The sequence below is a fragment of the Miniopterus natalensis genome, chromosome 1 (genome assembly GCF_054644295.1).
Source record: "Miniopterus natalensis isolate mMinNat1 chromosome 1, mMinNat1.hap1, whole genome shotgun sequence".
NCBI lineage: Eukaryota > Metazoa > Chordata > Mammalia > Chiroptera > Miniopteridae > Miniopterus > Miniopterus natalensis.
Window position 1 is genome coordinate 155,360,563 of NC_142081.1, and position 72,089 is coordinate 155,432,651.

The 72,089-nt window shown below is 41.4% G+C and overlaps 1 protein-coding gene across 1 annotated transcript; it reads right to left on the bottom strand.

Annotated features, from left to right (window-relative positions):
* Window positions 1–2,494: 2,494 nt before the first annotated feature.
* On the bottom strand, window positions 2,495–55,797 carry CDS1 (CDP-diacylglycerol synthase 1). Its single transcript, XM_087826744.1, has 13 exons — window positions 55,681–55,797; window positions 40,979–41,106; window positions 34,297–34,393; window positions 28,569–28,666; window positions 26,321–26,460; window positions 17,976–18,034; window positions 16,232–16,314; window positions 14,784–14,871; window positions 12,726–12,794; window positions 10,733–10,885; window positions 8,985–9,104; window positions 7,015–7,118; window positions 2,495–3,380 (listed from the first exon to the last, which is right to left on the bottom strand). The coding sequence occupies exons 1-13, from the start codon at window positions 55,795–55,797 to the stop codon at window positions 3,251–3,253; spliced, it is 1,386 nt and encodes a 461-aa protein (XP_087682870.1). The 3' UTR covers window positions 2,495–3,250.
* Between the last annotated feature and the right edge of the window lie 16,292 nt (window positions 55,798–72,089).

Genomic DNA, 72,089 nt, shown 5'->3' on the forward strand with positions numbered 1-72,089 from the left:
TAGGAAGAAAGGAACCTCAGGATTACTAATCAGTTCCTCCAGGTTGAACACAAATCAAAGCACATTCATAAGTTTTTACTTAACCCTTAAAGGGACCCCGGCAACTAGGAATAATGGAGCCCATCTCAAAGCTGTGCAAACTGAAAACGGCTGGGCAGGGAAGGGCTGCCCAAGAGCCACATGTGGAAATGTGCACAGTGAAGTCTTCAGACCCCCAAACCCATTCACTTGTTCCAAAGCTTGAGGGCCTAGGGAGTGCTGGCATTGAGCCCATCAAAACAGGTGCCACTCAGCATCCATAGAACTTAAAGTTCTAGTGGGGACTGGATCAGATTCACCAGAGCAAATGTGTATAATTACACACTGTGGAAAGTGCCACTGAAATTCCATACTCTTCCTAGTAAACGAACATCACCTCTCAACCCACACACCTGTTCGGTCAGCACCAGAACTTAATCATCGCCATCCCCAAAGATTCGCTGTAGCTGTTGGTAACAGAAAACACAAAATAGACAATACTCATGTATATCCATCATTTTGTAAACATTAGTTGAACGGAGGTTTCTCCTCCAATGAGAAAGTGGAACGACAAAGTCAAAATGTGACTTATTTGTTTTATTTTTCCTGTTTCAGTAAAAGATTCAGAGAACTGATTGACACATATCATAAACTATCTCCTGCCCATACACAGTATATGTACAGTTCCTATTATTTCTTTTTCACTGAACAAGGTGAAACTATCTTTGTTCATACCAAAATACAAAGTGATGCTGTAAATGAAAAAAAAGGGGGGTGATGGGTGGGTGAGTGTGGTCTTTTATATTCAGACAGTAAGTATATCTGCACCACCACAAGGGGGGAAACACTGAGGAAACATTTACATCCCACAGGTTTAAAAGTGAAACAATTGGTACCATCAGAGTACCACCAAAAATAGCAAATTTGGAGCAATAAGCCATCACTGTGAAGGAAGTTCCCAGTCTTTCATTTTTCTGCCACCGTGATGCTATACTAGAATTTAAGCTCTCTTCATAGTGCAAATACAAAAGTGATTAAAATCCAGGTTTTATGGCTATCTTTTGATAAAATATCTTCTATTTTAATATACATGCTATAAAAGTGCACTAAAAAGGTACTTTAGTGCTTTGTTAAAAGAATTTACTTTTATACATATAGAATAATGTACACCTACTCACAGTATATTTGAGGAAAGCTATTATTGTGACCCCAAATATTTCTAGCTTAACATTTTATTATAATATTGATTTTATAATACATGTATTCAGTGATGTTCTCATAATTCTGCATCGCAGTACCTCACCAGTTACTCAAGAAAATGCGAGGGAACTGTGTGTCTTCAATGAGTTCCTATTGTGCAAATCACCAATTTGTCAACCTAACTTCCTATTACAAAATTTTCAATTTATTTTTAAACTTTGGTATGCTAAATTCTTGTATGATCAACATTTGGAGCTTTTATGAGGCAAATAATGAGATATGCTGAAAACTAACTTGTAAGTAGCCTGATTTTAAAAAGGTAATCATTTTGTCTTAAAATAGTTTCTGATGCCAATTCTAGGTTTTTATGGACTAGTGTGCAATCACGCTGACTGAATACACCCAGTTGCCAAACCGAGAAATCAGACTCTTGGTACCGAGTTCCTCTCTCTCCACTGTAACGGTGCAGGGCATGTGAGAGAACAGCTCTTCTAGATCACATCCCAGGGCTATCTGTAGTGGGGCCCTTGTGTGTCTACACTCTTTAATTGTAGGCATAATAGTATCACAGAAATACAAAATAATGGAACTTTGTTCTGATTTAAACAAAAATATTTCCTCTTTTCATTAGTAAAACATTCTTTAAAATATATCTATCTCCCCTCTCTGAACATTTAGCCAAGGAGCAATAGGCAACTTTCAAAGGTTTATTGCTGACTCTTCAATAAATGTGGTTGTAAAGAGCATACAGCAACGTGAGCTTATTTACATTCATTGATGAGAAACATGTCCTCGTCTGGTCCCAGGGTCCCGTCCTCAGAGAAAGGTTTGACAGTCATGTGCTTTTTGTTCACGGTGGGAATTACTTCTGCTTGATTTTCATTCTTGCAAGAAAAATATCTTCAGCTGATGTCCTCGGGTTTTCTGACATGATGTGAAAGAGGAACTGGACAGAGATGAGCTGCTCCTATGGAGTCGGGGTGGAGCTGGGCCTGCTGCAGGCAGATCTTCCTTCTTGCCAGGTGAGTGTCCATGGGCTGCACAGGGGACCAGGAAGGGCGCCCAGGATACAAAGCCTTATCCAGAGATGGGTCACTCTCTCTCAGCTGGGCACCCCCTCTCTGCTTCAGCCACCACCCCTACTCACTACTCTTGATCTTTTGTGCTCGTGGCTACAGAACTTCTAGAAATCAGTTCCCAGGGAAACAAGGAAAAGCAGAGCACTTGACCATGAGGTAGCCTGTGCCACATCACTGTCTTACTGTCATCACTGTGCTACTGTCATCTGCAGATAATCTGTGGAGGGTGCATATGTTACGTTCTTCAGAGCAGAACTCTCCTTTGTTTCTCTTGCAGAGATTTTGCAACGTTAGGTTTTTCCAAACTTTATCAGAAGTAGAGTCAGCCAATAAAGGTAGAAATTTCAGCCTCCCTCTCTTGAATTTCAAACCTACCTAAAAGTGGAATGCTTTCCCCTGGCAAATGATTACTTACTTACTTTGGAAAGTGGAAAACCCTTTTTTTATTTGGACCCAATTCAGCCTTCAGAAAATACTTCAAACCCAAAGTGGAGGAAGTGCAGGAGCATGAACTTCCCACTGTGCCCCACATAAAACATTCAGCTAAGATTGAGAGCAGCTCCAAGTGCAGAAGTAAATATTTGTGCAAAGGGCCCGCTGCCAGCTGCAATCTTAAGACATCCTCCACTGACTCATTTTATAGTATCGGACTCTTTAAAACAAGTCTTTTAAATTAAGAAAATGTCAAGGAAGGGAGAGAAAGTTAAAATCAGAAAATACACTTTAGAAAAAGTACAGGATACTCTGATGACAGTTTGCTACGTATTTCATAACTTAGATCAAGGAAGTATTTGTTAAATATTCACAGTAATTTCAGAGAAGAAACATTCATGTCTGTAAATCTTCACTCTAGTGCCTTTCCAACCTTTTTCTGTACATTTACAAAATCTTGTCTGTTGGTGCTTTTCTGTAGAATTCCTTAGTGTCGCTTGTCTTTCCCTCTCTGGGTCCAGCTATAGCTTCAGGGTGGGCTGCAGGATCCCTTTCTCAATGAGGTGAGTCTTCAGGGTTTTATATATATTCAACTGCTGTTCTGGTTGAAGCACCAACAACTGCTGCAGCACTTTGCTGGGATTCGGGCCCCTGGGAACAAAGCAGAAAGAGTTCATGCTTATTTGAAGGGAGACGAAGGAAGCACATACCCACAATATAAAGTAAACCCTGCCTGTAAGTGTAGAGGAGCAATCTTTACAGAATGGAAACGGCTCTTGGTCAGTGCTCACTTTAATGCCCAATGTTAGTGTCAACAACAGGATAAAAACCCAGACGATTCCCCACTGAGAGGCGTGCAGTCTAGACGTGGAGAGAAAGCAGAACGCAAAACCCAGGAACAATACTGGGCAACGCAGGAGGCGCAGATCCGAGCTCTACGAAAACTCTCAGAAGGGCAACCTGAGTTAGAAGTGGGGAGAGATAAGGAATCCTGAGACTGGACAGGACACAAAAACTATAAGGAAAGGAGCAAAATTCCTGGCGGATGAAAATAGTCTTTCGCTTGTTAGCTTCAAAGAAATTTCAGTCAAGGAGGTATTTTCTTGAAGAACTACCCCAGGAAACCACGAATGTTCAAGAGACAGGACACAACGGTTCTGAGCCCAGCACTGAATTCCTACCCAGCATCTACAACAGGTGCCACAGCCTTTGTTCAAAGAAAGTCTTAGGTGAACCCAGTGTAAGAAAGAATGCAAGTGGGTCTGTTTAGGTGAAAGGAGGAGAGCCCTGCCCTCCTCTCCCACCTCCCCTAGCAGTCCCATGGGGAGGGAGCGAGCCCAGGTTGAACTGAAGTAGCTAAGGCCAGTGACTCGACATGCTCCTCCAACGTCCCTGCTCCAGCCCTTCGCTTCCCACCCTTCACTGTGCACTGAGTCAGACAGACAGCTCCAGGACAGGCCTCCTGCCCTCACGCCCTCACGCCTTTCCTGCCAGGACACTCACACCCAGGGGACTGCGTCTCCCACCTCCTGGGCTCTAGAACTCAACCCACTCAGACACTGGAGACCACCTGTGTTGATATTCTAATGTGCTATTTTGTCAAGTTCAGAACGAACCTAATTCAGATTTTAATGTACACGTATCATTCTTTGTAATCTCTACAGCACAGCTGAGTAAGGAGCATGGTTTACTTTTCATGAAGAGCAGTGAGTAAACTCCAATGGGAAAAAGACGTAAGTAATATATGGAGAATGGTACAGAGAAAGACATTTACACGAGTCATCTGTGACTTCTAAGGACTGTTCAGTTCAAATGGAACTACAGGAAGTAGAAAACCCCAGCAACAAAGAAATGCCTGCTATATAGTGATCTCACAGTGAACATCTTGGATTTAAAAAAACTGCACAGTACGCAGATTTAGCCATCCCGTGGGTCACCTTCATGCAAATGCCAAAAAACTGCAGCTGTATGTCTCTCACAGCCATAGTCTCCTCACGTCAGGACACAGCTTGTCTTAGATTTCTTCAAAAGACTCAGCAACTTCATCACATAAACCCAGGGTAGGGGCCCACAGAGAAAAGGGAGGCGTTTCTAGCAAGTTCAGCTAAATGCAAAACTGTCAGCAGGTGCTCCCAGCTAGCAGCATCCTGGCACCAGCGCTGTGTCTCTAACAGTCTAAATATTTGCTTTCAAATGGCAGGCAAAGCGGCTCAGCATGACTTCTCTACTGGGAGGAGAGCACATTCAAAAAAAAATTTTTTAAGTATCAGTTAATGCCCTAAACACTGCCATCTGCCGAAAAGACAGCGTTCTGGGGGCCTAACCACTAATTACCAATACTCAACTATATCAGTAAATAACGTGCACAGATAGACTGAACATTCCAAACAAAAAGGCAAAGACTGTCAACTGGGTTATAAAACAACCAAACAAAATCCAGCCATATGCCTGTTAGAAGAGAAAAACACACTTTCCCTACAAGGATAAAGGAATGCTAAATAAAAAGAGAGAGGCTGATGCAGCTCTTCTACTACCCGACAAAACAGGCTTTAAGCAAGGCTTACATAAAGATGGGCTTCATATAATGATATGAGAAGTAAGTCAACAGGGAGACAGGACAGGCCAAACGTGTATCTACCTAATACCACCTCAAAGTATATAAGGCAAAAACTGACAGAATTAAAAATAGAAACAGGTAGATTTACAATCCCAGTGGGAGATTTTGACAAAGCTGTCTCTTTGTAACTGACAGAATAAGGGGACAGAAAAAAAAAGTACAGAAAATTAAACCTGACCCAGCTGCCACACAGAACACGCCCTCCAGACTGCAGAAGGCATGTCTGTCTCATGTGCACGTGGCACATGTACCTGAACAGGCAGTGCACTGAGGCATAAGGCAAGTCTCAATAAATATTAAACACTGAAATAAGAGAGTGTGTTTTCTGACCATCGTGGAATTAAGGCAAAAATCAATAAAGAGAAGGAGAAAAATCTCCATTTGTCTGGAGACGCATCAGTTACACTTCTAAATACTCCACGTGTCAAAGAAGCTGTAACGCTGGAAATCAGAAAGCATCTGTAATGGAGTAAATGCAACAAACACAAATACAACATCTGGGATGAGCATTAAGCAGTACTTAAGAGGAGACGTCCAGTCTCAGGTGAATGTATTAGACCAGAAGGCTGAAAACCTTTGTCATCTTTATCTCAAGAAGCTCGAGAAGTGAGCGGAAAATTGAACCTAAAGAAAGAGGAAGGAAGAGAATGGATGGCAGTGAAACAGGAAACAAATATACAGAGAAGTTAACAAAGCCAGGAGTGGATTCTCTGGAAAGGTTAACAAGACAAACTAATGAGACTACTCAAGAAAAATGCAGACTCCTAACAAGGCAACTCAAGGAAAGTAAGTGTCAGTACAAAAATTCTCACGCCGCTATGGTGTATATTTAAAATGTGTATTTAGGGGTCTAGAAATAGGAGTTTCTGTCCAAACAAGTCTATGAAGGAAATACACGTTGTCTATGGCTTAGGCACTAGGAGAGACCATGGAAAATAAAGTTAACATGTGGGTAGTTTTCACACCCCAAATGGGCATTGGGGGGCAGACCCAAAACATTGAGGTTTAAAAACAAGAATAAACACCCTATATAAAATAGCAACCCTGCTCCACTCACCCCACTCCAACCCACACCACCCAACCATAATCCCCTAGCTTATTTTATTTTCCTCTGTGGGGCTTATAACCACCTAACAAGCTATATTTATGTGTTTATTGTCTGATTCTGCCCCTTCTCCCTCCAACTCCCCAAAAAGAATGTAAGCTCCGAGGGAGGGCTTGGTTTGTCTTGTTCGTAGCTACAGTCGTGCCTGGAACATTTCCCAACACATAACAGGCCCTCAAGCAGTAACCGGGAACTGGGTGAATTATCCTGTCCTCCTGATTAATTCTCTGTCTTCACCATCAATGCCTTACTCACAATAGAGAAATTAAATCTTGTGATGTTCCAACCCAATCCACCGTACTGAGTGGATTTTAACTTGGCCCTATAAAGACCATAGCATGTACTACTGTTTTTTTCTTAAGTTCAAATGTATGAAAAATAATTATAATCTAACTATACTGCTCAAGCTACAGTGTGACACAGCTCCAGCAGCCATCATTCCCTGATCTATTGATATTATAGATCCCCACTGACAAAGCAACTCATTCAAACTAACGCCTAAGGAAATGAGAACTTCAAGAAATCAAGTATGAAAATATTTTTTTAAAAAAATCTAAACATACCTTATAAAACTTGTGATGTAGACATGCACAAACGTTGCCATCAAATACTGACAGTCAAATCTGTCCATTATCCCTCCGTGTCCAGGAATGGTGTTTGCAAAATCCTGCCGAAACAAACCAACACACTAGCAAATTTTCAAAAAAGCCATTTGCTATAAAATTCCTATCAGAAAATGTCTCTGGAATCATGGACATTAAGGAAATACTTTACTACTGGATTTTCCCACTACATACAAACTTATTAGAACATGTGCAAGAGAGTAAAACCACATCTTAAATATGTACCCATGTTAGAACATTACTGAACTGAAAAGCAACATTCAAGTAACACTAGTTAAATATTGATTAAATATAGCACTATTTTCAGTTCACAAAACTTCTAAATCAAAAGAGCTGTCAGCTATGACTAATATACTAATGTACTAATAAACTACTTTTCTGTTTAAGCAGGAACTATTTGGGGAGTTATTTTAGTGCTGTTGACAGATGTACATCTAGTTCTTACTCATATTTATCCTAATAGTTCTTACTCTGAAATAAACATTTTACTACTATGATAACTATTTCTTCTCTTTTTAAGTGTTGAGGTAAAAATAAAATAAAAATAGATGTTAATTCGGGACACATTGGTCCATTAAACTGAGGGAATGGTTAGTAAGCCTCTGCAAATTGACTGGACAGCTATGGCCACATTTCTCAGTGCCCAGGAAATGGCAATGATGAATTCCTCTTTTAGTTTACTCAGGCAACCAGTAAACATCTTAAAATGCAACAACAATTATACCTTCATTTCAGACATGCAAAAAAATCTCAGTAGTCAACAGGAAACCCTGGATTAGAAGCCATTAAAAAAACACCATTCTAAATATAACACTTCTCTGCATAAAGCAATTACTGAGAAATTACTTGGTTAATTTTTGCCAATACATTTCCTTCCTTCTCTTCCCTACTAACCAAAGCACAAGAGAGCCATGGTAACTCAATTCCACTCTGCTGTGTGCAGCCTCTACAGGACACTAGTGATGCATGACTGTTGCCTGGTTCTTCATGGACATGTATTACCTCCCCTAGTGGGTGCTGAGCATCTTGGGAACAGGGACATCTTACACACTTTTGTATATCACATCCCACGTAACCCACTACCTTCCCCATTGCAAGTCCTCACTGAGTTCATTTATATCCCTGGCTCCTGGGGCCCTGCGGGATCTGGCCACACTGCTCTTTCCCCCTTCTTACAGGCTGAGTCCCTCCACGCCCTCGCACTTGCTGGAACTCTCTTCCTTAGATGTCTTTGCAGAACTCATTCCCCTTCTTTGATCAGATTACTGCTCAAATGCCACTTCCTCCAAGAGGCCTGCCCTCTAACTTCTAATAGCACAACATTCAATCTTAATGTTGTGAAGCCACGTGAGGAGAGTTGAAGGAACAGGGCAAATATATGTCACTTTATGAGAAATTAACTTAAAACATAGGGATAATTTCAAGAATCTGGGACAGGGATCAGCAAACTACCCACAGACCAAATCCAGCCTGTTTTTGTAAAGTTTCATTAACTTTATTTACAAAATAAATAACATGCCCACTCATTGATATATTGTCTACCAGGCTTTCCCAAGATGATGGCAGAGTTCAGAGGTGAGTAGTTGGGATATGATTAATAAACACAGGATTTTACAGAAAAGGTTTGCTGACCCCTGATGTAGTCAATGGGCAGCTACATATTCAAAGGCTTCCCTGTCTCTCCCTTGAAGTGAGACTGTGGCAGGCATCAATCTTCAGAGAATTCATGGCTGGACTCTAGGATGAGCACCTGAAGGACCAAGATTCTGTGCTTGTCCCCAATTAAGTAACACTTGCCATTTCTATAAAAAAGGCTGACACAAGGGGCTTAATGTGTGAGACCAACGGAGAACCGAATTCCAACTTTATTACATTTTCTAATAATGTAAAAAAAGAACCTGAACACATACCTTGATTTTGAAAGCTCTTTTGAATCCGCTGGCAAAGAAGCCTCCAAAGGGGCCGATCAAAGATGCAAATGTTGAAAGAGCAATGCTGTGGATCTGGAAAGGATACAAGCTCACTCTTTCCTAAAGAGGAAAAAAAGAGGGGAGGTTGTATTTGAACATGTCACCTAATCTAAGAACAATGAGTCAAAGCATATACCACATTTTTGTTAATTTTACAAACTTTCAAGCTCCTGGGAGAAAAACACTGCAAGCTCTCGTTACCATCCTGTTCTTAGCCAGCACTCTCATGCCCTCTGTATGCACAGTGACAGTGCCTGGCACACCGAAACCTAGCAGCTGGCAGGCCACTGTCTAATGCATCTAGAAATTTCTACAACACTTGAGCTGTAGACTTACCAAGAGTCAGCTGAGTTAACTTCTGAATTTGTTTTTTACCAGTAGTGCTTTGTTTTTGTAATTATGTAATGTATTTAAATTCTGTATTTTATTTCACTTTAACTTTATATGACAAAGTGAGGGAAAAGTTGGTCTTTCTCTTAATACTAAGTTAAATGCTATGGAAACACATGAAAATAAGTTGCTTTAAAAAGTGCATCAGTAAGACAATTATAAAAGATTTGCGGAGATCATAAAAACAGAGAATTCTGCAAATTGTTCTGTGAATGCTTAGTTCTTGCTCCACTTTATTTTTTTTCCTTGCTCCACTTTAAAGAAACTGAAACTACAAACTCTCGACTGTGCATAGCAGGTGTGGTTTAACAACCATTATTGGGAACACCAATCTTTGGACCTGTTCTCAAAGCAACGGCCTTGCTCCTAATCAAAGACTGGCAGTATCCAAAGTTTTATAGCAGATAACAGATAGCCTGGACATGGAAAACATTCTTGGAATCCATGTACTGAGCACTCAAGGACAGAAATAATTTATTCCTCTCAAAAGTTATGGACTTTAGCCGGCCGGGCGTGGCTCAGCGGTTGAGTGTCGACCTAGGATCCAGGCGATCGGGGTTCAATTCCAGGTCAGGGCACATGCCCGGGTTGCGGGCTCGACCCCCAGTTGGGGGCGTGCAGGAGGCAGCCGATCAATGACTCTCTCATCAATGATGTCTCTCTCTCTCTCTCTCCCTCTCCTTTCCTCTCTCTGAAATCAACAGATACATTTTAAAAAAAAAAAAGTTATGGACTTGAGTTAAAAATAAATGTTTCAGATACACATATATACTCGAGTGTAGACACACAATTATTTGATTCCCCATTTCAAGTAACACATCAGCAGAGTTCTGCATGTCACATCCTTCAGTGTAAGACCTTGAGGGAAACTGGGTTTTCGAAGCAGCAGCTTTCTTTACTAGCAAAGGTCCCCTGAAAAATCAAGCAATCTTTGAGCTGGTAAATTTTAAAATTTTTAAATTTAGCCAATTCATGCCAATTACCTGTGAAACTTATTGTAACTCATCCAATTTGTAGAAATCTAAGGAATATTTTTAAATGTCCTCAAAACAAATATAAGATAAATTAACATTATTCAAACCATTAGGCAAGTAAATTCCTAAGAAAAACAAGTGTATGATAGTAATACCCATTTTATGTTCCAGAAAGGGAAATTACAAAGGGCTAGACTACATCACTGATGCCAAGCAGACTGTGAAACCACTTCTGCATCAGAGAATGAAAAACTCTACATTAGTCAATTTCTTATAAAAACCTTAACCTTTGGGATAGAGGACCCAGACCCACGTTGACCTTACCCGTCGCAGCATTGCCCTTAGGAAGGGAGGGAGGGAATAACTTTGGAGCTGGAAGAGCTCTGAGGGCTCACACTCCGTGACAAAGGAGTTCACGTCGCTCCGGTACTCCACTGGACAGACGAAGTACTGGTACTTGGACAGCACGTAGGCGGCCTGCGTAACAAAGCCAGAGTTCATGAAACATTGGGGAAAACTGTGTGAGTGTGTGTTTTGTGTCAGCAGGAAGGTCACAGATAGAATGCCTACGTTTCTTCGCATTCACACTCGACGGTCAAAACTGGCCCAATAAAAGACTTTGCAAAGTCACTGGGAAAACCAAAGGCCTTTCGGAAATCGATGAGATTATCTCGATATGACCACAATTAAAAGAGGGAAGAGGAGAGAAAAAAAGCAGCTGATTTAAACATTCAAACAAGGTTTTACTTTTCTAGAGTATGCATAACTAACATTAGCAGAAGCCAGTAATTACTAAGGTATGGGAGAGTACAGGACTGAAGTTCTTTGCATAAATGTTATATTAATTTAATTTCATAAATTATTAAATAACCAGTGACTTCAAATTACTAAAAAAAAAAGTACAGATGAAAAACACCTTTGTTCTTAACCAACCCAGAAGACTTCGACTACACTGGTCTTTCCCTGACCACAACAATGCAATTTTTAATATAGCTGTTCTCAGCCATGGAAGAAGATACATAAAACAAAACTTCATTTTAAATTTAAATTGTTAGACAACATTTTATTTTATTTTATTTTGCAGCCACTCATCCCATTATATTGCTCAGGAATGGTTAACAGAAGTGCAAATTGACACTAGGAATGGTAATAAACTGATTTTGCTTTTAACCAGTTTCCTCAAAATTACTTATTTAAAAATATATACTGTGCCTCCTCATTATTTTTGTCATACATTTCATTCTTACAGGGTAGCTGTTTATTTTCTTCCAATGACATGGTTCTTCCTGTAGTATTTCTAATTACTCTTTAACAATACCAAATTCTTGGAGCATTATTTAACTTAACTATGTTCTAATTCTCCCCTGTTTTGTGATGTGTAAACACTGGACAGGATCAGTTCCCTTTTCACTATTCTGTTTATGAATCATTGTCTCATCAATATTCTGCAACATAAGCACTGACTGGATTAGTTTTGTTGGATCCTACTGGAATTTTCACTGAGAATGAAGTCAACCTGCTAATTAAACAGAGGAATTATGACAGTTTTCCATCCAGGAACCTGATACATTTTCATATATTTGCTCTCTTTCAAAGCTCCATGCTGTTTCTAGTTACTCTATATTTGGCTGTGGAATATATTCTAGAACTGTCAGGGACTACACTTTTAAAAAATTTAACTTCCTAACAGTAATTTTTAAATATATTTATCTTACATCCAGCCATTTTACTGTATCTTTATTGATTCTTATGAGATAACTTTTAACAAAAACCTACATTCCATAACTGTAAACTAATTTTTAAAACATTAACAAGACCCATTAATTCATGGCTAAATGTGAACATCAATTAATTTTAACAAACTTTTCCTGCACGCTGGGCTCAAGCACTTGCTTAGTCAAGTAGCAGCATGTGTAAGGCAGGCAGAGCTCCTCAACATCATTTGTATTCTCTGCTTTTACTCAAGGCCACCACCTGTCCCAGCACCTGTGTCCCCCACAGGACACAACAGCTGTTCGAAACTGCCAGAACACAACAGCACAGCAGAGGGTCTCAAGGCCTCATTGTACATTAGAATCAACTGGGGGAGTTAATTGCCCTGGGATGGGGCTGGGACATACATATGGAATAAGCTCCCCAGGTGACTCCGATATGAGGCCAGGATGAGAGCTACTGGGGTACAGAATAGATTCTGTTTAGAGCATTTCAATAAATACATTATTAGCATTTTGTGGCTTAATTCTTTCAGGTTTAGGACAGACTGATAAACTTGCTACCATTTTTCAAAATATAAAATATAAATCTTAGTAAAACTCACAATGAATCCAAACACGACTGTGGAAAAGAAACCGCCAATGAATCCTTCCCAAGTCTTTTTAGGAGACAGCTAGAAAAGGCCAAATAAAATTAAAGAGAGTTACTGCACTCACCAAGCACAATACATATGCAAGCTCTGTTTGATGAATGCCCCCAGCACCTTGTACATCTTCCTGGAATGGCTCTGCAACCCTTTCCCCTTCATCCCATGATCCCAATTCATTTGTACAAACTTCTCTAGTAGTATGCAACACATATCAGGCCCTGACATTTGACATGCACCAAAACCAGAATGAGCCTCACTAAACACGGACACTGCAGCACACCAGGCTTCCGCGTATTCCCCAAAAGGTCATGCAGACAATGCGCCTCTCTCTCAGATGGCCAAACGGTCCACGGCCCCAGATACGGTATTTGCTCCCCAAGTGTTTGCATGCCTTTCTCCCTCTGGGCACCCTCTATGTCTGTCTCCACGAGGAAAGGAAAATATTGTGCTTCTAACAATAGCTACTGTTTGTTTCAGATGAGAGCCACTGTTTCTCAGTTAATGAGGCTGTCAGGGAGAGGCGTCGGGGGGACGCTCTGGAACCTGGTGGTGCAGGGGCGGGGGGGAAGGCTCAGGGGTGCCCTGCAAAGCGAGGACTGGTGTGTGGGGAGCTGTGCTCAGATCACTGACGGCTTCTGTGATGAAGCTTTCAGTGGAACAATAGGGATAGAATCCAAATAAAGATCCCAGGGAAGTGTCTGCAGATGGAAACGGGTGAGAGTTAAGCTACACGAGCTCCATACAGACTTCTTGTGATGTTCAAGCCAAGAGGGTCGGCAGAAATGGTTTCTTGACATATCTGACGATTCTGCCCCAGCAACGGGGCTGATAACACCTTCTCCTAGGGTAACTTAGTATTATTGTCAGGAACTGGGAGCTGACTCAAATGCAAAAGTGCCTGCTGATTAAAGATAGGCTATCAAATTAAACTGTTCCACAGCATATTGACTTAGGGGTGAACTTAATTACATCTGAATATATTATGCAACTAATCCAGCCTAGTAAACTCATTACAACTCCAAGTTCAAAATCAGACAGTGAGAGTCGCTACAGCCGTAGCAGCCTCTCTAAAGGCCTCCTAAGCCAGGCACTTCTCAGCTGGCCTAGGAGCCTTGAATACTTAATCACTGCTCTGTGCTGAAGCAGCTTTAGACAACTAAGAAAAATACAGGATGTCGCCCCAAAATGTACACACACACTTTGAATAATTATAAAGGCAGTGTTTATTAAAATAAACTTCATTTTCATTTAATAATCATCAGCTACTAAAGAGTACATACATTTTGAGGGGACACCCTGTATATAGCTTGCTTGTACCCCTATGGCTCAGCCTGATGCCATGTGCTGGGCTGCTGTAGGAAAGAATTTATGGAAGGATTTTAAAGGACAAGTCTGCTCTTCCATAAAGACTGGTTTGATTCTTTCTTCCCCAAAACGGGAACTTACAAATTATTTCATTTCCTCCTTTGCCTGCAATGACAGTAAAAAGAGCCAAATCTAAGGCAAAACAAACATGGTCTGCTCACATGTACTTTCCTTTCCCTTATTTTATCTTTTCCTTATTACTTATATTATTAGTATTTTACTGTAGGGTCCCAATTTTTCTTAATGAGTTTGGGTGTAAGTCTTACAGTGGACACGAGTGTGTCAAGATGTTGGGATGCACACTTTCAACAGGTGTGGCGGAGGAGGGGACAGGGAGCCAGCTGGGGGAGCAGAGGCCAGGAAAGGCTTGTTTCTGGGGCTGCTGGGGAGCCGCGGGAAGGAGACCCGCACAGCAGCTGAGAAACCAGCAGAGAGGGAAGAGCCTCCCCGGGAGAGGGGAGCCGACAGAACCGTCAGGGGCACCGGGCGGCACCATCGGGAAACACGCTCGCTGCCCAACTCTGGCTGCTACTCGCAGCCAAAGGAGATCAAAGCCCCTCGGGAGCCAACGATGGGCAAAGCGCCAAGTCTCCAGTGGCGGATCTTTAAGGGTAGGGTCGTGGCTTGCTTGTGACATTTTATAATTACCTTAATTAATGGAGTTCTCCCAAAAAAGAATCCAAAAAGGTAAGCAGTTATGTCATTGCAGATAACACTGGATATTGGGACAAGGAACCTTTAAAAAAAAAGTCAGTAGAAAAAAGTTCATATGATTAAGTGGCAAATATTTTATACAGCTTATGACTCATAATGAACCAATTTAATAATCCTTTGAATTACACTGCAGACTAGTCCAGAACATAACATTTGCCAAAACATTATTAGAAATATTAAATATCAACCAAATTTGCATGCTTAGAATTAAGCAGAGCAAAATCTATAAATAAATTAACATAGTAGGAAAATATTGCTAAGGAAGATACTAAATAATACATTTAATATTAAATAACAATTTCTATAACTGTGGACTTTCAAGTTTCATTTTTATGAGGAACAAGTTATAATAGTATAAACTATTTTTAAAATACTTCCATTGATTTTTTTTATAGAGGCAGGGAGAGGGAGAGAGAAACATCGATGAGAAAAGAATATTTAAAAAGCAGCCTTTCACAATGGAAATGAGTCATTTGGTTTAGACAGAGTATAATCTGATAAAGTTATACCAAGCTCTTAATACAAATTCTCTCAGGAAAAATTATCAATTTTAATTCTATCTTAGCCTATAGTTACTAATTAAACCCTAGTAATTATACAGAACCTACTAATCTAATAACTTCCCCCCATCAATTAAAAGTTTACATATGGAAGATAATCTTAAATGATTCTAACTGTGCACACCCCCCCAAACCCTTAGCTAAAAATCATGAAGCTGTCAAGGGAATAACTTATTTTAATAAAACCTCCTGTAAAGGATTTTAATTAATGTTTTTTTTAAATGTGGGGAAAATATGATCAAATTTCTTAAAATCATTTTTCTCCACTCTAATTTTTAACTAATAATTTTTGTAATATTAAACTAGGTTTTAACTTACAAAAATGCTTTCTGAATCTGCAAGCCTCTGCTATATAGCAAGCAACTCCATACACCTGAAATCTGAGCACCTCCTCCTACGCACAGCACAGAACCGACCCCTTTCACCTGGAGAAAAGGCTTTGCCAGCACACTGCTGGCAGGCAAACGGTCAGGCTCTTCCTGCGTTCCACGTAAATAGCATGCTCTTTTTAAAAGCTATGCTTTGAAATATAAAAAGACATTCAAATGCAGTAAAACCTGGAAATGTAAATAATTGTTTGGAGCTTTTATAAGGACTTTCTTCATTTTACTTGGAACCTGAAGGAGGAATATTCCCAGTGAACAACGTGTTTGTCTTCCAGGTGTCAAAGAGTAAAATAAACAAAACCCAGTAAGGTGCTTTAAGGGAGTAGAGCAACAACAAACAGCACATTTTAGTAGAAATCTGAGACACCGTTCAATGTGAAAGAGCTTTAAAAATGCTACGACATAAATATAAAGCAGCATAATTCTGTCCCCTTACCATATCATGCCTTCAAACAGATTTTGGATGACAAGATGTGACTGAGTAACTGTTATCAGTAAAGTGACATGAGTCCATGCGAACTGTTAATAGCCCAACAACACAACAGTTAGTGAACACAGGTGATCAGTGCAGCCAGGAAGCAAGAGTAACTTTTAAACACAAATTTCTAGCATGATTTTGGTTAAATTTTGTAAGATAAGGTCACACAAAATATGTCGTTAGCAAATTATATTCATTTTGGTGCCTACTGAAACCGTAAAACCATGAAAATGTTTTAAAAAGTAATCATAATTTACATACAAATGGAATGCTTATAATAAAACTGAGATAAATTTTAAAAACATATAAAGAATAAACCATAGTCTCGAACCATCGGATTAAAATGATGAGAAACGTATGGTGCCATGGCATTGAGAGAGGAACGCTGTACCCTGTGCCCTGCAGTTATTAAACCTGCTAAACTCCATTCTTCTTCCAGAGTTCATTATGGTAACTTTGTCCCACAAAGAGTTATTTCTAAATGCAAATGATTCAAAACAGCAGAGACCAACTGCCCTTGAAGGCCGTCCTCTTGTACTGGAAAGCTGATCGTCACCGCTCTGCGCAACCGCAGCGGGGGCTTCAGATTTCCAAAGGCCTCCGTGTTTGAGTCCACGCAGCCTGAGCCACGGCCTTCAGTGACTTTCAGCGTCATCGGTATGAGTGGAATGTGAATGGAAAAAAGCTCGCGTTTCCACGTACCAGTGTCATCATGTTGATTGGAATTTATTACTTTTCAAAATCCTTAGATTTTTATTCATTCATAATAAATCTATTTTCTATTTCAGCAAATACTGTATTGATGTTTTATTTTATTTTTATCTGCTTAAAGGATCCAATTCTCTTTTACCCTGGTTGCTTAAAAATGCATAAATGATTTTTTCCAATAGGCACCATTCATATTTTCATAGGAGATCCTATTAATTCTAATTTGTCTTGATGGTTTCTAGATTTTATATTGAGGATTTTATTCTTTTCCTTTCAACGTCTCCAGAAATTAGAAATTTAAGAAATATTATAATTTCTCAGCCAGAAGTCTTAATGGAAGAAAGCAAAGCATAAAGAATAGGAAATATATCCCAAATCCAAAACAAGCCTTACTAATACATGAATTCACAGATCTAAATACTGTGCTTTTCATTTTAGTCTTATAATTAGCTACCTTTTAAGGAAATAAAAAAAGCTCATCATACACAGTGATAAATTTCATAAAACACTGAACACCGTTCAATGATAAACTGAATAAAATACCGTAGTCCAAAAAGAACTGTGCAATTTTATGATTAACCATAGTTACCAAGAAAATATAGGCTTTGTTCCCTTTATACTCAAGTCAAACATAGTCAGTTACTTCCGTAGAAAAATATGGTTAGAGGCTTCTCAGACTAACTATTCAGGAATCTATAGAAATGCTTCAAATTTCTACAAATTTAGGGAATCCAAATAATTGGTTTTAATTGTATAGCCTTTGAAAATCTTTTTTAAAAACGTTTTTAGGAAACTTTGAAAATAGTTAAAAATTTTAAATCCTCAAAAATGTTTCAACTTCAACCTTTAGTATTTAATAGTCAACCCAAACTGAAATATCCCTCACATTTAGGCATCAACTAGCAGATTGCATTTTATCTTCTCACTATGACAAAAATTAAAGGTAAGGGTTTCTATGATATGCGGTGACTATAGAATAGTGATGAACACATACCATATAAAACTGCAGTCGATAATGTTTCTTCACCAAGCTCAGCACAAACATGCAGAAACCTGCTCAAGAACAAAAACCATGAGCTTGTTGTGCAATTTGTTACAAAGTGTAAGATTCGCTGACTTCAAATCCACTTACTCATATGGCATCTCTCCTACTCTTATATTAAGCATGTTAAGGAAATATTTCTTGAGGGGAAAAACTGTATTCTCCAAAATGCATAGTACATTCCAATGCATAAATTCAATAAACATCCCCTGAATTAGTTAAGTAAATTAGTCTCTTGCTAATATGTAGAGATGGAAAAACAGGTGTTAAATTTCAATTGAATAAAAGTATTTGCTGTATCAATCTATCAGGTATATGTATGGAATGTTTCAATTTCTGCATAATATAAAAATTAATAATAATTATTATGGCAGCTAACATCTATTGAATAGTTATGTTCCAGGCTCTTGTCTAAGTATTTTACAAATATTGACCCATTTAATCCTTCCAACATCCCTATGATGTTGGTACCTATTATCATAAGTCAATCGAAGAAAAATGCACAAAGGATGTTATTAATTTACTGAGTATCACAGGGCTAAAATACATTAAACCCTCAGATCCTAATGACCCTTAAGAGTCTGTGGTTCCCACAAACCACTATCAGCAAGATTCAGATTAAGAGTGACTTGAAATTTCTCAGAACTGTATTATAATAATTGTAGTAAAATATAATACTCAATTTCAAGATTTACAAACGGTATTAGTGTTTATATCCTACAAATTTATTACAATAAAATTTTACTAAATAAAAATTTTACCTAATTAACTGAAATATCTACCAAAATAATGGCAGCAAATATGAAACACTTTTTGCCCAATATATCAGTAAACTCCTAAAGATAAGTATTTTTTTTACAGAGGTAGATTTTGGAAATGCATATACCAAGTTTAATTTCAGATAAGTCACTCATGCATTCTATTCTGCAACGTCTTTACAGAGTGAATTCTGAGATAGAAAGTAGTCAACTAATGTATCCCATATGAAAGAAATACTAGACTTAGTACATATAAGTCATACTTACCAAGGCAATTCTACCCACTAGAGTAAGCAAGGCTGATACTACTCTGACCAGAGCTGTGAACCAAACAGCAGCTGCCTTTAGCTATATTTTGATGACTGATTTAAAATATCAGTGTAATACAAGGAAGGTGACAAAGGAAGAGAATGCATACTGGCTCCCAGATCCTACCTCACCTCCTACTAGACACCTACAGAGTAGTCTGACTGACTGAACTGCGAAAGAAATATAGAAACATTTTCTGTGTAGAGGCACAATTGAAATCCATTATGCCATTTTCTTGAGAGAAAGAAAGAGAGCGGGTGGGGAGGGATTAAAACATGGAATTTGTGGCACTGAAATCACCAGTAGTTCAAAAGACCTCTTTAAAATGATTGCTTTTCTTCTATAGCAGGTGGACTTATTTTGTGGCTCAAGCAATAATGTAATTACTATGCTGTTTTATGCCATTGGTCCACGGTTAAGGGGGCAAATGTAGATTGGACTTGGTTCAGAGAGAGGCTAATGGAGTAACAGCAGAGCAGAGACAAGGCAGATATTCTGTCCAAAAGGAACTCTCTGACCCTCCTAGCCAACCTTGGGAACCTCTCAACATCATTAACCAAGAATTATCTCCTCACAAATACTACTGCAACACATATGGTTTTCTCTGTCTTGAAATTATATAATACCATTCACTCTTAAGCATTTCTTCAAACAGAATTACCGGCAAATTTAATATTTTCCTAATGGTGATTTTATCCAGGACAGTCTTGGCAACTCACTTTTACCTGATCCCATCTCACCATTAAGTCAACCCGTGACATGCAGCTTTTCAGGATGCTCTAACAGACACATTAAGATAACACAGTTCTCTCGATTTGGGTGCAGGATATAAAGTGTTTTCCTAGCATAACTAAGGTTAAAGATTAATTTTAAAGAAAGGCAATCTGGAAACATGGTAGTCTTTTCTATCTAGCCCTGCTACTGCTGGTTTAGACTGCATTGTGTGTCCCAGGATCCAGTATTTTTTATTTGGATCCATAGTTTTACTTTTTCCCTAATTACAAATAGTATTTGTATGGTTATAGTTCCAATTAAAATCATAGGATTTATTATAGTATTGTAAATAAAAGCATTCACTGAAAAACACTTCCTAACATACAGTTCTTCATATGTAATTATGCTTAGTTACACTTACTGATCACCACATATGTACAGAGCACCGTGCCTGGTGCAGTCCACGCCAAGATGTGTGCATCCTGTTGCCTAGCAACGAGGAGTTCCCAGGTAGGTGGGAAGAGCCAGTGACCCAACGGACTAAAGGGAGGCCGAGTCAAAAAGAGCAAAAGGGAATGAGATTTATAAAGCAGTCAGGAGAAGTAAAGTGGGAAAAACACATTAAAAAGTCCAAAAGATGGGACAGAGGAATTTCAGAAAAGTTGACAATAAAAAAACACAACTTATTAGAACACTTAAGATGCACCAGACAGAAGATACAAAAATAAAAATAAGATAAGCATTCCCATTCAAGGAACTCATAATCTAGCTGAAGAGGCAGAAAATATAAAGAAATAATAAAGCTGTTCTTTAAATTTACTATTGGTGATTAACCAATTCAGTAAACACATGTAGTCCTGATTTCAACAGACAGTAAGATAGACTCAGATGAAATAATGGAGCTTACTGACTCATCCCTCATTCTTTCATGTGGCTGTATTTTTTTCATTACACTTACATAACTAATCAAAATGCCAAAATGTTTCAAACATCATGTTAATTAGATTCAGAAGCACACAGCACTGTGTGTGCCCATATTCAGACACTAGGCTACATCTGAGTTATTTAAAAATGGTTTTAAGTGATTATGCATTGTAGAAATTGTCATGCAAACCAACCTTATTAGCTAAGACAAAAGTTTTCTATTAATCTTTGTGGTGAGTTTAAGGTATTGAAGAGTAGCATGTATATAGCTTCTAATCATCTTTAATTCAAAAATTACAAGTGGTTCTGCAGATACAATCCCTTGTGAGTAGTTATTTGTGACATCTTTCTAAAGAATTCATCAACATCCTTTGAGATCAGGACGTTTGGGGGAAAATTCTAAATGATATATAAATTTTTGCTATAATTTAATTTTATATGTCCACTGGTCTCATTGAATTCAAAATATCATACTCAAGTCTCAAGGGTTTTTAAAAGGAAATAGAAAAAGTTAGCCATGCATAAATACAAGTAAAATAAAATCACCATTTGGCTAAAGAGATAGGCAATGATAAGAGGGGTAAACAACTTAAACTTACTCTACCATCACTACCAGACGTGTAATCACAGAGCTGCTCTGGTTTCTAAAGAGCCCCAAATCCAAATCACAAAGATCTTCAAAAAATATCTCTAGACTCTAAAGAAAATATTTGTCCTATTACTTTCACTCTCACTGATTTTTCTCTTTGCTATCAGTTAAATTCATTTTACAACAAAATTACCTAATTGTCAAAATGACTTCCAGGTCCTAGTCAGAAAGTCATTTTGTATATTTAACAAGACATTTAATCTTGTGGGCTGTGGAGAGGGGGTCAGACCTGAGATACCTACATTTTATTTTAATAAAATTCAATGTCAATGAAATAGCTTGTGCTGTCTCTGCTTTTTAAATTTGCTAAGACCTATACTTTCCAAAGTCAAGGGAAAAAAAATATAAACCTGGTTGGGATTTCTGTCTTAAAATGGCAGCTTGACTGCATGCATTTATTTCTATTCTGTTCCAGCAACCCACTGAAATAACCAAAAGAAATTAAGGCAAAACCCACAGAGCAAGAAAACAATAAAGATAAAACCCACAGAGCCAAGAGAACTGAAGAAATGACAAGGAAAACAGAGGAGAAATGGCTGCAAAATTTAGAAGCTGGGAAAGACACTGGACAACTTTTGGCAGACCTAAGAAATCAGGGACAGCGAGTAGTATTTTCTAGAGAAAACTGAGCAGAAAAGTCTCAATGGAAGGCAAGGGTAAGGCCTGGGCTTCTAAACTAGAACATTAAGCAAAAGTCTCCTAATAATAAGGATAAAAATATTTTTAGACATTTACCTTCTAAGCACATTTCATAGGAAACAACTGGAGGCCATGTTTCCAGCAATATGAGGGTGTAAACCCAGAAACTGGAAGGCACAGGAGAGAAGAAAGGAGGCGGCCAAATCATGAGCACAGGTGCTCAGCAGGCCTACCAGCAGCCAGTCCAAGTAGGAACACCACAGAAGGCTCTGGAACAGGGGTCTCCAGGAAAAAAGAGAACTGATACAGCTCTGATTTGTGTGAACATCTGAAGAAGCCACCAATAGATGTGGGACAGACCAGAAGGAAAAATTAAAGATTGCTCCACAGAAATTTACAACTGTGGAGAAAATGTGAAACAGTTATTAGGTTTGAGAAAAATGAAATGTTATAAAAGAATGAAAATGTAATCATAGATGCAATACAAAGAGTGCTCTTTTAGACATCTGTTGAATGATGCAAATCTGACTTTTAAAAAGTATGTATCTAAATCAATATCTAAAATTTTTATATGATTGGGAAACTTTAATGAAAAATAAATCTATAATTCTAACTTTATTCTTAATCTAAAATCATAAAAAAAAAAAATGTGGCCCTGGCCAGTGTGGCTCAGTTGGCTAGAGTGCTATCCCGCAAGCCGAAAGGTTGCGGGTTCAATTCCCGATCAGGGCATAAACCTCGGTTGCGGGTGCGATCAGCGGTCAGGGCGAGTATGAGAGGGAACAGATCAGTGTTTCTCACATAGATGCTTCTCTCTATATACTCTTTTCTCTCTCTCTCTCCTCTCTCCCTCCCTCCTTCCCTACATATCCTCGGGTGAGGAGTAAAAAAACAAACATGTGGCATAGCATATTATAAACAAACATATGTAATATTTATATATAAATACATATATTGTAAATATATAATAAACCATGTCAGGGGGGGAAACTAAGTAGGAACAAATGTGAAAGTTTCTTTGGAAATGATACTCTGTTATATCAATCAATATACTTAAAAGTTTCTTTACTACAATTTGCAAAGAAAATTTTCAAATATATGGAGCGGCTATTAAACAAGTACTTTTTAAAACCTCCATTAGGGAGTAATTGCTATTTAAGACTCTAATGAGAAACAATAACTTTTTACCTGGGACAATTAAAAAAAGAAGCTGGAAAGATGGCGGCAGACTAAGTGGAAGCTACACTGACACTCTCCCGGGACCAAACTGGAATTACAACTAAAATATAGAAAAACCACCCTGAATAATCAACTGCAACTGAAGATGAGCTGGAGAGCACCCTCATAACCAAGGAGGAAAAGGGGAGACCACACAGAGACTGGTAGGAAGTGCAGAGGCGAAAGAGGGCTGGCTGGGCTCCCACAGGCAGCAGCTGAAGGTCCGGGGGAGATCTCAGCTGTGGGGGTTCCCACCGAGGACTCTGGGGCCTGAACCCCAGGCTGGGCTTCCCAGCCCAGAGCACCAGCACTGAGAAAGGTGCCCACACAACATCTGGCTGTGAAAAGCAGCTGGGCTTCTGTCTGCCAGAGAGAAATAGCTGGAAATGCAGGCACCCTCTTAAGAGCCAATGCACAAAGTTTCCTGTGCAGTCAGTCATCTGGGGGTCCAGCCGGGGGAGGGCAGAGGGGACTGGAACTGTGTGAAAAAAATATAGAGTTGTGGGCTCTGGAGACAGAGCTCAGAGGGCACCCCTCTAGATTCCTGTGCCGAGTCATTCCCCCATTCTGCAGAGGCAGACATCTACCTTCCAAGCAGCTTTTGCCTGAGGGAGAAACAATTTCCCCACCCTCCTGGAAAATCTCTTGCCCTACCCCATGGAGTTTCCACAGCCTGGGGCTCATTAAGAGAATCAGATTAATCAGCCTGCAGGCAGAGGCAGACTTCAGAGTGCTTTAAGTCTCTGCCTGATCTGCTTCTTGGAAAAGCAGACTTTGGTGTGCATCTTGGCCCTGTCCAAACACATCCAACCCCAACAGAGGGGACCTCAAGCAAGCCATGGGTTGCTGATAGCTCCAACCAGGGTATTCAAGACCAGTTGCAAACAGTGTCTGACACTGGCCTGCAACAGAAACCATCCAAAAAGACTGAGAGTCCTAACAGGCCTACCTAATACATAGAAACAAACACAAACAGGCAGCCAAAATGGGGAGACAAAAAAACAAGCCCCAAATGAAAGACAAGAGAAGTCCCCAGAAAAAGAGCTAAATGAAATGGATAAATGTAATCTATCAGATATAGAGTTCAGAATACTGATTGTAATGATGCTCAACAGCATGGAAAAAGATACGAAAACTATGAAGGAAATTAAGAATGACATAGCAGAAATACAGAATACATTGGAAGGAATAAACAGCAGGTTAGAGGAAGCTGAGGACTGGATCAGTGAATTAGAAGACAGGGTAGAAAAAAATCACTGAATCAGAGATCCAAAGAGAAAAAACAATTAAATAATACATGGAAAGTCTAAGGGAGCTGTGGGACAACATGAAAATATAACAATATTTGCATCATAGGACTGCCAGAGGAGGTCAAAAGTAAGCAAGGGTTAGAGAATCTGTTTGAAGAAATAAGGGCAGAAAACTTCCCTAACCTGGTCAAGAAAAAAGTCACACAAGTTCAGGAAGCATAGAGAGCCCCAAGCAAGAAGAATCCAAAGAGGCCCACGTCCAGACACCTCATAATTAAAATGTCAAAAATTCAAGACAAAGAGAGAATTTTAAAGGCAGCAAGAGAAAAGCAATCTGTTACCTACAAAGGAGCTCCCATAGGGCTGTCAGCTGACTTATCCTCAGAAACTCTACAGGCCAGAAGGGAATGGCATGAAGCATTCAAGGTAATGGAAAACAAGGATCTGAAACCAAGACTACTCTATCCAGCAAGGCTATCATTCAAAATAGATGGTGAAATAAAGGGCTTCCCAGACACAAAAGGCTAAAGGAGTTTATCACTACAAAACCAGCATTGCAGGAAATGTTAAAGTGACTACTGTAATTAGAAGTAGAAATAGAAGCACTGCAAGAAATGTTAAAGGGACTGCTGTAATAATAATAAGAAACAGAGAGAAAAACATAGGCATAAAGAATTAAAATGGCAATAAATAAGGACCTATCGATAATAACCTTAAGGACTTTAAGGGAGAGATCAATAGTAACACAGTCCTAGTCATGGTCTTTAACACCCCACTGACTTCACTGGATAGATCTTCCAGACAAAAAGTCTACACAGAAATAGTGACTCTAAATGGCACATTAGATCAAATGGATTTAATGGCTATTTACAGAACCTTTCACCCCAAAAGTGCAGAATATACATTCCTCTCAAGTGCACATGGGTCATTCTCAAAGAAAGACCATATGTTAGAACACAAAACAAGTCTCTACAAGTTTAAGAAGATTGAAATCATATCAAGCATCTCAGATCACAAGGGTATGAAATTAGAAATCAACTACAGTAAAAGCACTCAAAAACATTCAAACACATGGAGGCTAAATTACATATTATAAAACAATGAATGGGTTACCAATAAGGTCAGGAAAGAAATAAAAAATGTCCTGGAAACAAATGAAAATGAGCACACAACAACCCAAAATCTATGGGACACAGCAAAAGCAGTCCTAAAAGGGAAGTTCATAGCACTACAGGCCTACCTCAAAAAGTAAGAAAATGTTTAGTAAACTATCTAACCCTACAGCTTAAAGAATTAAAAAGCTCCCCTGTGAAGCTGTCCAGACCAGGGCTTTTGTTTGCTGGGAGTTTTTTTTTATTACTGCTTCGATTTCATCAGTTGCTATTGGCCTATTCAGGTTTTCTGATTCTTCACAATTCACTTTTACATAATCTCACTCATATATGGAATCTAATAAAACAGACTGAGGAACAGAATAGGTGCAGAGGGATAGAAGCATGGAACAGACTGATGAATCTCCATGGGAAGGCAGGGGTTGGGGAGTGGGTGGGGAGAGAGTAATCAAAGAACTTATGTGCATATATGCATAACCCATGGACACAGGCAATAGTGTGGTAAAAGCCGGTGGGGGGCAGATGTGGGGTGGAGGGGATTAATGAAGGAAAAAAAGGGGTGATATCTCTAATACTTTCAACAATGAAGACAATTTTTTTTTAAAAAAAAGCTGGATTAAAATATAACAAATAAAGGATGTTATGAATTTAAGTAACATAAATAAAAATAAACATGTGAAATATATCAGCTACATATCAATAGAGAATGTTTCCTTTAACTTACCTGCCAGATACAGAGCAAATGATATAAATCTATGGTAGCGAATGAGGAACTGAAGCTGCTCTTCTCTTTGAACAAATGTAGCAAAATAATCAGCTACAGTCTCTCCATAGAAAAAATAGTTTACACAGAGTAGAAAGTACCTGTAATTTAAAAAGTTAGTTAGCTTTTTTATATTTGAAGCATTTCCCCTTCAAATTCCATAAAACTATACTCTACATTTTGATGAAGATACAAAGATCAAAACCAAGTTCAGAAGACCAGTTCAGGATACAGGCCCCCAAAATGCTTTTATCCTGTTTTAAACTTAATTTCAAAATTACCTGTCAACAAAAGTTTATTGAATATAATTTATACCTTTACTTAGCTCAAAATCTCATGCTGGAGACAGATAATTAGGAAATATAGAAAATACTTTCAACCTCTCCCCCCCACCTCTCTCCTTCGCTCCGTCTTTCCTCTAATTACTCACAGCTCATGCTTTTTAATAGTAGAGATCCTAAGCCAAATTCCCACCTGCCCCGCACATGCTGGCATCTTCCTCCCTCTCCTCAATGTTCCAGATGGACTCCTGTGGAGCAGCGATTTTTAAGGGGTAGCAGTGGGGATGGGAGCTAGCAGCAGGTAAAAATCTCCAGTAGAAACTTTCAAAAACTATATAACTTCCATCCCTCCTCCAAGGTCTAGTATATCTTTTCCCCCAGGGAAAGGTTGAACCCATGAGATTTTGCTGATGGGAGCTTGTGTGAGGCAGGGGAAAAGGCTGGGAAACACTGCCTTAGGGTTCCTAGTAAGTGCCCCACCCTCTGAAGGGCACAGTGGTAGGTGGCCTGGAGAGCAGGAAAGGAAAGGGGTGGCTTCCCTCTGGATCTCACAGGTGGAATTCGGCCCCACTGTTCTCAAAGAGTAAAGGGCAAGCATTCTCATGTCTATCAGCTGTGCTACCGTTTTTCCATTCCCCTACATTGGAAACTGTCTTCGACTCCTCTAGGAGGCTATCAAGGCCTACTCCCGCCCCCCCGGACAACCATCTGCCCACTCTTCCTGAATAAATACCCTCTGCTCATGGGGACAGGAACGTCACCATCTGGGGCACACGCCTCCTCACTCCCACACCTCGAACATGCCAACCAGAACACCCCTCTCTCTCAGGACCCAACAGGTTCTCTCTCACCCTCTCCGTGAGTCACCTACAATCACTGGAGCCTACCCTGACCTACCCTCTTCCCTAACTTAGAATCAATCCTGCAAGGTTTCACATTTAATTATTCTCCCACTACTTCATCCACCTAACTTTTCCTGTGCACTCTGACACTCAGGGAGAAAAATCAGCTATTACCAAAACCAAGAAACCATTTTTTCACTATTCTGAACCTCAAAGGTGATACATTTGTTTTAATAAGATGCTGGCCCCTCTGGCTGATACTAATCAAACAACTATGTTCAAAGGCCTGACCAAGTAGGTTACTCATGAACTATCATAGTACCATGTTTCCTGGTCAGGGTCTTGATAACTAAGGATTGCCCCTGGATATTTTATTTTACTAATTTTTAAATTGCATTTGCGCACATACAATATTTCATGGGCTGGTAAGTTAGCCAGTGCTGTTTACAAGGGGGCCTTACACACTGCATCAGAGTCTTCCGCATGCCCGCCCTGCCTGCCTAGCCTTCAGGTTGCATGTCATGGGGCCCGAGGCCTGGAGAGGAGACCAAACCAGAGCAACAAAGGTGGGGTCACCCTCTCCTCCCACTGCCCCTCCCCCCCCGGGCCTATGGAGAGGGTGGGGCAGATTGAAGGGGCAGAGATGGGAGACAGACGTTCAGCTTGGACTTTCCCCCTTGAATACACCATTGATCAACTCAACTGAGGGGGGAAAAAGCAAAAGATTACACATTTGCAACATTTCACAAAATGAAACTTATGCTAAAATTGTAATTATAAAGCATATAAAGTGTGTCCAATATTGAGGCTTGTTTTTTTAAACAGGACAAGAATGGTGTATACATTGTACATAAATTAGATATCGCTACAAAGAGTGAAAGATGAGCTATGAAAATTGTTGTGTTGGAATGAGAAAGCTGAAGGTGATTTTCCTCTTTTCAAAATTCAATTGCATTTTAAAAACTTATCTTTCTCCAGAATCAATCTATAACATCAACTCTGTGGATACTAACGGATCAGAATGCCTCCCTCACAAGCTTGATAAGAGAGTCAGACTTTCATATCTGAGGGCTCCAAGTCACTTACCAGCTGAGTGTTCTGAACCATGGCAGGTCGTAGGAACGATAGACTCTGTAACCTATGGTGATAATTTCATGGAAGCATTTCACTTGGATGCCCAGAACCTGAAACCAAGAGAAAACACTGACATACATTTCTCAGTGTTTACATTTGTGCTTCATCGTTTAATAAGTAGCTTATTGTCATGTGTATTTTAGCCTATTCATTTTTAATTATTCTAAATGTCAGTAGCAAAAATTCAATACTTGACATCTCTAAACTCAAGTGATGTCCCGCGGGGTGAGCAAAACAAGGTTTTATAGAGGGATCCTTCCTGGGGTGGGAGGTGATAGTATAGTTTCCAGTTGGAGGGACATGACCTGGTGGGTCACAGGTAACTAGGTTTTACAACTTCATTTCTTGAGGTCGTCCGTCTCAAGATGAACAATCTTTTTGTCCATTTTGTTTCTTCAGTTAGCCTAGGAAAATGATCATATATGAAAGTTCGCTTGATTATATTTATGTTGAACCATACACTCTGGAATAGTTGCCACAGATAAAGGTACTGTCAGGACCAACGGCTGAGACACCTTTCCCAGGCATCCAGGGCTCTGGGCACGGTCTTTTCATTCTCCCAGCGGTGCCGAGCCTCCCACAGCCAGCGACGCGCATCTCTGACCAATCCAAGCGTTGCTCCCTTGGCAAATGATGAACAGCTTTCTACACTTACAGCCACTTGGGCCACTCAATTGAGTCTATGCTGTGCTGTCTGCATACCTAGTAAATGAGTTTATATGTGTGAATCTCTTTGTGATGGTCTATGCAGTGGTCCTTCAAACTGCTGCATCCACCGTTCCGGGTAAAGGTAATTCCTGAGCATATACAGTGCTTGGCCTAAGTCAATTCCAAGACTCAAAGAGCAAATGGCGAGTTGAACACTTATTCCCATCAACGAAGAGATTAACATCTCTGTGCATACAGCAGACTAACTTTTTCAACCTCTTAAGAGTAAACCAAAGGGCTTTATGAACAGGCCTGGAGCTAAGAATGGGTTTTATACTTTTGAAGAGTTAAAAACAAAAATCAAAGATTATGTCACAGAGACATATGTGGCTTCTTAAAGACCAAAATATTACTATCTGGTCCTTTGCCGAACAAGTGTACCAAGCTCTGCCCAAGGAAATACTTTGGGATTTCTTGTGTGATATCCACAGCTTAGCTTTCTCAAACCTACTGCTCAGGATATTCTTAAACTATTTTTTCCTACTCTATTTACTACATGTTCAGTCACATACTTAAAAAAGTAATGTCCCCTCAGCCACACGGTGAGAAATGATTACGCCAAACTCCTATAAGGCGTTCTTCTAGGAACAAGTCATAAATGTATGTTATAAAGACAAGAGGAAATTTAAATAACTGTCCTTCGAATAACCTTTGTACATAACACACGAAGTCATTTTTAGACAAAAATAATCACAGAAGGGACAATGCTAGATGTTAAGATAAAGTGGCAAAGCCGTGCTATTTGTAGAACCCAGGGCTTTTAAGATACCAAACACACGGATGCAACGTCCATGAACACAGTCGCTCATGGCATCATTAGCACTACAGTTAAGGTATTTTATGGAGAGGAGTAATGCCAATAGCACACACATATATTCCTACGATTGTCAGTTACAGCTTGCCAGCAGAATTAATATGGAACTGCTGGGAAAACAGAACACAGGACTCAAACACTAGAGTTAAAATCCTTAAAATATATGCGTGTCTTCCAGGGCTGGGTGATCACACAGAAACTGATACTCCGCACCATCAATGCTGGGAGCAGTGCTCATTGGCAGAACTCTGTTGGCCCAATTAATGTGTTAAGGGCCCTAAAAACCACCACCAGTATGGAAATGCCTGTTCTGCCAGTTACTGACGATTCAGAGAAATCATATAGGACGTCTGTTCTCACAGAGGCACCGTCTGTCGCGGAGGACACACGCGACTACCAATACCATGTGGAAATAGTCACATGGATATAAACAAGCACAGGCAGGCAAAAAAAAACTGTGGAAGGGGGTGGGGGTGGGGGTGGGGGTGGGCCACAGTCGGGGCAAAGCGGGGGACACAGAGTGACGCCTGTAGGAGAGGACAAGGCCCGTGGTCAGAGCTGCTGGAACACTGAGTGGGGGGTGAGAAGCAGAGAGAGACCAACCGGGTCACAGGATCAGGAAAGGGCACAAAAGACGGCACAAAGGAGTTTGTGCTGGTCGTGAAAGGGCATGATGGGGCGGGGGCGCCAGAAGATAACAGAGGCAGAGAGAACTAACTGCAGCAGCAGCAAAGGCAGAGACAGACCGCAAGGCGGGCGGGACACCGCCGTCCGGGGGTGCGGAGAACGTCCACCTGGGACAGTGGCAGATGGGCGGAGTTCAGGAACGAGAGACGTCGCGGGGTGGAGCTAACAGGGTTTGGTGGTCGGGGCAAATGGGGGGCTAAGGGAGAGAGTCCCGGGGACCAAGGGTTACACCAGGGAAGGCTTGGGAAACAGATTCACGCAGGATGGCTGGGGCTGGAACAGAAGTTCAGGCCTGCGCATGTTCAGTCTGAGCTGTGGTACCTATGGTGTCGCTTTGGGAATCTATTCAAAGAAAACAATTCTGCATAAGAAAAAGCTTTACATTCTAATATATTTAGCATAGCGTTATTCACAATGAAGAAAAGCCAGAACATAGCCTGAGTGTCTAGAAATAACACAATCGTTTAATAACGTATGAGGCACTCCATCCCATCGAGCAGACCAATGCATTAAAAAGCTGATGGCTGTAAAAGCTGTGGCAACACGAAACATTTGATAAGATAGTCGGTTTACAAAGCAGGATACAAAACTTCAGTCACATCGTGACTACAGCCATGGTTTTTAAAACACAAAAGGAAGGAAGGATTAAAGGAAGCATGTCGAATGGCAATATTAATTGGGCTTTGGTGGTTGATGATTGGGTTGAGGTGATACTTTTAAATTATCTACTTTCCAACGTAACTTTAATATACTTTTATAATTCTCACAATGGGGGAAAAAATTAAATATACTATTAAAAAGTAAATTATAGCCCTGGCTGGTTTGGCTCAGCGTCGGAGCGTCGGCCCTCGGCCTGAAGGGCCCGGGGACTGATTCCGGCCACGGGCACGTGCCTCAGTTGCAGCTCGATTCCCGGCCCCGGCTGGGGTGCGCGCAGGAGGCAACCAATCGATGTGTCTCTCTCACATCAGTGTTTCTCTCTCTCTCCCTTCCACTCTCTGAAAAGCAATGGAAAGAATATCCTTGAGTGAGGATTAGGGAAAAAAAAAAAAAGAGTAAATTATATAATGTAGATTAAAATAATTATTGTAAGAGTTTCCAAGAAGGTGGGGGAAGGGACTCTTACAATATCTTCTCTATGCCCATATCTGCCTTTAAATCTAAATAAGCTTTAGTAAATCCATCATTTAGAAAGTGATTCCAAGCTGCGCCTGCAACAATCAAAGTACTATGCATAGAAGTTTGAAGGAAAAAGCTCATTTTAAGGAACATGGGTATGAGTTCCATCTTAAAACAGCAGTTATTTCCTAGAAGTAAGTTTTTAATAAACTTCTCTTGAATTTGTCATTTTTAAGGGCTGATATTATTAGGCAAATGCAAGCTAGATAACAATATATATGACTCAAAATATAAATGACCTAGTTAGAGATATGAATGGAAATAAGACTTTAAAACACATAGAAGTATTATCAATTGAGTACCAACAGTATGTGTGTCTACGTGTATATCTATATTCCTTTAATATAATATCATAAACACAGCCTATGTATGTATATATGTGTACCTGTGTGCAGACACGGGTATGCACGCATATGCAATAAACCTAGATAACAGCAAAACAGTTCGAATCTACTTTAACTAGATCTACTTATATTCTTCTCTGATTAAGCTCACCAAAGAAATAACTTGTAATAAAACTGTATTTTCCTTTCAGAGTTGGAAAAAAATGAGTAACAAAGCCCAAGTGCTTTAGGTATGTTTATGATTCTCTTTTAAAAAAAATCAGAATCCAAATATGCAAGGATGTCTTTAAACGTGTTTTGAATTCTGTCATAAAGGAGTGGTTAAAAATCAGTCTCTGTCTACCGAGTCTGGTCCTATTCACTGTACCGACTGTTTAGCTCAGAAACCATGTCACTTATTCTCAGGGAGCCCACGGAGTCAGTATATCAAGGATACAGGTGCTTTGCAATGTCTCAGTCAAAATTATCTTCTAAAGGACAATCAGAACTCAAATAATCCCCAGGATTTTCAATGGCTCCTTAAGGCTTTACAGATAAGCCCCAAACTTCACACAGTGTTGCAAGGTCCTCCAGAATCTGGTCCCTAATCATTCTTTCAGGTTCAAAGGCCCTGTGCTCTAGAAGGGCACCGCCTGCTTTTCCCTGACACGCCCGCTGTGAGGGCCTTTGCTCACAGCACGCACTGACTCCACGCTGATAGAGCCTCAAGGTCCACTCAAAGTCCCTTAGTACACAAGCCTATGAGCTGTCTGCACCATGCAATCCCTTCTTCCAGGCTCAGCCACTCGCCACACAGCACTAAGTGCTCTGCACACACTCACCCTTCACTGCCCAAGTCCCGAGGCTGTGCTGGTCATCTGGCACCCGTAGCCCTCGGCGGGTTCAGGCCGGGAAGACTGGGCGCCGGGGCGCTTCTTTCCAGTCACCCCTGGACAACGCTCACCCTGCCTACCAGGCTTTCAGACTCAGCACCTTCTGCCCTCACATTAAATCTGTCCTATCCATTATTCATTATTCTTTGTATAAAAACAAAACAAAAACACCTCTTCAATTTCTTACTCACTTTTGTGACCTTGATATCCCCAAGGAAGTACAAAATTAAGGAGAAGACAAAAAGAAAAGTGATAGGGCTTTATGGTGCTCAGAAGAGCTACTTCAAGTGGCTTCAGGCGTTGATGGAATTTTCCCCCCAGTCGTATCTAATCTTATTTCAAAAGGTATCCTTTTATAGAGTAAGAGGAAAACCGTATCACATCGCCCAGCGCTCAGTGCTCTGAATAGGACCGACCAAGGAGGGAGAAGGCAGGTGAGACGGGTAAAGAGAATTCTACGTCCCCAGGACACAGGGAGGTGAGTACATAAGGAGAGGCGAAACTAACCGAGATGGGATGAAGCAAAACAATAAAAGGGGCACCGCACAGCCCCGAGAGCTGGCTCCCCCGCTCGCTGCTAGGCCGAGCTCGGCACCAGCCGCGAACCTGCTGAGCGAGTGCACTTCTCCCTGCCACCACTCTGGGCTTCAAATGCTTCGTGCTGCTTTGGCTATCAAGGCTTTTGTACACAGGAACCCTCTGCTGTGACTCTCCTTCCCCAAGTTCCCTCTTTCTCCACGCAGACTCCTATCAGCCTTCGGACCGTCAGGGATGTAGCTAACAGTCACGCATGTTGAAGTCACGTGTGTGTGTTTCTGTTTTACCTAACGCTTGGCGCAACGTCTGACGAAAGGACATGAATCTATTCCACGTGCATGGTCTCTGCTGAACACATTCAACGGACACTTTGCAAACAGAAAAGATGAGCTCCGTTCATTTCATGAATTACAAGATGCTTAAAGGAACTAAATTTGCTGTTGCCGAGTGTTAAATTGCCCCCTTTTTCATGACATGCTCAAATTACTTCAGTGCTGGAAAACAAAGCAAGAGCTACTCAGGGAGACGTAAATACTTACAAGCAGCATCAGCATAAAAGATCCCATATAGATGATCAGGAAAAACAATGAAATCATCGTCAGAGTAAGAATTCCCCGAATCCACCAGTTTTTCCACCTGCAAAGAAAACATTTATAAAGTTACCACTTAATGTATTCTTACAGTATTTTTTGTGTGTGATTTCAGTAGTGAGTTACCAGACTTAAGGATTTTCCCTAATTATGCTTTAAGAATCCCTCACTTCACCTTATAACAAAAAACAAACAAACAGCATTGGTTCACTCACTGAGAGCTAAGTTAAGTGTAGATATTACGTTAGCCAAAGAAAAAACTGAGTTCTGTTTGTTGTAAATGAAGATGAATCATATGGACGTGTGCACATCTGCCCCAGGATCATTCAGACACGAAGGAGGAGCCAGGTGCAAAAGCCCCCTAAAAAGATGACCAATCCTTTGGGGTACTAGACAAGAATAATAGGATTTTAAGGTGAAACAGGCAGAGAGCATGACCTTCCAACGAGGAAGAGCAACAAGAGGCTGACACGGAACTGAAACTGGAGAGCGCAGCGATTTCAGTGAAATGCAGAAGGCGCGAGCGGTCGGCCGCAGAGGACAAGGCCACGCTGAAAGTCACATCCTTCTACCGCTCAGGTGCTGCCTGCTTTCCTTGGTTAGGGACAGGGCCCTGAGGAGAAAAGCATTTTCTTATCCTTGGGCCTCGGCTTGTTCCTCAGAGCAGAGCGTCCCTGCTGGCACACTCAGCTAGCTCCCGGCCGTCAGAGAATCGGTCTCCCTCAGTCCCTGGGCATCTGTCAGTCAGGGGCTGAGTCCCCAACTGCTCCCCCATCCCCAAGGGCCAGTCACTTCATCCGCAGTGTACCTCACGAACCCTGTCACTCTTTATGTGGCCACGTCATGAAGAATGTCAGCAGCTGCTGTATGAAATGTGCAGAATGATTCTAATTACACCTGTGCATGGACGACGATTTCTGAAATCGCTGCCCCTGCTTTCATCCATTCTACACCCATTTTACATTATACTCACAGTGATTCTTTAAAACTTTTCTGATTTCTATTGATTCAAATGCTAGCATTCAAATTGTGTTACAAGAGATCGGGATTCAGCTTAAAAAGTATAACACCACATATGTACAACATCTAAGCAAGGCTTTAATTCTCCTTCCCATAAAAGAATATTTGCTGATTTCATGTTTATCAAATATTGATTACATTCCCTGCTTTCAATCACTCTCCTATATAGTCCAGATACTTATATATATGTATATATATACATATATATATATACTTATCTTTATTATTGAAAGTATTAGATATCTCCCTTTTATTTCCCCCATTGATCCCCTCTAACCTGCATCCACTCCCCCGAACCTGGCCTTCACCACACTATTGTCTGTGTCCATGGGTTGTGCATATATGCACATAAGTTCTTTGATTAATCTCTCCCCACCCACTCCCCCACCCCTGCTTTCCCACTGAGATTCATCAGTCTGTTCCATGCTTCTATGTCTGTGCACCTATTTTGTTCCTCAGTCTATTTTGTTTATTAGATTCCACATATGAGTGAGATCATGTAAAACTGAATCAGGAAGAATCAGAAAACCTGAATAGGCCAATAACAACTGATGAAATCGAAGCAGTGATAAAAAAAACTCCCAGCAGACAAAAGCCCTGGCTTGGATGGCTTCACAGGGGAGCTTTCTAATTCTTTAAGTTGTAGGGTTAGATAGTTTACTAAACATTTTCTTACTTTTTGAGGTAGGCCTGTAGTGCTATGAACTTCCCTCTTAGGACTGCTTTCACTGCGTCCCATTGTTGTGTGTTCATTTTCATTTGTTTCCAGGAAGTTTTTTATTTCTTTCCTGATCTTATTGGTAACCCATTCATTGTTTAATAACATGTTATTTAGCCTCCATGTGTTTGAATATTTTTTAGTGTTTTTACTGTAGTTGATTTCTAATTTCATGGCATTGTGATCTGAGATGCTTGATATGATTTCAATCTTCTTAAACTTGTAGAGACTTGATCTGTGTCCTAACATGTGGTCTATCTTTGAGAATGACCCATGTGCACTTGAGAGGAATGTCTATTCTGCACCTTTGGGGTGAAAGGTTCTGTAAATAGCAATTAAATCCATCTGCTCTAGTGTGCCATTTAGTCATTGTTTCTGTGTTGACTTTTTGTCTGGAAGATCTATCCAGTGAAGTCAGTGGGGTGTTAAAGTCCACGACTATGACTGTATTGCTGTTGATCTCTCCCTTAAAGTCCTTAAGGTTATTATCAATAGGTCCTTGCTTATTGCCATTTTAATTCTTTATGCCTATGTTTCAGGTACTTCTTAAATATCCCTTTTATCATGTCATTTCTGTGCTCAAGATCTGAAATGCCAACATTAAGTCCAAACTGGTTTATCTAGCTTCCAAGATTGCTCATGAGTTGGTCAAATTGTACTCACCCAATTTTATTTCCCTCTACTGTTTAACCAGCTAGATAGAGTCATACATTTCTCACAGACTGTAAGCTTTGGGGCTGAAATGAGTGTAGAGTCAAAAATGCTATAGCTGAAAGGCTCCATTTAGCTGTATAGATATAACCCTCTATGGATTAGTGAATGGATTAAAAAACTGGGCTAGGTCACAGAGCTGGTCAGAGGTAAATAAGGGACATAGGCCAGTCTCCAGATAATAATCCTGACCTGCTTGCGTGAAACCCAGACGTGTACTTAGCCCGTCTGCATGACTGATCCTCAGACTCAGAATGACTGAGAACCTCTTCTAGTCAAGTGACTACACAGGGGTTAGAAATCCGCCCCTAGGTAGGTGTTGCCCATGTCCACATGTACCTCTGTTAGATGCCTGGCTTTGATCTTCAAAGAATAGCAACTGCTGAGAACCAGAGATTTTAAACGTATCAGCCAAAAATTCCACGGTAACTGAAAACCGAGGTCCTCGAGGAACATATTCTGTCTGGTTGTCTTTTACAGAGATATTTCCCCTCTGAGAAAAACTCCCCTCCCTCAATAAGGTCAAAGGCTTACTTCCTTTATTTATTTTACTTAACAGACCTCTCAAAATTTCCCAAGAATACCTAATACAAAATTAAGCAGACACGTAGACATAATATATATATATCCACTGATACAGTAACCGAAAGTCACCCTTCAGGAGAGAAGCACTGAATTTAAAACAGACCATGATATGCAAAAAGAAAGAAAGAGAGAGAGAGAGAGAGAGGGGAAGGAAGGGAGAAAGAGAGGGAGGGAGGGAGGGAGGGAGGGAGGGAGGGAGGGAGGGAGGAAGGAAGGAAGGAAGGAAGGAAGGAAGGAAGGAAGGAAGGGAGGGAGGGAGGGAGGGAGGGAGGGAGGGAGGGAGGGAGGGAGGGAGGGAGGAGGAAGGGAGGGAGGGAGAAAATCAGTTACTAAAAACCAGAGGAGTCTGATTTGAATTCAAAACTCTCCATTGCCTTTACCATGCTTCCATGATCACACCAGAGAAAGCCTTGATTTTGAGTCCATGTCATCACCTCACAGATCATTTTGGAAACAGGAACTCAGAATCAGTAGAGAAGTGAATTCAGGTTTCATGTCTCAAGGTCCCATCTGAGCCAGAAATGAGATTTCCAAAAAGTATGTAATTAAGCAGCATCCTTTTAAAAGTGATTATCTAAAGTGTTCAAATCAATTTGGATATGTACGATGACTTACTGTTACTACCACTAGTAAGTGGTTTTTTATTTCAAAAGTAATGACAAGATTTTTTTTAAAAAACAGTGCGAAAAACATCATGAGTCATCAAGAATCTGGGCTGACAAGACAGCTCACCTGAGCCAAGAACTGGGGCACAGAGGCACTCCTCAGGGATAAACAAGAACTGGCCCTGGCTGGGCAGCTCAGCTGGTTAGAGTGTTGACCAGATGCACCAAAGCTGCGGGGTGAATCCCCGGTCAAGGCACACATAAGAATCAACCAACAGTTGCACAGATGGGTGGAACAACAAATCCATGTTTCTCTCCCTTCCTCTCTCTTTAAAACCAGTCAATAAGTAAATATTTTTTAAAATAAAAAATAAACAAGAACTTGGCGGGCCATTTGGCAAAGAGCAGGAGTTTTGAGAGTGTCTATCTACCAGCTTTTGGAGAAAGTGGACAGGCTCCCGGAGAGAAGACAGCAGTGTGGAGCATACGAGCACCAGTAAGGCGATACCCAGATGTTCCCTTGGTTTCTCAGCCTCAGGACCAGCCTCGTTTTGTGCCAGAGAATTCTTTGGTGTGAAGAGCTGTTCCGTGTACTGCAGGGCATTCAGCATCCTCCCTGGTCTCCACCCACTATATGCTAGAAGCACCATCTCTCACTGCGACAACCAAAAAGGTCTCCAGACATTGCCAAACGTCTGCTCGGGCGTGGGGATGAAACCCGAGGTACTGCCCCCAGAAGAAAACTGCTAAGTTAGGCTCATAAAGCCAGACTTAAAAGTCTATTGAACATTCATACACACAGGTCAAGAAACAGACTGGGACAACCTGCCAAGTGACTGAAGACCTCTCAGGCCCCTTCCAATTTCAACAACTTAAGATTTTCTAACATTATATATTAGAGCCTCAAAAGTGAGCATAAACCTTGACCAAGCAATTTCACTTTTAAGATGTTATCCTAAGGAAATAATTATGGATGCTAAATCAAAGTTATCTATAAAGAAAAATGTTTAATGCAGTTGTTTTTGATTGTGAGAATTCAGAAATCAGCTAAATGCCCAGCGATAGCTGTTTAAGTTGAGCAAATTGAACTACAGCCATACAAAGGAATATATCATGTAGCCATTAAAATATTTATGTATATTTAAGGATATTTGTTCCTAATACCACAGAATGAAAGTGAAAATAGAAAGGCAAGAAATAGTACAATGCTATTTTTATACCACACACACACACACACACACACACACAAAAGCTTCAGAGTAAACACCACAGTACTTTAAATACCAATGTCATGGTGGGAGGATTACAGGGGTTTTTCCCTGTGATTCATGAAAACTTCTTATGGAATTAATATTTTTAATCCTATGCGTCTATAACTTCTAAACCGTGGCAAGGCAGACTATTAGGGGTACTGAAGAGGCTACAATGAACAGGATACCAGTTTTGAAACATTCATGTAATCTTTATAGTGAAGTTTCATGAGAAGATGAAACTGGTCACATATCCTCTACTGCTCATTTTCTGAAAGCAATTCTCTCATAAGCAGAGCACAATGCCCAGGTTCAGAATGTGGTTCTGTTGCTTACTAGCTGCATGCCCCTTGATACATGAAATTCCTGTGCCTCAGTTTCCTCATTTGTAAAATAGGTACATAACTGTACCTGTGTTGCAGGGTTGCTGTGAGAATAAGCTAGTCAATGGGTGTGCAGTGCTTAGAGCAGTGCCTGGCACACAGTACATGCTCAATAAATATCAGATGCTATCATTTGCTCTTGTTGCTTTACAAGGGGGAGGGGGAATGGCCTTCACTATTAAGAAATTATTATTAATAATGCATACGAGAGTATGGCATCATTCTTATATAAATCAATCTAAGAAATTTTTAAATCTGAGATAGAACTGGTAAGATTTTAAAGCAAAGGTACATTTGTCAACTAGGTCGTGAAAACAACCGGGATCAAGACTATTAAAAGAATAATTATTCTCTGAATAATAACCAACAAAGAATTATTGGTTAAAAAAATATGAAAAATTTGCTTTAAAGCAATTTATTCTAATATGGATATCTCCTAGAAACTAAAAAGAGAAAAACTCCTATTACATTTACTAGATAGGACTAAGTCATTGTTTACTGTTGTTATGACTCATGGGTAGAAAAACAATTTAGTAGGTTACATCCAACATATTTTGTTCAATAACAGAAGAGCATTAAACAGAAAATAAATTAGAGGGTATCACACAATAATGGCAAGAATTGCTTCACGACATTCTTGCAGCAGTTAAAATACACATTTGTGTGTCTCTTGGGATGTGGTGTAAAATGTATCTCTTACTGCGTGTCACAGTAAAAAATATGGAAAAACTGTTCCAAACTGATATTTAAGATTTCACATATTAATCTAAATAAAAGCTTACATTTATTTTGCTTTTATAAGTTTTGTAACTCATATTACTAAAACATACAATGGAGGGCAATATAAAATTAGGTAAAATTTGGTGTTGATTACACATCTCAAAATAGAGCACAAATATAAAATGGTAAAGGGCTGTAGAGTTTGAACAATAATTTAAAACTCTGCTTAAAAAAGTGACCTATTTCTGTGGCATTTGAAGAACAGGGAACAAAGAATATAGAATTTTCTTTATTAAATGTTCCACCACCAGAAAAGGCAACCTGATGTGGTAAATAGATCACTGGCTTCAGAAATCTGACAAACTGGGACAAGGATAGGTCCGTGTCTTAATAGCTCTGTAACCTTCACTAGGAAACCTCTCAGATTTGGTTTTCTCAGACTTCTCAAGGTTTTAAAGATTAAATGAAAGGCTGTACATTAAGCATCTAGTACCATGTGTGCCTCACATACAATGAAAAAGTATGAGCTTTCTCTCTCAGAGCTCCAAAACTCAGAAACAGTGAAATGAATGGCACAGAATAGGACAACCTCACAACTTATCTTGTGCACCCCTTATATTCATCTTCATCCAGCCATACCTTGAAGATAAACCAGACAGAGCTTTCTTGAGGATCTCGGGGGTTCTATCTGAGGACGGTGGAATTTCTGGAATATCAGAATCTGTTCTGCAATCCAAATCTCCATATCTGTCATCAATATCTGTTTCCTAAAATTAAAGAGAAAGGAAGATCACTTTGTAAAATAGAAGGGAAAAAAAGCACGCACTTGCCAATGCATTTACATATTGTTCTATGTGTCCAATCTCAGTTACATAACTTGAAACAAAGAAAACAACTATTAACTTACCTTGACTAGCCAAGCTCAGTTGTACTTCCCTGTTAGGAAAGTTTGATTATCTGCGCTAAAATCTATCAATATAAAGGATTCATTTAAACAAAAGACACAAAAAGAAACTACTATATTGCCTAAGTTTACCACATGAATCAAGTATTTATTCTTTTGCTACTTAGCTGAGAGAACAGTGTTAATTCCAAGTAGATTCCAATCAGCTCTGCACAGTCCCTCTTTTTATTTGATTACAATCAAAGCATGAATAAGAGTAATATCTTACACTGGCACATTTTGTATACATAAAGCATTTAACTCGGTTTTGAAGTTGCTCTCCACTCCTTTGTCTTCCCCTCTCCTACATGCTCTGCCCGAGCAGCCTTTGATGAAGAGTGCTACACATGCATGTACTTTGGGAAAGTGGTTTGCAAAGGGGGAAATTGGGGCAAGGGGCTCAGCAGGAGGAGAGGAATGATAATATTCTCAGGAGGTGAATACAAGACAATGGAGCACTGAGCAGAACGCTGGGCCAGGAGTGATCCTGGGCATGAAAACGCCCAGGAACTCAGAACCTTCAGGAGCCTCAAACCAGACAGAACCCTTATTAGTGCCAAAGTCTCAGCAGATTTCACCAGCCCTTTTGACTTCTTTATCCATAAAGTGGAAGCTTTTAATATAACGCCAAGGACTTAGTGAAGTCAAAGAAGTGGGCTACGACTGAAGCAAGTCTCCCAATTCCTCATTAAGTGGCTTACCAAACAAAAGTTTAGCCTTGGGGGAGTATCTGCAGTTTTCATAAAGCAATAATAAACTTTTGTTTACTACCTATAATTCTCTTACTGTATAATTACGAAATTACATGACATTATACCCAAAATGACAAGGGAAACGGACCTGTCGAATTCCCACTGTGGCACTGAGCGCCAGCTGGCCCCAAAGCAGCTTCAACAGAGAGAGATGTTGACTTAATAAACCACCACACAAAGCGTCCCCTGAAAATGTCAGGGCGCCCGCTGTCAGCCTGACATGCCAGCAGGCCTTTGGCATCCAGAACAGTGGAGCACACCACTTAGTTTTCTTTTCCCTGCTACTACTCCTCTGTCCCCTTCAGTAACCCAGAGTGCTGGGGGGTGGTGAGAGCATAGTGGAGATGGGGACTCATGGAAATGCCTCCGTAAGGCTACACCACCGTGACGCAGGAAGAGCACGGACCAGGGGTCAGGGCTGCACGGGTGCTAAGGCCACCCGCACGGCGCCCGCAGAGTGGCAAAGGGCAAGTCACTCAACCCTGAAAACAACCTCAGCTCTGCTTTCCTCAGAAAATGAAAGCACTGGACCAGAATTCAAACTGAGCTCCCCGAAAGGCTAGCGCTTCCAGCAAGCCTCTTCCGAGTGCGCTTGGCAGTGGTGGTGGTGGTCAAGGCCCTCGTCCCCAAGCCCTCAAGAAAGCTGTTCCGCTTTTACTTTCATTCTTTTAGCTTCACAGAATGGAAAACGTAAGACAACGAGGCTTCTTCATTTCATGCTAATGACGAAAGAGAGCGGCCTTTTAGAGCAATTCGACCCAACTACGGGGATTCGAAGCAGAGACTCTTGTGTTTCTGCATTTCCTGCACGGGTCCTGTCACAGGTGCCAGACTTGACAAGGAGAACAAGAGTGTGACTGGGGGTAATGGAAAGAAGGGAGCAGTAGCTGAACGCGTGCGGAATGAAGGTGCTTAAAATGTTTAAGAAATCTACGCTAGGAGTTTCTTCTCAAGCCCCCAGTTTAAAGACAGTAATCTGCCCTGGCTGGTGCGGCTCAGCGGTTCGAGCATCGGCCCTCGACTAAAGGGGCCTGGGTTCGATTGCGGCCAAGGGCACGTACCTCGGCTGCAGGCTTGGTCACCCGTCTGGGCGCGCAACCAATGGATGTGTCTCTCTCACATCGGTGTTTCTATCTCTCCCTCCCTCCCTTCCACTCTCTCTGAAAAGCAATGGAGAAAATATCCTCAGGTGAGGATTAAAAAATAATAATAAAAATAGAGACAGTAACCCTCCACTTTCCACGTTGAGCCCGCGTCCTCCCATCCCCCACCAGGTGGCCTCATGCACCCTCACAGCTTCCTCCCCATCTCTGCCCCCTCACTCCCCATACACCTGGGTCTCCAGGTGGGCTTTCCACCAGCATCACCTGAAATTCAACATAAACAAACTGACCTCTCTCTTTTTTCTCCACACCAGACCTGCTCCCCGGCTACATTTCCTACTCGGGTGAAGACACCACCCCGAATGGTTAACCAAGTAACTCAGGTCAGGCACCTGGCTATCAACTTAACGCTTCCATCTCCGTGCACCAAAACACACCCACTTAGCACCAGGCCTGTCATTCGTCTTTGCCCATGTCCCCCAGCCCCCCCACGGCTACTACCCTTCCTGGGCACCATCCTCTCTCCGCTACTTCAGTACCTCATTCCTCTCCCCCTCTTCTTTATTTTCAACATAAAAGGAATCTTTCTAAACTGCAAACCTAATCTTAATGCTTCCCAGCCTAAGCCCAGAGGAAAAAGGCAAACTACCCGACACTGCTTTTACTGCTGTGATGAAGGGACCCCGCCCCTGCAGCCCCACGTGGGTGACCCCCCAGTTTTCATGCCACAGCCTTCTCCCTCCTGCATCCAGGTGGTTGTTCTATCTGTAAAACACAAACCGCGCATCTTCTCTGTGGCCCACATCCTGGTCCCAGTCCTCCCTTCCTCATTCCGAAACCCTGTACCGTCCACGCATCCCCTGGCCTTGGCGTGAAGGTCGCTTCCTTGCAGATGTCCCTGACCCCAGCTCCGGGTCAGCTGCTCTTCAACTGCGTTTCCCTACCAGTCTATATTAGAGGTGCCTGCTTGCTTGTCCGTATTTTCCAGGAGTCCACAAGCTTTGTGAGAAGAGGAAACGCCGTCCACTGGCCCCACTCTCAACCCCGAGGGGCCAGCAGAGGCCCCATCCAGGCGGGATTCCCCAGGCGACGCATAAAGCGGCAACGAGTGAGCTGCGTCTGTCAACTCGGGCCAACATTTCAGATTAAAATCAGAAGTTCCCGTCTGTTCTTGCTAGCTGAGTAGTCTTGACCAAGTCGCTTGGCTTGGGAGCTCAGTTCCACCTAGGTAAAATGAGGGCTTCCTGACTTTTCCAAATATAAAATTACAATGAAAGTATGTCTGGTAAATGAGGGCTGAAAGTTGAAAAAATAAGTCTCTTTATTACCCTGCAAGTCCAACACCTCAGGGAAAGCAATTAGAAAATAAGAGCAAAAGCACTGCAATATTTTGTAAATACTGATTTAGTTATTCCTCACATTACCATGTGGCAAATAATCACCTCCGTTTTGTAGATAAAAAAACTGAGGCTCGGAAAGATGACGTGGGGTGTTGGGCACACAATGCAATATACAGAGTCATGTAGAAATGTACACTTGAAACCTATATAATCTTATTAACCAATGTCACCCCAATAAATTTAATAAAAATACTTGCACAATGAATAGAGGGAGGGAGGGAGGGAGGGAGGGAGGGAGGGAGGGAGGGAGGGAGGGAGACCAATCAAGTGTCCAAGTTCACACAGCTCTAAGCAATGTAGCTGGGATCTGAAACCATACAGGAAAGTAATTAAAATGACGATTTCTCCCAAATTAATCTACAGTTTCAGTGCAATCCCAATAAATATCTCAAGAGGTTTTGTGAGGGTTTTTTTGTAGAAATGTACAGGCTGATTCTAAAATTTATATGAAAATGCAAAGGACCTAGAAGAGCCAAAACAGCCTGGAGAAAAGATCAAAGCTGAAGAACTTACACTACCGGCAATCAAGCTGCGGTACTGACATGAAAGAAAAAAATGATCAGTGGAAAACAGACCAGAGTCCAGAAATAAACCCACAAAAATACGGTCCACTGATTTTCAACAAAGCTGCAAAGGTAAATCAACAGACATTGCTGAAACAATTGGATAGCCATATAAAAAAGAAAAAAGAAAGAACTTTGATCTATACCTCACACCAGTTACAAAAATTAATGCAAAATAGATCATAGGCATTTACATAAAATATTAAAACTTCCACAAAATCTCTGTGACCATGGATTAGGCAAAGATTTCTTAAATATAACAATGACAAAATGATCCATAAAACAAAAAATGATGACTAGGTCATCAAAATTAAAATTTTCTGCTTTTCAAGAGACAGTGTGTAAAGATGAGAAAATGAGCCAGACACTGTGAAAATAGATCTGCGAATCACATATCAAATAAAGGACTTGCATCCAGAATTCATAAAGAACTCTAAAGTTCAATAAGAAAATAACTCAATTAAAATACATGGGCAAAATATTTGAACAGACATTTCACCAAAAGCAATGCATATTTGGCAAATAAGCACATGAAAAAAATGTTCAGCATCGTTAGTTATTGGGGAAATGTGAAACAAAACCACGGTAAGATACTACCACACTTCTATTAGCATGGCTAAAAACTTAAAAACTGAACATACCAAGTGTTGCAGAAGATGTGGAGAAACTGGAACTCTCTCACCCTGCTGGTGGGAATGTAAAATGGTACAACCACTTTGGGAAACAGTTTGGCAGTTTCTCAAAAGGTTGAACATACACCCACCATAGGACCCAGTCATTCTACTCCTATTTGTCCAAGAGAAAATAGTAGTATATATCCACACAAAGACTGTACACAAATGTTCATGGCAGCTTTGTCTGTAATAGATCCACACTTGAAACAACTCAAACATTCACCAGGGAACAGGTGAATGGGGCTACACTCGTACAACGGAATACTACTCGGCAATAAAAATGAGTGAACTACTGATGCCCGCAAAGACATGGATGAATGTCAAAATAACTGTGCTGAGTAAAAAGAAGTCAGACAAAATGTACATACAGTATATATAAATATATGTATATGTGTATATGCATACCTGTATGCATAGTATTCCACTTATATGAAATTCTACAAACTTCAAATTCATCTATAGTGCCAGAAAGCAGACCAGTGGTTATCTGGGAGTGAGGAGGGAATTACTAACAGGCAGGAGCAAACTTGTGATGGTGATGGATATGTTCATTATCTTGACTGTAGTGATGAATTCATGGGTGTACACATAAGTCAAAACACCAAACTGCGCAGTATATGGTCAATTGAGCATAAGACATTCATAGCTCATGATGACTCCTGAAGAGCAATAGGAGCCAGTGGTCAGGGAAAGGAAGGAGGTGCTTCCAAAGGGTGGATACTGAGAAGACAGGAACATGGCTAGAGGGCTCCTTTGATCTTCCCCTGGTGACACCCAATTCTATGCTACATTAAAATCATGTCTTATGGTTTCATTAATGTAAGTGTTAAATTCCAAATTAGGAAGAAAGATCCCTGAAGGCAAAAATCCATGGCATAATACAAAAGAACTTAGAATCTGCTTCAAGACTTATATTCAATTGTGAAACACTACTGTCATCACAAAATTGCATTTTATCTGAGACTTTATTAGAGCTGGGATCCCCACAGGTACATCACTTTTTCAGGCCTAAGAGAAATAACGCTTACTGCTCTTCGGCTTGGCCCTCCTTCGCAGGGAAAAACAAGTAGATGAAGTAAGAATGATTAAACCTGCAATGTGTGAACTCTGACTGGATCTTAGTTTGGGGGAGAGGAAGGAATCTCCAACACACATTTTGGCAGCAATAGGGAAAATTAGAACATAGAATGTTCTAAAGTTACTGTTAATTTTTTTTAGCTGTGATAATGGCACTGTGGTCCCACAGGAGAATGTCTTTACGATGCATGATTTAATATTAGAAGTGAAGGGCCATTGAGGTCTGCAACTTATTTTCAAATGGCTCACCAACAAAATATTTGCATATACATCTATGGCAAGGTAAAGCAAATTTGGCAAATTCATCACAGTTGTTCAATCTAAGCGCTGGATGTACTGATGATCATTGTACTAACCTTTTAATTTTTCTATGTTATTAAAAACTTTTATAGTAAAAAGCTCAGAAAAAAATTCAAAGTTTACCAATACACTGTTTGGGGACACAAATATGTTATAAACCTATCGAGAGAGAAGGAAATCTTGAGAATAAAATTCATGCTGTGATTACCTAGGTGCCTAAGGGGTTCGTTGCATCATGATCCTTTTGTATTGATTCCATATTTATTAGCAATATAAATTATTATAAGTAGTATTATCATGTGCAGAATTCCAGGTGTACACTGAACTCTACATGAGTGTCCCCAGGATTGTTTAAAGCCTCAAACCAGAGACAGTTCATGTACAAGCATGGGGGATGGGGGGAGGGGGAGTGAAAATAAAATAAAAAGAGACATGAGTCTAATTTTACTTTCTAGATCTCAATTTTTATATTTCAAAGTAAAATGCTAAGCCTCAGATAGAATAAACATCTGCTGGCCCACAGCACCACATTGTTTTCAAATAACCTGCTTGGAAGAGAAAGGTGGCAGTGAGCCCAATCTTAAGTGCCAAGGTGTTCGGCCCCACCTGAGCCAGCCAGATGATGAAATCAGATTGGCTTCACGGGCCTTACATAAAGCTCTTAAATAACTGGCCATGGGTCCTGGCAAATAAAAGGGAATTGCAAACATAGCCAGGAAGCAGAAAAGCAACACTCCTTTCCTAGCCACCAAGTTTGCAAAAAGCAGCTTTAAATTTCCACAGAGGTGAGCTCCTCACACTGTACTGGACTCTTGTTTCTCCCATCCTGTGTGTTCTAATTTTGTTTAAAAGAAAGCTTAAAATAGTGATCGTTCTCTCAAAGTCTTAAGTAAACATCCAAAGACATGACATGAAAAATAACTCTGACCTCTCCTTGTGGATAAGAGAATAAGTCGACATTCAGAAAGATAACTAAACTTGGCACACTTCAGGAAAGATCAACAGCCCAATCGGTCATTAACGAAATTAGTTCCTCTGCTTTCTGGAGTCCCTTCAAAATGTGACGTCATTCTCTTGAAATAGGTTCTGAAAAGTCTCCCAACTAAATGAATCATAGTGTGAACTGCTGCCTGGCCGGTGTGGCTCAGTGGTTGAGCATCGGCCCATGAACCAGGAAGGAAGTCCGGTTCAATTGCAGGTAAGGACACATGTCCAGGCTGTGGGCTCGATCCCCAGTAGGGGGGCACAGGAGGCAGCGGATCAATGATTCTCTCTCATCACTGATGTTTCTCTCTCCCCTCCTTCCTCTCTCTGCAATCAATAAAAACATATAGTTTTTAAAAAGTGTGAACTGCTATAAAATAAAACTAATGATTTCTTCTCCTAATCAATAGTAAAATAAGGGAGTACTAGAAACAATTTTGTTTGACTTAAATCTGAGTGCCTGAAACACAGAATTACAAGTTTTCAGCTAAAAGTTTCTAGTCAAATTCGGAAAGGCCAAAATAGTTCAAAAATCACACAATGTAGTAACAGTTATAAAAAGAAGTTCTTAAGTAAATATTTTAATTAATTTTATAAATTTAGGCCCACATACCTAATTTCTCCTTTACATTATTTTGGTCAGAAAACTTTGGGTAAACCCCAGCTCTAAATACTGTGTTACTCTGGGAAAGGAATGTAGGTTTCGTGGACCACATACTAAACCTGAAAAGCTCAGCTCACTAGTAAATGTCATGTAACCCCGTCTCCCCCAGCCTTACATCTTCTCCTTTGACTCTAATGTATAAAACACGGTGCAAAACTGCCATTCTCCATAGCCTTTTCTCAACCATTGAGATTTGCTTCTCAGAAATTGTCATCAGTTTCGCTCAAATAAACTCACAAAAATTCTTATGTGTTTAGATGTTTCATGGACAGTTCTCAAACTTTTTTCTCAGGTGTAGACTAAGGCTATTTCCCTTGTCTACACAACTGTTAAAAAAATTAAAATTGGTATTATGTACATGGATTTTACAAACTATAAACTTGTTTATTATCTTTATTCCACTGACAAGGAGAAAACTCTGAGATGTTCAAAATTAAAATCACAGCAGCCGGAGAGGGAGAGATAAGAGACACAACAGTTAGCCTGTGAATAGCTGTGGACCATCTCTGACAAAAGACTGCTCACATCCCTGTGTATCTGACGGAATTTAGGAATAACTTCAGGTGGCGATGTCCACAGATTATTTTAGCCAGGCACCCCCGAACCAGGAGCCTCCCCCTGTTTACACATGGGCCTCCCACGGCTGTCCCCGCCAACCCACAGGAGGGGCCATTGCTTCTTGTGGACTCTGGGCCTATCCCAGAGCTGGTCCCGCCCCGTGTACCACCGGCTCCCACCCCTTTGCCTACAGCTAAGGTGGATTCTGCATGACTAACTCTTTCTTCCCCCTTCCGCCCCCTGTGATGCATAAAAATGCTTGCAAACTCCCAGGCCACGGACATGGAAGGATATGTTGTCTTTTCCACCTAGCCATGCTGCTGGTGGTTTAAGCTCCAGGCGCCAAGGCTAGTCTTCCCTCCCCCCCCCCCTTTTTTTTCTAGCAATGACCTAATAAACCTTTTTTTTAAAAAAAAAAAAAAAAAAAAAAAAAAAGACTTCCAGCCATGAAAGTTAAAATTTTTTGTTTAACACCATGCAGTTAAGGTCCACAATCCAAGACATTAGTATATTCTTCTATCAGTTGTTGAGCAACAAACAAATCTTGGCCTCATCCCTTTTCTCAACTGTAGAAAGAGTCACAAAAAAAGGTGACATTCAATCAGAACTGCAAATACAATGGGCACCCAACAAGCATTTACTGAACGCACAGAACCAAGCCAAGCCTCACAAAAAGGTCTGTAAAGTCTTAAATGACCTGTTTTCCTTATACTGAATTAAAACGTGCATTTTTTTAAAAGACATTCCCAAACACACAATAGTTAAAGGAAAAAACACACACAAAACCTCGGTATTTAGTTGTGCTAACCATGAAAGCACATGTGAAAGTCTTTTTTACAAAAATGCATAAAAATATATAAGTATACAGATAAATACAAAGAATAATCATACCATACATTTGTATTTTATAATTTTTCTTTACGAGTAGAACCATTTTCAATTGTCCCACTTTTCTGTAGTACATTTAGGACAAACAAAATATTGTTTGCATCAAAACGTCCATTGCATCCAAAGCTTGATATAGCTGATGGCATCCTATGGTAAAATTTCTCAAAGTTTTAAGAAAATAAAGTATTTAAAGTCAAGATCACAAACAGTAAGTGAAAACTCATGTGGTAACACCAGAATATTCTTTAGAAGTCTCAAGTATAACACAGAACATACTTTAAAGACGTGAGAAAGGACCTACCCACCCTCACATAAGCTTGCTGCCTAAATTAACATGACTTTAAAATCTGACTGACTTGTTAGCATAACTTTACTATCCCTGGAGACTTGCCCTGGAGCTCCTGGTTCAACACAAGTTGATGTGTGAAAGACACACCAACTCTCTATAGGAAGCATCAACAAACAGCTTTCCTCCAAAGACACAATCCTTGCCAGGCTGTTGCCACCAATCCAAAACTGTTACATTGTGACCCTTAACCAACCCTAAGCAAGTCTCCGCACTGAAAGACCCAAGAATTTTATTCCAGTTCTCAATAAAATCCAACCTTGCCCTTCTCCCTCCGAGACTCTGCCAAAGCTGTTGAGGTGTTCCCCCTCACCCAGAGAAGCTGTAAACTCATCTTTGTCTTATCTGTTGGTCCAGAGGTGATATTTGGGGAGCCAGCATTCAAAACGTGCTGTTAAATAATAATATGACCATGAATCTTTTGTAAATGACAAAAGAATCATGGAAAATTACTTAGGTGGTAATACAACTCAGGAGTATCAGTCAAAATGATATTCTAGAAGTCCAGCTCTAAACATTAGTATTTTATCAATGGCCTAGATTTATATAAAAATATATAGAAAATATTTATTACACCTACAGGTGAAACCAAGGCAACCCACACTAAATTCCAAAATGAATTTATGAAACCAGAAGTCCAAAAATTAAAAATTTATTTTTAAAATATTAGAGTACTTATGAAAGAAACTACACACAACTCAAATGGGGAAGGACAGAAATTAAATGATTTCCAGATTCTTTCACCCTCAACTTCTCAACCCAAAATCTGTGTCAAAGCAGCAACCTTACATACAAGCACAGCAGGGACACTGTTCCGACGTGTGCTTCCCTTTCCTGGCCACGGCTCCCATGTGCACCCCCTTTTCTCCCACTCTGGTCCAGTAAATCAGGTTTTAGCTTCCCTTGCAACTGCTCAGGCCCTCTCAATCCATATAGAGCTTCCATAACCCATGCTGGGCTTCAGTCCACTTCCCTGCCCACCCTAACTCGTGGTCGGCCACTTCCAATCCCAGCCTCCCTAACTCCATCATTCCTTTAGCATCCTGGACCCGCACTTCCCAGGCCAAAATCACTCCCAGTGCCTCTCTTATTTTCAGCTATTAAATGGGTGATTCCAAACACATATAGTTGTTATGAGGAGCAAATAAAGTAAGATGTAAAAGTATTCTGTGAACTCTAAATCGCTACCAGCATCAACTATTATGACTATAACTGCTACTGAGTTAAGGACTAGTGGCTTCTTGGTCATTTCGTATTACACTCCCTAAAATAACACTCCAAAGGTGTCTGGTCAGAAATGCATTCCAGTTCCAGCTCAGCCACTTGCTCTAGGTCCTCTTGGGCAAGAATCACCACACTCTATAGCAAGTTTATTATTTTTTAATTTATAAAGTTGAACTACATTCTTTCTAAGATCCCTTGCAGCTCTATGGTTCTGAGACCCCCCCCCCCCTTTGCTGAGAAAATTGAAAGCATCAAACACTTTCATCTTCCCTCTTCTGCTTTTCGAAATGTGTCTGCATCCACCCTCCATCCTTGACTCCTTTCCTCAGATACCCCAATCCTCTGTATTCTCCAGACCATGTCTGCTTCTTTGTCCCAGGGCCTGCCCACCCTCATCAGCATCTTCACTCCCTCTTGACTTGTTTCACATAAATGCCTACCTTCCGTCCCAGGAAAAAACTAATTTTCGCTCAATCCCCCAGTCCTCTCTAGCCTATATCCTGCATTCCCCTTTGCTGGAACTGCTTGACAATAATTACTAGTATTTCACTTCTCACATTCCTCAATTTAAAACCTGGCTTCTACTAAGATCTCTGCTAACCTCAATGTTCTATGACTCACTTTCATTTCTAAATACTATTGATGACATCCTCTAAGTGATTCCTCCTCCCCTAGCTCCCAGGATCTTATAACTTTGGTCCCTTCCCTACATCTCCAACCCTGCTCTAAACATGGGCATCTCCCAGAGCTTTGTGTTCGGTCCCATCCCCCTCTATCCCACTCAGAAGTTGGCAGCTCCACACTTGACCTTTTATTTCAGTTTCCACTACCACCTTGAGCCACATCTGTATTTTAGAGAATGACACCCCTTGTCCAACCCAACTCACCCATGTTCACTTCTACCCTGCAAAATTGCCCAATAATTTTTGCTTCTTTCCTAAAATACTCTTAAGTTGTGGATTAAAATGTGTCTCCTGGCAGGCTCCTATTTTACTAGTCTTACTTTGATCACCTAGTCTCGGTCCTATCAGCATTATCTAAAATATACATCTTCTCTCCCAACCCTTATTCACCTACCCCTACTAGACTCACTCCAGTCCCTCATTATTTCATATCTTTAGCACTTGCAATATCCCACTATCTGATTTCTTCGTGGCAGGTCTCTCCCCCTTCCCACACTTTCTCCAGACTTTGGCTGAGTGATAAGCTAATGCCTTTGCAAACACTTTTCAGTGGCTTCCCAAAGTCCATGGAATAAAGCTTAATCTCCTTCCCAAGGCTCCCAAGCTCCCATCCCCCAAACCCCACCTCTCCAGAGCGCGCAGCATATGCTCCAGGATTGCCAAGCTACTCTCAGGTTCCTGTGCGGAGAATGCTGGCTCAAGAAACAGCTCCACGGGCCCTTTGCCTAGAATGCCCTTCCCCAACACTTGTCCGCGTGGTGAGTCCCAGGCGTCTTTCAATTCCAAGCTCAGCCCTCACCTCCTCTTCAAAGCTTTTCCTGCTGTCTCCAGGTTGAGTCCAACTATGCCCTCGATGTGAACAATGAACCTTGTTCAGACTCCTGATAAATCTAACTCATACACGTCTTCTGTGGGGGAGGGGTGTCTTTGAAGGGGGGGGTCTTGTCATCTCTCAAGTACTTCTCCAGCATTTAACACAGGGAACATTCCCTTGTGGGTAAGCAGCACTTTTTTCACTTGCTAATTCTCCTGAGCACAAGAGCCTCTCTCTGCCTGTCTCTAGGTCCTGAACAATGAGAATGTCTTGTTAATAACACCATTATAAAAAGACTACCAAAGGCATGGGAGTATACTACAACAGCAGAATATAAGGCAGACCCCCCCCACACACATACTTCTTTTATTATTAATTCCCCAAGTGTTTTGCCTTTACCTCAACTTGAACAGAGAAGGCACTTAAAGAGCTTAAATGGACCAAATATTAACCAGCCTCTGATGGGCAAACTGATTTTAAAATAGCCCTTGACCTGGAAATACAGGTGCATTCAAATATACACCCTGATAAGAAAGGACAGACAGAGGATAGAGTTCAATGTCTCAAAGCTTGCCAAGACAAGAGTTCCTTGTGATAAATTCTGAAAGTATAGCAATATTGTAGACACAATTTGAAAATGCTCATCCCTGTCTAAAAAAATCTTAAGAGTTTACATCTGGCAACATCTGCTCTCAGAAAACAAAATACAGCTGGGTACGTGTTAATGAAAACCAACCGTGCAGCATTTATAAATAAATAAATAAACACGCAGGGAGGTAACCTAGCCACAGAGACAACAACTCTAATGAGCCAAATCAAACCCTAGAAATAGTTTCCATTTTAAGTACATTAAGGTGTTAAGAAACTAAGTTAATTCAGAAGTTATTTTGTGCATAGCTTCCTGAGCATGTTTTCTCTTATTAAAAGCTAGTTAGCTTCTTCTAGTTAAGGAAGTCCACATGGGGGAGCTGGTATTTCCTTGATTCTAGCCAGTGCTAATGCAAAACAAATCCCAACCTAATTAATTCTATTTTTGGTCCAGTTTCCAAGGCAGTTTTCACAAAGACTATTCTCACAGCCCACTGTTTCTAGCTTTATAACATCAACCTTCAGAAGCTGGCCACTGTTATATTTTGTGTAATTCCTTGACACATGTGTCCTATTACAGACTCATTTTATTCCACAGGCTATCAAAAGTAGGAAAAAACAATAAAGGCGATGTCACCTCATTGATTCTAAAGCTTCATTCCTGAAATCACTGTTGAATTATTTCCTGATTATCATGTGATACATTCTAACCAGGACTTTGTAACTTGGTTACATCAAGCTCATCAACATCAAGTTCCAGGTGGAACCCTCTCCAAATCAGAACTGCCAGGGAGTCCCAGCAACAGTATAAGCCAGAAGAAAAGGAATCAGGAAACAGGCTCTAGTTCCAAAAGGCCACTGACTTGACCTTGGGGAATACACTTCGCTTCTGTAATTCAAACTGCAATGCCTGCTTCCAAAAAAAAAAAAAAAGCTTCTAGGAACAGTTTAAGTGCTTTGAGCTTCTGAAATAAAATGAAATTTTATTAACAGAAGATTTCATAAAATGATCTATTATCTGGCCCAACTACCTAAACCATCAAATCTAAAAGGTCATAACACTGAGTGTGCTTGCCCCCCAAAATTCCTACCTGCACCACTGTATTAAAGAATAAACTAAACTCTGACTCTTTTTCGACCGTTAAACAGAATAGTGGTATTACATCTAATTCTTCTTAAATAGGGTGCCCCACAGTCCTCAAGAAGGAGCCTGTCAGGTCAAATGAAACCCACTGGTAGACAGAAGAACCACACCGCCTGCCCCGGGGGCTCGGAAGGCACAGGATTCAATTGTCACGTGTACGATACTCTTAAACCTCCCAAAGCTATGACACTGCTGCAGGGGGGAGTGGGGAAGCCAAGCCTCCAGTGTCAGGATCCAATGACACGGTAGAACCCGAGGTGTGTGTCGTAAGTTTAGTCTTGACTAACTTTGTTCCTCTCCGGAGAAGGGTGAGAGGCGGCGGCTGCAGAAACCGCAGCTCCCAGGGCGCCTGCGGTTCCGCCCAGAGCCCCGCGTCGGCCCCGGGCCCGGGGAGGGCGCGGGGCTGCCCGGGGGACCCTAAGCTGCAGCCAAGGGGAATCGCCCCGGGAAACGCGCCGTCCTGGGGCCGGGTCCTCGCCCCCTCCCGCAGGGGGACCTAGCCGAGGCCGGGCGCAGGGCGCCGCGGGCAGCCCACGGCCTCACCTGCATTCCGCGGGCCCCACCCTGCTCCCAGGTGTCCCGCCCAGCCCGGGACCGGCCGCGGCGTGGGTGCGCGCCTCCCGCAGCTCTACCTACTTTGTCGCTGGTGCTCTCGGTTTCGTGGTCGCCGCCGGCCGCCACCCCCTCGGGGGGTGGCGGCGCCACTGCTCCCCCGGGGCCGGGGCAGCCTCCCCGGTGCCTCAGCTCCAACATCTCCCGCTCTCGCGCGGCCGTGGCGGCCTCCGGCGCCCCCGAAACCCGAACTGCGCGCGGGGTTCTCGCTGGCGGGCCTCCCTTCACCCCGCAGCGCCGCACTCAACGCCCAGCGGAGCCGCGGCCACGAACACGCCCCCACCACGGAGGCGCGGCCGCCGCGCCGGGTCACCCCCAAAACGGCATCAACGAGCGAGCGCTCGAGGCCGAGGGGAGAGGGGCCGGCGCCAGGGCCGGGGGCTGGCTCCCGAGCGTGCGGGGCGGGCTCGGGGCGCCCGGCCCGAGCGGAGAAGGCGGAGGCGCGGCGGAGCGCGGCCACCGGTTGCCAGGTGCGCGTCTCCGCGCGGAGGCCCAGGTGGGGAGACTAGAAGGGGCGGGGAGCGAAAAAGGAAGCGTGACCCGATTTAGAGCTGCGCCCGGCGCCCGCCGCCGCGGCCGGCCACTCCCCGCCCCGCCTCCGGACTCGTCGGTGCCGGCCCCCTACACCTTTCTCCGGGTTCCTGCCTCCCGCAGCCAGGTCACGCGCCGCAGGCCCCGCCCCGCCGCCCCGCCCCTCTGCGCTGCACTGCGGTTCCCACAGCCCCGCCTCCCGCGGGTGACGTCACGAGCTCCCCGTGGCTCCGCCCACCTCCGCGCGCACTCAGGTGGGGGCCGCGGGGAAAGGTGCGCCCGGGGCGGGCGGAGGACGGAGGAGCGGGCGGGGGCGGGGCGGGAACTTGGGGACTGGTCCCCGAGCGACGCGGGCCGGGGCGACGCCGGGTGAAGGCTGGCAGCTCCCAGCGACACCCTTCAGGTGACTCCGCCGCCGCGGCGCGCCGGGGTCGGAGGCGTCCCGACGCGGGAACCCGTCGGGCAGGACCGACCCGTCGGCGCCGAGGCTCCCAGACCCGCGTCGTCACCGTGAAACCCGAGACGCGCGCCTCGCTGGGCGTCCCGCGGTGGGCGGGCCGCGTTCGGGCGCAAACCCAGGCTCCGTCTCATACACGCCAGTCCTCAGCCTCGCAAAACTCACTGCTTTAGGGGCCGACGAGGGGATCCAGCCCCCGAGAGGCCGGGGGTGCAGTTGCCGGCCAGCCAGTCTCTGAACAGTCGCGGACCGTGGGCTGCTACAGCTGGAACAGGAAGGGCCCCAGGCCCGCCTTAATTCTATTCCAAATCCTGGGAGAAGGTGATTAGTTTTCTTAACATACACGTATCAGCCACCTGGTCATTAGTGAGAAGCTGATAAATGGTAGAAGGAGGGGGGGGGGGCTGAATCAATAAGTTTCTCCAAGTCATTGAAAAGAAGTAATGTTTTGAAAATTTAATGACAAGCAAAAACAAAAAAAGTAGAATGCATTCAAAAGCAAAGCGCACAGACAGCATTTTATTTCACCAAACAGATCTTACGACTTTAGGTTCAGACTGAGTTGCCACATTTTCAAAAGGATATAGAGAAATGGGTCAGTCTCATGGCAAGAGTAACACAAATGTTAAAAAAAGAGGTCCTTTGAGTGATGGGCTTGGTGTGGTTTTCCTTAAGGAACAGACGAGTGTGGGATGAGCAGGTTAATCAATTGTAATCCATTTCTTTGAAAGATCAGAAATGAAGGACTGCCTCATTGCTAAGAACATAAATGTGAAGAGGCTGCTGAAGGTAGCTGTGGGATTTCTATCTCTGGTTCCCTCATCCCACCCAGCGTTAGACGTGTTCCGCTGGTCCGTTCTAACCTCTGTGGAAGTGAAGTCTGAGTTCTAGTCCCACCAATGCACTAGTTGGCTGTGTGGCCTCAGGTAAATCATTAAGCCTCAATGTCCCCAGCTATAAAATGGAAAGTAAGGGGGATGGTCCCTTGCAGCTCCCACATGACTCCGCAGTGAAAGGCCTCACTTTGTCAGAAGCTAGCCCCTCCTTTCCCCCATGCCCCAAAAAAAGGGGACCTAGCATAACAAGGTGCCAGAATGTTTTCCTCGGTCTCTTTCCCCTAGTCAACTCAATAGCTCCTTTGACTTTCTTTTCGTTTGCTGTAGGAGAAAAAAAAGATAGTGAGACAGGTGGCCAAAGGGAACAACAGAGGACATGAGTGCATGACAAGAAATAGTATTCCCTGACCCAGGAAAAGTGGGACCAGGGCAGAGTGGTTTAGGACTTTACCTCGCCCTACGTTAAGCTCTGCCTACTTCCTGTATTTCAGCTGAGATAGTAATTTCTTTCTGTCTTTTCCACTGTAGTTATTGCCACTGGTTGAGTGATTACACTGAGCCCGGACAACAGGTCCCACAGTTTATTCAACTTCATAGACCAAGCCCTTGCCACAGTGCTGGCCCCAGTCCCACATAGTCAACTCATGAAGAAGTGAATGAAGAAGTGGATGAACGGCAGAGGTATGGTTGGTTTGTATTAGACTTAGGTACCCACTGTTTTCATTTTTTACTTTATGTGGAAGAGATTGCTTTTAATATGTATTAAAAGGAAGTTTACGTAATGACTTGCATATTTTCCTTAAGATATACTGTGATAGCCAGGCCGGCGTGGCTCAGCAGTTGAACAATGACCTAGGATCCAGGAGATCGCGGTTCGATTCCTGGTCAGGGCACATGCCCGGGTTGTGGGCTCCATCCCTAGTAGGCGGCGTGCAGGAGGCAGCTGATCAATGACTCTGTCTCATCATTGATGTTTCTCTCTCTCTCTCCCTCTCCCTTCCTCTCTCTGAAATCAATAAAGACATATTAAAAAAAAAAAAAAAGATATGATATAGTCAACCACACCATCCTTACTGGGCTCTTCCCGTTCTTACTCTTTCTCAATGTCTTTCTCTTTCTTTCTTTGCCATTTTCATCTTCCTTTTTTCAGGGAACTTACGTTCTTGAAGTTTATCACATTTATGTTTGCTGACACAAAATCTGGCATATAATGGTTTCTAAGACCCCACCTGTTAGTTTGACAAGCATGTAATCTGCTAACCCCAGGCTTACACATGGACTAGTCACATAGGAGACACCTGGCCAATACTTATTTGTTGATTTGTAGATTTTTCTACTTTAGCGATATTGCGATGATTTATAACTCTTAGCGAGGGATTTGCCAGAGGGGAAAGAGGGAGAGTGCTAACATTGTTATTTATATGGTTTTTCTTTTAGCTTGATTTTTTTTTTACCTTCTCTTTTGCCCAAAGATGGAGAGAGACCTTGCTTGAAGTAGTTGAAGTAGATGGAGAGACCCATTGTCATTTTCTCCCCTGAGCACCCTCAGAATATTCCCAAACTGGTAATCATCCCCCTCCTGTGTGGGAAATTGAGCTGCTTTCCACATCAAAGTCTTAAAGGCGCCTGCCTGGAATGTTCCTAAGCTTACCAGGGTGAGAAGAAGTCTTTGTCCGTCAGGCGTTTCTGGTTGCTTGGACACCCACGTTATAGATTTTGTCGCTTGACCTATCTTTCTTTGTTGGTCGGAGATATGAATTTCTGATTTAGGCCTACCAGAAAAACATTTTGTGGGAAATTTTTGAAGGACAGTTTATGTTTACATTATTTTTAATGAAAGTGCACAGGAAAACAACAGTGTACCATCAAGTATTAAGTAACCAATCTCAGAGGAGTGAGGGCAGTGGTGTAGCTAGAGGCACAAGTCTTATATATGGGCAACCCCAGGTTCGAGTATAAGCTGTGCCACCTTCTAGCTGTGACCCAGTTTTCTGTTAGGGAACATTTCACCACACATAGCTGTAACTATATTCTAACTGATACTCCCATTTATGGTTTATGTAATAACTCTTTACGTAACACTTTACAAAGCACTTTCACATACATTGTTTTATTCATTCTACTCAGCAACCTATGTGGTAGGCAGGATAAAAATTATTATTTCCATTTTGCGAAGAAAAAATCTAAGCTTCAGTATGTAAACTGCCCAGGTTTGCAGAGGAAATTGAGGATTGAAACCTGCATTTGTCTACTTTAGATTCTGCCAGGTCTACTATGTACTGCAAATAGGTAGGAGCAAAAACAACAACTTGTGGTAACAACTAGCATAGGAATTCTGGAGCCAACATGTCTGAGTTCAAGTCCCAGCTCTGCCTCCTACTGGCCAGTGCCATCAGTCAACTAAACAACCCCTCTGTGTCTCAGTGTTCTTGTCTATAAAATGAAGATAAAGGGTAATAATATTTTCCTCCTAGAATTCTTATGCAAGTTAAGGTCAATATACATAAAATGCTTAGAACAGTGCCTGGTCATTCTGATGCACCACACAAGTGTTACGATTATTACCGTTTATATTATTAAAAGCTTCTACACTCGTGGAAGCTGCAACACCCCACAAGACTTTGAAGAAAAATGGATATGCCGACATTGCTCTGAAATTATGAAAAAGGGTAGGGCAACTTTGTAAATAAGTTCAAAGAAATCATCAGCCAATCAAATTAATTAATTTTTGCTAGCAGTTGTAAGAGGAATGAAATTGGCATTTTCTATTTTTAACTGCAATTAGTTACTACCGTGTATCTTGTATATGGTATGATGACTACAGAATGCCTTTCATTTCTGGCTTCTCCACTGAATCATAGTAACTCTTAGCAAATTATATTTTTGGTGATTTAATTCCTTTGTAAAATAGGCAGTTTATTCCTTCAATAACTTTATAAGTTATGTTCTAAAAGAATGGGTACATGTGCACTTTTGGTACTGAATGGTTCAGCTATTTTGTTAATGTCGAATATGGCTAGATTTATATTTTTTTGGAGGTGGTCATTTTAGAGAAGTGGAAGAGTTTTGTAACTGTCCTTAGAAGCTCTGAACCACTATTTGCTTCAAATTATATCAATAATCCCTGTTTAACAAATTGCTGAAATCCAGAGGTATCAGTCAGGGTTCTTAGATGCACATCTGGCTGACTTAGGCAGACAAAGAATTTATTTAAGGGATGATAAGAAGCTCACAGAACTCTTGGGAAAGCTGCAGAACCCAACGGAAACAACAGATGCCAAGCAGCAGCCAGGACCACAGTCCAAGTCACCCAACTCGGCCAACTGAGGCCACCACTGCTGGACCCATGGGACAGGCCACCACAGCCTGCACCATCACTGTGGGGATACCAGCCACTGAGGGCCACAATTGCCACTGCAGATCCCTTTCCACTGAGGTTTTTTCCTCACAAACTCTTGTTTGCTTATACTTTAACAATGGGGATGCTTTCCTTGTAAGATGCAATACAGCCATAAAAATCTCTTTGTGAAAAAAGCCTTACTGATCAGAGAAACAAAAGCTTTAGTTCATGTCTGTTGGAAGACATAACAAACACCATATTTCTTCTAACACACTGCATATATTTACATTTTAACCTCTCTGAAATCATAGTGTGTCTTACAGTTGATGTGAAAGAAACATTGTCATATTTTAATTGGCCATTTTATTTTTCTTAGTACATACCATAATGGTGCATTTTTAAAATGATGGTTTAATTGAGTCAATGAAGTGTAGCACTTTAAGGATTGACAACTGTTGGTTAGGAAGACCATGTCTTGGATTTTTCCAGATGGTCCCAATTACATGTATTTTTTTCTTTTTAGTAAAGGGATTAGTGACCTTTCTATTAAATATGCAAGGGTGGGCAAAAGTAGGTTTATAGTTGTGAGTATGTGAAACACAGGATTTATTCTTGTGTTGTTATAATCATAACCTGCATGTCTTTTCCATACAAATGATTGTAAACCTACTTTTGCCCACCCCTGTGTAACTATATATGCACCTGATGGGGTAGCAAAGGTGTGATGGCCACCATGACAAGAAGCGTAACACCAAAAACACTGTGCAGGCAGCTCTATAGAATATAACACAGTTTATTACAGGTGACTGACTGACAGGGCGTAGGGCCAGCGTGACGGACAACCCAGCAATCTATGCAGATTGTTCTCTGCTACAGACCCCTGTTATAGTACTTTTTTAATAGGATAACCCAGGTATAATGATTGACAAAGGGACAGAGATACAGTACACACCAGGGGCCACGCCTCCTGGTGGTCTTGTGATAGATGATTGTTTATAATCGATGCTATCACGTTTGATATTTACCTCTGTTGTCATGCCACTCTGGTCATTACTTACAAAACTATTTATGGCTGCATTGTGTAAACTTAAGTAACTCGTGCTTGCTAAGGACAGTAAAGTTGCTTAAAGGTCACAGCATGAAAAAAAGATGGAAGAAATCCAGGACACATATTTTAACAGGTTTAATTGATTTGCTCCACAAATAAATATAAATATCCCAAATTATTACAGACATGAATTTCATCCATATTACAGAGGTTAATCTCGCCCATCCTGTTAACAACAGAATGTATGCCTTGATCATTTCTCTGTGTTTAACTGAGATGGACTGCTGTGTGGAAGGAAGAGGGACTGTTGTCTTCACTGTGGCCTCCAGGCAGTTGGGAGGGGCCTAGAACAGGAAATCTTTGGGTGAACCAGGAGTGGTTGCTAACGTCACATGCTTAAGAAAAACCTAATACTAAAGTGTGTGTTTTTGTTTTTGTCAACAGACCTGGCTACAGCAACATACCACTCAGACTGTAAATATTGTACCCTGTGTAGTGGAACAAATGCCAGAATGGCTTATGAACTGGGTTTTGCCAAGTTATTTCCAGTATATTTAAGAAGGAGATTACTGGTGCAATGAAAATATACAAGGACACTGAGATTTTTGTAAGGCAGAACTTTGAATTATCTTACAGACCTTGTGAAGAGAATGCAGGAATAGTATCAGTCTGCATGGATGTGAGTATAGAAATTACTCAAACTATCAAATCATTGGCATATATTAGAAAAGAGATTCATAAGTGTTTCAAAACACCAAGAAAACAGATGATTACCAGAGCAATGTCAGGAAAAACTGACAAAGTTTTGGGAATGAGCAAAAGAGCTTGCTGGTGTCCTTGCAGGGCATGCTGGACACTCCCTGGCAGGCCAGCTGGTGATTATCTGACACTGCGGGGGGCTGCACCCTTTGACTGTTGTCTTCATCAGCTCAGGCTGCCATAACAAAAACACCACAGGCTGGGTGGCTTATGAATAGCAGAAATTTCTTTCTCACAGGTCTGGAGGCTGGAAGTCCAAGATCAGGGTCGAGTTCTAGTGAGGGCCCTCTTTCAGGTCGTAGATTGCTGACCTCTCCTTGTATCCTCACATGGCAGAGAGCAGAGAGGAGACAGACTCTCACATGGCTCTTGTAAAATCACTAATCCCATTCACGATGGCTCCATCTTCATGACCTCATCTAATTCCAATTCCATCCCAAATGCCCCACCTCCTAATACCATCACATTTTAGGGGGTAGGGTTTCAGCATATGAATTTGGGGGATACATAAACATTCAATCTATAGAAATTGTCTTTGATCAGTTGGGCTATTTTACAACTCTAGGTATGAAAGTTAATTTGTGGAAGACTGATATAATGTAAGTGAATTTTGTTTGCTACAGAATATGAATCATTTTAAGTCAAAATTCCATGTAAACTAATTTTAATATCTTTCTTGGCTCCCTCGTTAACTAATGCATTTAATAAAATCTTTAACATATGTTCACTTTGTATCTGTATGAGATTCATGACTCATGAATTTTGGAAATTATACTTTAATAGCAGTGTCTGTTTTCATTCAAGAGATATTTATGTATTTATGTAACCAATATTTATTGTGTACCTACAGTGTCACAGCACTGTGCTGGGCACTTTGTGAGATTCAGAAATAAGAACCAACTGAAATTCCTATATTGTGGATTTGTTTTTTTTTCTGTGTATATACATACACATGCACACACACACACTTAATTACAAATACCATATGACTATAACTCAAAGTTTAAAAGTTAAACAAAACAGTATTATCTAGAGTATATAGTAATATAAAGTCTTTTTCCCCTCTTCTTGGAAACATACTAATTTCCTTAGAAACAACCATTGTTAACTTTTCTGGGCTTCCTTTCAGATCTTTTTCTATGCCATATGAAAGTATATATGCACATATATACATGCAATATAACATCAGTGTATAACATACTTTTAATTTAATAAGATGTCAGGATGGGGAATGAGACTTGGGATGAAAATGAGGATTAATTGGAAGCCAGTGCATGGAAGGACTGACTTTACCCCACCCTGGGTCCTCCTCACCCTTGTACACAAAGTGCTTGGCAACAGAGGTTACAGTGAAAGTTCATGGGCATATTATGAGCAGAATGTAGGGTGGCCAGATTTAGCAAATAATACAGGACACCCAGTTACATTTGAATTTCAAATAAACAACAAATACATTTTTTCCCCAGGCAATATTTGGAACATACTTATACTGAAAAATAGTCACTGTTGATCTGAAATTGAAATTTAACTAGGCATCCTGTATTTTATCTGGTGACTGTGCCAGACTGAATTCAGATCATCTTTTTTTGACTTGGCAATTCAAACGAATTCAACCCAGTAATTCAACGCATGAAATGAGAAATGGTACAAAATGTTTCCTCTGAGAATCTGTCCCATTTGGGTGGATACCCAGAAGAGGGATTGCTAGGTCACATGCTATCTCTATTTTTAATTGTTTGAGGAACCGCCGTACTGTTTTCCACAGTGGCTGGACCAGTTTACATTCCCACGTGCGGTGAGTGAGGGCTCCTTGAATCCGTCCCCTCTGAACTCACCTGAAGATATTTATACACTGGACTTCCTGAGTACTCTGATACTACGGGCAACGGGAGATAGGACGCCCACATTCCCTAGTAAATGGAGCATGAAGATGTAGCTAAACACGAAAAGAAATTTTGTTTGTACTGTAATTTGAGTCTAGGTAGCTCATGGCTCTCTGATTTCACACTGGATGTGAGCATTCACTGGCTAAACCTCTATCCAATTGAAAACTAGTGTCAATTCTGTGATTTTCAAGTGTATTTAAATCAAAGAAATATTTAAAGTCCCCCCAAAGCTTCTCTTTTTTAGTTTTAAATGCCTGGTTTATGTCTTGAGGTAGCTTAATTGTCTACTGGGTTACTCACTTCCTCTCTTTCTATAGTGCTCTACTGACCCCAACCCCAACCCTGACCCTGACCAGTCTGCATTCCCACCAACAGTGCACCAGGGCTCCCCTTTCTCCACACCCTCGCCAAAACTTGTTCGTTGATTTGTTGACAGTAGCCATTCTGACAGGTGTGAGGTGATATCTCCTTGTGGTTTTAATTTGCATCGCTCTGATGATTAGTGATAACGAGCATCTTTTCATATGTCTATCGGCCATCTGTTGGAGAAGTGTCTATTCAAGTCCTCTGCCCATTTTTAAATTATGGTATTACTTTAAAGAGTAAGTTCTTCCTGGCTTATTTAAAACCTTGTTCTAAATAACAGATGCTTTTTAAAAAGTACCTATTTTCTGACTGACCTCAGCAGAGTCAAACTTTCCAATAGTTTCAGGGGTGCCCCGGCCATGACAACGTGTGTAGCAGACAATAGTGGAGATGGTGAAGGACAGGGATCTGGAGACCGAGAGATGGGAGTAAGAGGTGACCTGACAATGTAAGCCCTTTGGGGGGCTGGCTTCTCACAGCTGGCTGCGGTAAGGCCGCGTTTCCAGTGGTTAGGAGCGGGGGCTTTTCTTGAGGCTGCCTTGGCTTGTGTGGCTTTGGGCAAGTTATTTAATTTCCACAAGCCTGTTTCCTTATCTGTAAAATTGAATGAATAATACTACAGACCTCATAGGGTTGGCGTGAAATTTATAAAATAATACTTTCTGTTTACTCTGGTACTTAAGGCTTGTTGCTATTCTAATTAGCAATTTTATTTAGGTATTCCAGTTATGAATACCATGGGCTCCTCTGGGCAGGAAAAGGAAGTGTCATATTCATTGTAGCTAGTAGGATGTTACTGCTAAACGTGTAATTTCTGTTTTCACAGGCTGTTTATGATGCCGCAAAGAATCTGCTGCTCTGAAAAATCCTTAAGCACAAACAGAATCACTTTCCAGGAGCAAGTTGAAAGCAGATAATGACTGCCTAACTTCTCCAAGGTCATTTCCATATGTTTAGTGGCAAAACTTTTGTTTTCTTCTGGAGCTTTGCAATTCAAAGGGAAAGACTGAACCCAGAGCATCAGCTTTCTGTGTAAAGGAGAAAGAAAAAATGAGAGTTGTGGGACTCTGGAGTTCCAGCTTTCTCTACCCTGCTGTCTTCTTCAGACACACCCAGAAACAACCTTAAAGATCCCACCTAAGCCAAGACCCTAACTCCACAAATCAGCAGTGCCTCATGAGTGAGGAGTTGAAAGGAACCCGAGCAGACTAAGTGATATTTAGTTCAGTGCTTTTAGGATGATTACTTTTTTTAAAATATATCTTTATTGATTTCAGAGAGAGGATGGGAGAGGGAGAGATAGAAACATCAATGATGAGTAATTGATCGGCTGCCTCCTGCACACCCCTGACTGGGGATCAAGCCCCCAACCCGGGCATGTGCCCTGACCGGGAATCGAACCTCGATCTCCTGGATCCTAGGTCAACGCTCAACTGCTGAGCCACACTGGCTGAGCAGGATGATTGCTTTTATTTATTTTTCCTGGCCAAAATGGAAGTGAATTTGGTGGGGTTTTGATTAGTTTGTTTATTAACTCTTACCCTTCAGAATGGTTATATTCTTTTTCCAGGATTTGGATTTCTCAGAGATCTTGCTTTAAACTTCAAATTATTGCTGATTTCTTGGCATATTCCCTTTGAATCATTTATGGAGATTATATATGATACACACACACAGAGACACATCTCCATACACTGCATTTTAATCTTCTTCCCCCCTTCGCTTAATAGTATATCATAAGCATCTTCCCCAGCGCATCACACAGCCTTTTTTCTCCTAAGCCTACCTGTCTGTGAAGCAGCCCCGTGAGGCAGCTGGCGTGATGTGGCAGTGTCACATCTGTGGCTGGCCTGTGGGCATCTGGTAGTGTCAGTGGGACCCCCCCCCACTTACTGCTGGTTTCCCAGCTTGTCCAACCCACTGACATCCTAAGTGGGCACTTACACGCATGGCCTCAGCCTGTTTGGCTTGGCTGGTCCATCCTCACTCATGTCCATCCTCAATCACCCAGGCCTGCCTGCTACACTGGGCAGTGTTCATTTTTATAATGTGTTTGCCAGACCTTGGGGATAAAGCAAATGGAGGAAAGGAGTGCCAGCCAATCCCCCCCCCCCATGATATGGAAGCCCCACAGCCCAGAGCATAATTTCCAATTATCCACACTCTGCTTTGAGGCAGGATAGACAACCAATCCTGTCGCCACTTCCAGCCTCCCTCTGCTTCCCTCAGATAACACGTAATTTGAACCTAAGCAGGATTTAGGGTGTTCCATCGTGTAATAAGAGAGGGGGGAATATCAGTAGTTAAGGGGGGTACCAGTTGCTGAGGGCCTACTACGGGCCAGGCACTACACTCAGAGCTTTACCTACATTCTCTTTTAGTTCTTACAGTGACAACGCCAGATATTATGTACATGTACCTACACTGAGCTTCAGAGAAGGTAAGGATAAGGGATTTGCCAGAGACCTAATCGCTAGTCATCACCAAAACTGGGATTTGAGTGCAGGTCTGTTTTATGTGAAGGTTTTGTTCTTCCCACTATGATGATCTGAATCCCAATATGTGGCGATATTTTGGAGGCCTATCAAGTTAGTTTATTTCTTTGAATCCAAGGGCCCTTCTTATATATTTTATCTGATTTATTTTTGAATACCACACATTGTTCTGCACCTTTTCTCTTTTGTTTAACAGTCTACCTTCGAGCTCTTTGTATATGAGGCCACATCAATGAACTTCATAATTTTAATGGCTGGGTAGGATTTTATTTTTCCTTGTATAGTATTTGTCTAGAGCCTTAGTTGTGAACAACAAAATTTCCTCTGGATGATTAAACAGAAGAGACTCTGTGGAAGTTTATTGGGCAGCTTAAGAAATCACCAGCACAGCCCGAGAGCCAGCAACACCACCCCTAGAAGGCTGCTCGCATATCTGTGCCCAGCAGGCCTTGCTGGCTGGGGGACTCCATCACTGCATGACAAGGGGAGGCTCCAGAATATCAATATCCTTTCATTTTTTCTTGATTTGATCAGTTTCTCCAGAGAGAAATTCTCCAATCTCCTGCTTACAGATTTAAGTCTGCCTTCATGTTCTGGAAGTCATATAGGGGTTGGTGGTGGAGGGGAGTAGATTTGGAAGACTCACTTTTGAGGATGAAAATTTCTATACTTGTTTTCAGTTCAGTCCACTTGTGTCTAACGTCTCCAAGTCCATGGACTCTGTGGTCTAAAGAGAATCAACCTGCCTTTGCCAGAGTGGAGAATGGGACTAGCCTGGCTCCACAGGGCATGGGGATCTTAATGGTTATAATTATAGTTGCTCTTCATATGGAATCTCAACCAGTCCTCCAGTTGTTAGCCCCACTTCTAACATCCCTCCCTGCAGACAGGTTTGGTGTATCCACACCTCTTCAGTGGCAAGGTTAAGAGGTGGAAGGTGCCCTGTAGTGAGAAATACCTTACTTTTTATTGACTTTTCTCCCTGGCAACATTTCAATTTCAGCTTTCTTTGGTCCCCTACAACAGTTATTATTCATCTATCGCCTTTCTAGCTTCCAAAACGTTATTGCCATTTCATCTCTCTTTACATCTTCAATTTTATTTTTGTTTTTTAATCTCCCATCTTCTTTATACTTTTGGCTGTGTATCTCTCTAATTCCCTTACTGTAGTTTTAGTGGAGTCTTGGTAGGTAGTGGTAATAAACACGGTATTAAAAATACCAGATTTAAATGGAGATCCCTATTGCAATATGACCTACAATAATATTTATCAAAAAGAAGATTTCCAGCCCTGCCCTTCTTTATCAAGTGATATTGTTGTTAGTGTTCCCAAGCATATCATATGAAATTACTTAGCTCGTCCCCAAGGAGGCTAAGGTCACTGACTTCATTCCAGGACTGTTGGCCAAGGTGGGTCTCATAATAGCTTCCTTTAGTGGTAAACGAGAACTCTGCCCACAAAGAGGTGCCCTGGTGCCAAAGAAAGTATGATAATAAAAGCATGGGCTTTACTTCTTAAAATTTATTAAAGAGTCATAAGAAAACTTAGACGCTATTTTGTAGTGTTTTACTTTTTCTCTTTAGAGCTTTTGTAAATTATTCACTTTGTCAGTACAGTGATCATGATATTTCCCAATTTTTGCCAAAAGATTTTATTTAGAGGGCACAGAAAAAAAAATGTAAAGGTTGGAAAAGATGGAGATGCTGTGGATTTAGGGAAAAAATATCCAGACATGTTCAGACATAAAAGGAAGAAATCTAAAGGCAAAACACAATAAAATAATTCAGGTCCAAGTAATTCACATGATTTTTTAGTTTATAGTTTAAGTGACTGAATAGGAACTGAATATATGAAATTTCCACTTTTAGCTATTATAATGTAATTAGGAAAATGGTGAACCCTTTTGAGACCTTTTGTTACAATGAGTCCTTGCTCTGCTTTCCAGTCTTTCTCGGCTCCTTGAAATTAACCTGGATTGATGAAATGGTTTGATATCTGGGATATGTTTCGAAATAGCCCAGCGGAGGGGGTGGAGGGAAGTGAGTGGGTGCGGAGATTAAACCAGATTGGCTCTGGGTTGATAATTACTGAAGCTGGTTTGATGAATTCTTTCTGTTCTTTTTACTTTTGTATTTTTGAAAAAAATTCATAATAAAACCGTAAAAGGAGAAAAATCACTTTTAAAAGTAGAATTTGTTTTTTTAGAGCAGTTTTGGAACACAGCAAAACTGAGTGGAAGGTACAGAGAGTTCCCATCTTCCTCTTGGCCCCCCCCCACCCCCCAGACAGATTCCCCCACTATCAACAGCCCACAGCAAAGCGCTGCTTTTTTTAATTTTTTTTTATTTTTACAGTCTATGGACCCACACTAACAGATTATTATCATCCAAAGTTTAGAGTTTACACTAGGGTTCACTCTTCATGTACATTGTATGGGTTTGGATAAAAATATGACATGTATCCACCATCAGAATATCATACAGAGTAATTTCATTGCCCTCAAAATCCTCTGTGCTCTGCCAACTCATGCGTCTCTCTAACCCACTAACCACTGATGGACACTAATCTTTTAACCACCTTCATACTTTTGCCTTTTCCAGATTAGCACATAGTTAGAATCAGCAATCACTTTTTTAGAAATAACTACTCAAAATTAAAATCAGTTATCTCGCCACATAACATTTACTTACGTAAAAATAAAAAGAATGCAAATATAATACAATTTTAAAAAATTAAAACACCCGTTCTGTCATTCCCACAAAGCATGAATGGAAAATATGTGACAACTGTTGCAGAGAGTTACAGCCCGACTCAGGAACGGTTACAGACCTGTCTCCTGTTTGCCCGCTCGCATCCCTTCTCCTCATCTTCCAAGGCGCCTCCTGCTAGTCTTAGATTCCGCTGGGTTGGCGTCTTGCATCGGACCTCTTCTCGCTTGACCTTAACCCTCTCCTTCAAGCCTTCACGCCACCTGACACTCAGGTGAGGTCCTTGCTCAGCTGTCCCTACTGAGGGGCAGACACCAGGCTTGGAAATAAGTCGGGCCACATACTTCCTTCCTAAAGAAGGACCCCGTTTGCTCTTTTTACATTTGTAATGGTGGATAATATAGTAATAATGAGAAGAAACATTTTTTTAATATACAATTATTTGCCTTGACTAATTTCATCCTCTCAACAACCTTAAGAAGGTTAGCTTTAATATTATCTCCATTTTGTAGATGAAGACACTAGGGCTACAGAATTTAAGGAAACGGGTCAGGTTTACCCTGCTGGTAACAAGTGCGTACACACTGGACTGGGAATTAGGAGGCTGTGTTCCCCTCTTGCCTGCGCTATGAACCAGTTATATAATTGGAATAAGTCTCATAAACTCCCTGGATCTGATGATCATGGGCTTGGACTAGCACTAGACTGTCTTCTGTATCCTGATCATCTCTGTGACTTTCTGTGTGGTGTTCACTCAAGGGGAGACATGCCCCGTTTTCCTTGAGGCTCTTTTGAGGTGTTATTTTTGATCAACTTTTTAGCTAAATGAAATGGGCCCAAGTAGTATATGTAGCTTTACTTTTCTTCTTTCGTTCTTGCATCCTCAAATGGTTCCTCAAAGTGTGATTTGTAACTGAGTGGCAGTGGCGTTTGTTCTCATGCAATGACTTCTTTCTCTAAGATGCACAATGCAATGTATAATTTATCAGGACCCTTTCTTCTCAATGCAAGCGTCTAACTGGAATCCACTCATCAATCATTTGGTATTTCTCCACTCTGCTTTTGTCATACTTTTGGGGCCAAGCAAAAGGCCGGACAAAACAAATTTGCATTCAGTAGCCAGCTGCCAAGATGGTGCCGAATCCTTGCCTCTTGGTATTTGCACCCATCTGTAGTTCCCTCCCTCCTTGTGCCAGCTGATTTGTGTAGGTAGCCAACAGTACATGGCAGAAGTGATATTATATCACGCCTAAGACCAGGTTAACAAAGGCACTCTGGCTTCCACTTTATTTGAACTCTCTATTTTTTCTTGGGTCTTTCACTCTGGGGGAAGTCAACTGTCATGTCAGGAGCAACCCTGTGGAGAGGCCCATGGAGTGAGGAACAGAAGCCTCCTGCTTAGAAGCAGATCCTTCAGCCCAGCCACCCTTGAGATGACTATAGCCCCAGCTGACACCTTGAGTGCAACCTCCTGAGAGACCCTGAGTTACATTTATCCAGCTAAACCACACCTAAGTTTTGGGGTAATTTGTTAGATAGCAATAGGAAATTACTTTTTTCCAGATGTGGAAACTGAGGTACTGACAAGTTGAGTGAGTCATCCAAGAACACTCAGCAGGCAAGCAGTATTGTTGAGTAAAAACCATAGGTGCGCATTTTCTCATTTTTACATTATTTATTAATGGCACATTTTCTTGGTCACTTTATGAAGGCATTTTTGTTTGGGTTAATGAAATAAACAGGACTCTTGTTATACCTCTAATTTTTAAAATTATTTCATTCTTCCTTAAACAATGAAGGACAGATGTGTCTTTAATTTTCTTACAGTTTTAATTAGCCTGAAAGAGTAATTACACAAGAATTTTTTAAAAAGAAGGTAAATCTAAAATGACTTTTGTGTATCTCCATCTCACAGGGAGCCTGATTAGCAGGGTGACCAGGTGTGCTCAGTCAGCCCTGCTTTTTACTTACTGTCTGGCATAATTATTAACAGTGCTCCTTTTCAC

Bases quoted from the DNA above. Each gene is read 5' to 3' on its own strand.
- CDS1 (XM_087826744.1), bottom strand. From the start codon at position 55,797: ATGTTGGAGCTGAGGCACCGGGGAGGCTGCCCCGGCCCCGGGGGAGCA. The intron at 28,667-34,296 runs GTAAGTATTTAC...TCTTGGTTTCAG, and splicing joins CTTTTATGCTGATGCTGCTT to GTTCTGGGCATCCAAGTGAA. The intron at 16,315-17,975 runs GTATGTGTTCAT...GGCTATTAACAG, and splicing joins ATCGACTGCAGTTTTATATG to TTCGCATGGACTCATGTCAC.